Here is a 72,089-nt window from a genome sequence, read left to right as displayed (position 1 = left end):
ACTAGCGCGTTCTAAAGCACGTCTCTTTAGGCAAAAAACCCGCTTCTTACGAAGTTGCTCAAATGCATCTGCGAAGTGTGCAACTTGTTCCCTGAGTTAGAAAACGTTGAGAAACGGTCGTTTCTGCTAGCGCTGTGTTTCTACACATGTCTTTGCTGAACGGTGAAAGGGCACAGTAATGCACTTTTCTCCCAGCAAATACACTGTTTCTAAGGAAATGGGAACACGCTGAGGAGACACTTGTGGGAGCTGCCGTGACTAAAACTGAGCTTCCCTACGCACAGGGAAGCAAGAGAAATGCTGATTTCATCAAACCCAGTTACATACTCAGAATCTGTACTACTGCGCAAATAGGCAAAACTAGCGCGTTCTAAAGCACGTCTCTTTAGGCAAAAAACCCGCTTCTTACGAAGTTTCCCTAATGCATCTGCGAAGTGTGCAACTTGTTCCCTGAGTTAGAAAACTTCGAGAAACGGTTGTTTCTGCTAGCGCTGTGCTTCTACACATGTCTTTGCTGAACGGTGAAAGGGCATAGGAATGCACTTTTCTCCCAGCAAATACACTGTTTCTAAGGAAATGGGAACACGCTGAGGAGACACTTGTGGGAGCTACTGTGACTAAAACTGAGCTTCCCTACGCACAGGGAAGCAAGAGAAATGCTGATTTCATCAAACCCAGTTACATACTCAGAATCTGAACTACTGGGCAAATAGGCAAAACTAGCGCGTTCTAAAGCACGTCTCTTTAGGCAAAAAACCCGCTTCTTACTAAGTTGCCCAAATGCATCTGCGAAGTGTGCAACTTGTTCCCTGAGTTAGAAAACGTCGAGAAACGGTCGTTTCTGCTAGCGCTGTGCTTCTACACATGTCTTTGCTGAACGGTCAAGGGGCACAGTAATGCACTTTTCTCCCAGCAAATACACTGTTTCTAAGGAAATGGGAACACGCTGAGGAGACACTTGAGGGAGCTTTGTGACTAAAACTGAGCTTCCCTACGCACAGGGAAGCAAGAGAAATGCTGATTTCATCAAACCCAGTTACATACTCTGAATCTGTACTACTGCGCAAATAGGCAAAACTAGCGCGTTCTAAAGCACGTCTCTTTAGGCAAAAAACCCGCTTCTTACGAAGTTGCCCAAATGCATCTGCAAAGTGTGCAACTTGTTCCCTGAGTTAGAAAACGTCGAGAAACGGTCGTTTCTGCTAGCGCTGTGCTTCTACACATGTCTTTGCTGAACGGTGAAAGGGCACAGGAATGCACTTTTCTCCCAGCAAATACACTGTTTCTAAGGAAATGGGAACACGCTGAGGAGACACTTGTGGGAGCTACTGTGACTAAAACTGAGCTTCCCTACGCACAGGGAAGCAAGAGAAATGCTGATTTCATCAAACCCAGTTACATACTCAGAATCTGTACTACTGCGCAAATAGGCAAAACTAGCGCGTTCTAAAGCACGTCTCTTTAGGCAAAAAACCCGCTTCTTACGAAGTTGCTCAAATGCATCTGCGAAGTGTGCAACTTGTTCCCTGAGTTAGCAAACGTCGAGAAACGGTCGTTTCTGCTAGCGCTGTGCTTCTACACATGTCTTTGCTGAACGGTGAAAGGGCACAGGAATGCACTTTTCTCCCAGCAAATACACTGTTTCTACGGAAATGGGAACACCCTGAGGAGACACTTGTGGGAGCTACTGTGACTAAAACTGAGCTTCGCTACGCACGGGGAAGCAAGAGAAATGCTGATTTCATCAAACCCAGTTACATACTCAGAATCTGTACTACTGCGCATATAGGCAAAACTAGCGCGTTCTAAAGCACGTCTCTTTAGGCAAAAAACCCGCTTCTTACGAAGTTGCCCAAATGCATCTGCGAAGTGTGCAACTTGTTCCCTGAGTTAGAAAACGTCGAGAAACGGTCGTTTCTGCTAGCGCTGTGCTTCTACACATGTCTTTGCTGAACGGTGAAAGGGCACAGTAATGCACTTTTCTCCCAGCAAATACACTGTTTCTAAGGAAATGGGAACACACTGAGGAGACACTTGTGGGAGCTACTGTGACTAAAACTGAGCTTCCCTACGCACAGGGAAGCAAGAGAAATGCTGATTTCATCAAACCCAGTTACATATTCAGAATCTGTACTACTGCGCAAATAGGCAAAACTAGCGCGTTCTAAAGCACGTCTCTTTAGGCAAAAAACCCGCTTCTTACGAAGTTTCTCAAATGCAACTGCGCAGTGTGCAACTTGTTCCCTGAGTTAGAAAACGTCGAGAAACGGTCGTTTCTGCTAGCGCTGTGCTTCTACACATATCTTTGCTGAACGGTGAAATGGCACAGTGATGCACTTTTCTCCCAGCAAATTCACTGTTTCTAAGGAAATGGGAACACGCTGAGGAGACACTTGTGGGAGCTACTGTGACTAAAACTGAGCTTCCCTACGCACAGGGAAGCAAGAGAAATGCTGATTTCATCAAACCCAGTTACATACTCAGAATCTGTACTACTGCGCAAATAGGCAAAACTAGCGCGTTCTAAAGCACGTCTCTTTAGGCAAAAAACCCGCTTCTTACGAAGTTGACCAAATGCATCTGCGAAGTGTGCAACTTGTTCCCGGAGTTAGAAAACGTCGAGAAACGGTCGTTTCTGCTAGCGCTGTGCTTCTACACATGTCTTTGCTGAACGGTCAAGGGGCACAGTAATGCACTTTTCTCCCAGCAAATACACTGTTTCTAAGGAAATGGGAACACGCTGAGGAGACACTTGAGGGAGCTCTGTGACTAAAACCGAGCTTCCCTACGCACAGGGAAGCAAGAGAAATGCTGATTTCATCAAACCCAGTTACATACTCAGAATCTGTACTACTGCGCAAATAGGCAAAACTAGCACGTTCTAAAGCACGTCTCTTTAGGCAAAAAACCCGCTTCTTACGAAGTTGCTCAAATGCATCTGCGAAGTGTGCAACTTGTTCCCTGAGTTAGAAAACGTCGAGAAACGGTCGTTTCTGCTAGCGCTGTGCTTCTACACATGTCTTTGCTGAACGGTGAAAGGGCACAGTAATGCACTTTTCTCCCAGCAAATACACTGTTTCTAAGGAAATGGGAACACGCTGAGGAGACAATTGAGGGAGCTCTGTGACTAAAACTGAGCTTCCCTAAGCACAGGGAAGCAAGAGAAATGCTGATTTCATCAAATCCAGTTACATACTCAGAATCTGTACTACTGCGCAAATAGGCAAAACTAGCACGTTCTAAAGCACGTCCCTTTAGGCAAAAAACCCGCTTCTTACGAAGTTGCTCAAATGCATCTGCGAAGTGTGCAACTTGTTCCCTGAGTTAGAAAACTTCGAGAAACGGTCGTTTCTGCTAGCGCTGTGCTTCTACACATGTCTTTGCTGAACGGTCAAAGGGCACAGGAATGCACTTTTCTCCCAGCAAATACACTGTTTCTAAGGAAATGGGAACACGCTGAGGAGACACTTGTGGGAGCTACTGTGACTAAAACTGAGCTTCCCTACGCACAGGGAAGCAAGAGAAATGCTGATTTCATCAAACCCAGTTACATACTCAGAATCTGTACTACTGCGCAAATAGGCAAAACTAGCGCGTTCTAAAGCACGTCTCTTTAGGCAAAAAACCCGCTTCTTACGAAGTTTCTCAAATGCATCTGCGCAGTGTGCAACTTGTTCCCTGAGTTAGAAAACGTCGAGAAACGGTCGTTTCTGCTAGCGCTGTGCTTCTACACATGTCTTTGCTGAACGGTCAAGGGGCACAGGAATGCACTTTTCTCCCAGCAAATACACTGTTTCTAAGGAAATGGGAACACGCTGAGGAGACACTTGAGGGAGCTCTGTGACTAAAACTGAGCTTCCCTACGCACAGGGAAGCAAGAGAAATGCTGATTTCATCAAACCCAGTTACATACTCAGAATCTGTACTACTGCGCAAATAGGCAAAACTAGCACGTTCTAAAGCACGTCTCTTTAGGCAAAAAACCCGCTTCTTACGAAGTTGCTCAAATGCATCTGCGAAGTGTGCAACTTGTTCCCTGAGTTAGAAAACGTCGAGAAACGGTCGTTTCTGCTAGCGCTGTGCTTCTACACATGTCTTTGCTGAACGGTGAAAGGGCACAGGAATGCACTTTTCTCCCAGCAAATACACTGTTTCTAAGGAAATGGGAACACGCTGAGGAGACACTTGTGGGACCTACTGTGACTAAAACTGAGCTTCCCTACGCACAGGGAAGCAAGAGAAATGCTGATTTCATCAAACCCAGTTACATACTCAGAATCTGTACTACTGCGCAAATAGGCAAAACTAGCGCGTTCTAAAGCACGTCTCTTTAGGCAAAAAACCCGCTTCTTACGAAGTTGCCCAAATGCATCTGCGAAGTGTGCAACTTGTTCCCTGAGTTAGAAAACGTCGAGAAACGGTCGTTTCTGCTAGCGCTGTGCTTCTACACATGTCTTTGCTGAACGGTCAAGGGGCACAGTAATGCACTTTTCTCCCAGCAAATACACTGTTTCTAAGGAAATGGGAACACGCTGAGGAGACACTTGAGGGAGCTTTGTGACTAAAACTGAGCTTACCTACGCACAGGGAAGAAAGAGAAATGCTGATTTCATCAAGCCCAGTTACATACTCAGAATCTGTACTACTGCGCAAATAGGCAAAACTAGCGCGTTCTAAAGCACGTCTCTTTAGGCAAAAAACCCGCTTCTTACGAAGTTGCTCAAATGCATCTGCGAAGTGTGCAACTTGTTCCCTGAGTTAGAAAAAGTCGAGAAACGGTCGTTTCTGCTAGCGCTGTGCTTCTACACATGTCTTTGCTGAATGGTCAAAGGGCATAGGAATGCACTTTTCTCCCAGCAAATACACTGTTTCTAAGGAAATGGGAACACGCTGAGGAGACACTTGTGAGAGCTACTGTGACTAAAACTGAGGTTCCCTACGCACAGGGAAGCAAGAGAAATGCTGATTTCATCAAACCCAGTTACATACTCAGAATCTGTACTACTGCGCAAATAGGCAAAACTAGCGCGTTCTAAAGCACGTTTCTTTAGGCAAAAAACCCGCTTCTTACGAAGTTGCTCAAATGCATCTGCGAAGTGTGCAACTTCTTCCCTGAGTTAGAAAATGTCGAGAAACGGTCGTTTCTGCTAGCGCTGTGCTTCTTCACATGTCTTTGCTGAACGGTCAAAGGGCACAGTAATGCACTTTTCTCCCAACAAATACACTGTTTCTAAGGAAATGGGAACACTCTGAGGAGACACTTGTGGGAGCTACTGTGAGTAAAACTGAGCTTCCCTACGGACTGGGAAGCAAGAGAAATGCTGATTTCATCAAACCCAGTTACATACTCAGAATCTGTACTACTGCGCAAATAGGCAAAACTAGCGCGTTCTAAAGCACGTCTCTTTAGGCAAAAAACCCGCTTCTTACGAAGTTGCTCAACTGCACCTGCGAAGTGTGCAACTTATCCCCTGAGTTAGAAAACGTCGAGAAACGGTCGTTTCTGCTAGCGCTGTGCTTCTACACATGTCTTTGCTGAACGGTGAAAGGGCACAGGAATGCACTTTTCTCCCAGCAAATACACTGTTTCTAAGGAAATGGGAACACGCTGAGGAGACACTTGTGGGAGCTACTGTGACTAAAACTGAGCTTCCTTATGCACAGGGAAGCAAGAGAAATGCTGATTTCATCAAACCCAGTTACATACTCAGAATCTGTACTACTGCGCAAATAGGCAAAACTAGCGCGTTCTAAAGCACGTCTCTTTAGGCAAAAAACCCGCTTCTTACGAAGTTGCTCAAATGCATCTGCGAAGTGTGCAACTTGTTCCCTGAGTTAGAAAACGTCGAGAACCGGTCGTTTCTGCTAGCCCTGTGCTTCTACACATGTCTTTGCTGAACGGTCAAGGGTCACAGAAATGCACTTTTCTCCCAGCAAATACACTGTTTCTAAGGAAATGGGAACACGCTGAGGAGACACTTGTGGGAGCTACTGTGACGAAAACTGAGCTTCCCTACGCACAGGGAAGCAAGAGAAATGCTGATTTCATCAAACCCAGTTACATACTCAGAATCTGTACTACTGCGCAAATAGGCAAAACTAGCGCGTTCTAAAGCACGTCTCTTTAGGCAAAAAACCCGCTTCTTACGAAGTTGCTCAAATGCATCTGCGAAGTGTGCAACTTGTTCCCCGAGTTAGAAAACGTCGAGAAACGGTCGTTTCTGCTAGCGCTGTGCTTCTACACATGTCTTTGCTGAACGGTCAAAGGGCACAGGAATGCACTTTTCTCCCAGCAAATACACTGTTTCTAAGGAAATGGGAACACGCTGAGGAGACACTTGTGGGAGCTACTGTGACTAAAACTGAGCTTCCCTACGCACAGGGAAGCAAGAGAAATGCTGATTTCATCAAACCCAGTTACATACTCAGAATCTGTACTACTGCGCAAATAGGCAAAACTAGCGCGTTCTAAAGCACGTCTCTTTAGGCAAAAAACCCGCTTCTTACGAAGTTGCCCAAATGCATCTGCGAAGTGTGCAACTTGTTCCCTAAGTTAGAAAACGTCGAGAAACGGTCGTTTCTGCTAGCGCTGTGCTTCTACACATGTCTTTGCTGAACGGTCAAGGGGCACAGTAATGCACTTTTCTCCCAGCAAATACCCTGTTTCTAAGGAAATGGGAACACGCTGAGGAGACACTTGAGGGAGCTTTGTGACTAAAACTGAGCTTACCTACGCACAGGGAAGCAAGAGAAATGCTGATTTCATCAAACCCAGTTACATACTCAGAATCTGTACTACTGCGCAAATAGGCAAAACTAGCGCGTTCTAAAGCACGTCTCTTTAGGCAAAAAACCCGCTTCTTACGAAGTTGACCAAATGCATCTGCGAAGTGTGCAACTTGTTCCCTGAGTTAGCAAACGTCGAGAAACGGTCGTTTCTGCTAGCGCTGTGCTTCTACACATGTCTTTGCTGAACGGTCAAGGGGCACAGTAATGCACTTTTCTCCCAGCAAATACACTGTTTCTAAGGAAATGGGAACACGCTGAGGAGACACTTGAGGGAGCTCTGTGACTAAAACTGAGCTTCCCTACGCACAGGGAAGCAAGAGAAATGCTGATTTCATCAAACCCAGTTACATACTCAGAATCTGTACTACTGCGCAAATAGGCAAAACTAGCACGTTCTAAAGCACGTCTCTTTAGGCAAAAAACCCGCTTCTTACGAAGTTGCTCAAATGCATCTGCGAAGTGTGCAACTTGTTCCCTGAGTTAGAAAACGTCGAGAAACGGTCGTTTCTGCTAGCGCTGTGCTTCTACACATGTCTTTGCTGAACGGTGAAAGGGCACAGTAATGCACTTTTCTCCCAGCAAATACACTGTTTCTAAGGAAATGGGAACACGCTGAGGAGACAATTGAGGGAGCTCTGTGACTAAAACTGAGCTTCCCTAAGCACAGGGAAGCAAGAGAAATGCTGATTTCATCAAACCCAGTTACATACTCAGAATCTGTACTACTGCGCAAATAGGCAAAACTAGCACGTTCTAAAGCACGTCTCTTTAGGCAAAAAACCCGCTTCTTACGAAGTTGCTCAAATGCATCTGCGAAGTGTGCAACTTGTTCCCTGAGTTAGAAAACTTCGAGAAACGGTCGTTTCTGCTAGCGCTGTGCTTCTACACATGTCTTTGCTGAACGGTCAAAGGGCACAAGAATGCACTTTTCTCCCAGCAAATACACTGTTTCTAAGGAAATGGGAACACGCTGAGGAGACACTTGTGGGAGCTACTGTGACTAAAACTGAGCTTCCCTACGCACAGGGAAGCAACAGAAATGCTGATTTCATCAAACCCAGTTACATACTCAGAATCTGTACTACTGCGCAAATAGGCAAAACTAGCGCGTTCTAAAGCACGTCTCTTTAGGCAAAAAACCCGCTTCTTACGAAGTTTCTCAAATGCATCTGCGCAGTGTGCAACTTGTTCCCTGAGTTAGAAAACGTCGAGAAACGGTCGTTTCTGCTAGCGCTGTGCTTCTACACATGTCTTTGCTGAACGGTCAAGGGGCACAGGAATGCACTTTTCTCCCAGCAAATACACTGTTTCTAAGGAAATGGGAACACGCTGAGGAGACACTTGAGGGAGCTCTGTGACTAAAACTGAGCTTCCCTACGCACAGGGAAGCAAGAGAAATGCTGATTTCATCAAACCCAGTTACATACTCAGAATCTGTACTACTGCGCAAATAGGCAAAACTAGCACGTTCTAAAGCACGTCTCTTTAGGCAAAAAACCCGCTTCTTACGAAGTTGCTCAAATGCATCTGCGAAGTGTGCAACTTGTTCCCTGAGTTAGAAAACGTCGAGAAACGGTCGTTTCTGCTAGCGCTGTGCTTCTACACATGTCTTTGCTGAACGGTGAAAGGGCACAGTAATGCACTTTTCTCCCAGCAAATACACTGTTTCTAAGGAAATGGGAACACGCTGAGGAGACAATTGAGGGAGCTCTGTGACTAAAACTGAGCTTCCCTAAGCACAGGGAAGCAAGAGAAATGCTGATTTCATCAAACCCAGTTACATACTCAGAATCTGTACTACTGCGCAAATAGGCAAAACTAGCGCGTTCTAAAGCACGTCTCTTTAGGCAAAAAACCCGCTTCTTACGAAGATGCTCAAATGCATCTGCGAAGTGTGCAACTTGTTCCCTGAGTTAGAAAACTTCGAGAAACGGTCGTTTCTGCTAGCGCTGTGCTTCTACACATGTCTTTGCTGAACGGTCAAAGGGCACAAGAATGCACTTTTCTCCCAGCAAATACACTGTTTCTAAGGAAATGGGAACACGCTGAGGAGACACTTGTGGGAGCTACTGTGACTAAAACTGAGCTTCCCTACGCACAGGGAAGCAACAGAAATGCTGATTTCATCAAACCCAGTTACATACTCAGAATCTGTACTACTGCGCAAATAGGCAAAACTAGCGCGTTCTAAAGCACGTCTCTTTAGGCAAAAAACCCGCTTCTTACGAAGTTTCTCAAATGCATCTGCGCAGTGTGCAACTTGTTCCCTGAGTTAGAAAACGTCGAGAAACGGTCGTTTCTGCTAGCGCTGTGCTTCTACACATGTCTTTGCTGAACGGTCAAGGGGCACAGGAATGCACTTTTCTCCCAGCAAATACACTGTTTCTAAGGAAATGGGAACACGCTGAGGAGACACTTGAGGGAGCTCTGTGACTAAAACTGAGCTTCCCTACGCACAGGGAAGCAAGAGAAATGCTGATTTCATCAAACCCAGTTACATACTCAGAATCTGTACTACTGCGCAAATAGGCAAAACTAGCACGTTCTAAAGCACGTCTCTTTAGGCAAAAAACCCGCTTCTTACGAAGTTGCTCAAATGCATCTGCGAAGTGTGCAACTTGTTCCCTGAGTTAGAAAACTTCGAGAAACGGTCGTTTCTGCTAGCGCTGTGCTTCTACACATGTCTTTGCTGAACGGTGAAAGGGCACAGGAATGCACTTTTCTCCCAGCAAATACACTGTTTCTAAGGAAATGGGAACACGCTGAGGAGACACTTGTGGGACCTACTGTGACTAAAACTGAGCTTCCCTACGCACAGGGAAGCAAGAGAAATGCTGATTTCATCAAACCCAGTTACATACTCAGAATCTGTACTACTGCGCAAATAGGCAAAACTAGCGCGTTCTAAAGCACGTCTCTTTAGGCAAAAAACCCGCTTCTTACGAAGTTGCCCAAATGCATCTGCGAAGTGTGCAACTTGTTCCCTGAGTTAGAAAACGTCGAGAAACGGTCGTTTCTGCTAGCGCTGTGCTTCTACACATGTCTTTGCTGAACGGTCAAGGGGCACAGTAATGCACTTTTCTCCCAGCAAATACACTGTTTCTAAGGAAATGGGAACACGCTGAGGAGACACTTGAGGGAGCTTTGTGACTAAAACTGAGCTTCCCTACGCACAGGGAAGAAAGAGAAATGCTGATTTCATCAAGCCCAGTTACATACTCACAATCTGTACTACTGCGCAAATAGGCAAAACTAGCGCGTTCTAAAGCACGTCTCTTTAGGCAAAAAACCCGCTTCTTACGAAGTTGCTCAAATGCATCTGCGAAGTGTGCAACTTGTTCCCTGAGTTAGAAAAAGTCGAGAAACGGTCGTTTCTGCTAGCGCTGTGCTTCTACACATGTCTTTGCTGAATGGTCAAAGGGCATAGGAATGCACTTTTCTCCCAGCAAATACACTGTTTCTAAGGAAATGGGAACACGCTGAGGAGACACTTGTGAGAGCTACTGTGACTAAAACTGAGCTTCCCTACGCACAGGGAAGCAAGAGAAATGCTGATTTCATCAAACCCAGTTACATACTCAGAATCTGTACTACTGCGCAAATAGGCAAAACTAGCGCGTTCTAAAGCACGTTTCTTTAGGCAAAAAACCCGCTTCTTACGAAGTTGCTCAAATGCATCTGCGAAGTGTGCAACTTGTTCCCTGAGTTAGAAAACGTCGAGAAACGGTCGTTTCTCCTAGCGCTGTGCTTCTACACATGTCTTTGCTGAACGGTGAAAGGGCACAGTAATGCACTTTTCTCCCAGCAAATACACTGTTTCTAAGGAAATGGGAACACGCTGAGGAGACAATTGAGGGAGCTCTGTGACTAAAACTGAGCTTCCCTAAGCACAGGGAAGCAAGAGAAATGCTGATTTCATCAAACCCAGTTACATACTCAGAATCTGTACTACTGCGCAAATAGGCAAAACTAGCGCGTTCTAAAGCACGTCTCTTTAGGCAAAAAACCCGCTTCTTACGAAGTTGCTCAAATGCATCTGCGAAGTGTGCAACTTGTTCCCTGAGTTAGAAAACTTCGAGAAACGGTCGTTTCTGCTAGCGCTGTGCTTCTACACATGTCTTTGCTGAACGGTCAAAGGGCACAGGAATGCACTTTTCTCCCAGCAAATACACTGTTTCTAAGGAAATGGGAACACGCTGAGGAGACACTTGTGGGAGCTACTGTGACTAAAACTGAGCTTCCCTACGCACAGGGAAGCAACAGAAATGCTGATTTCATCAAACCCAGTTACATACTCAGAATCTGTACTACTGCGCAAATAGGCAAAACTAGCGCGTTCTAAAGCACGTCTCTTTAGGCAAAAAACCCGCTTCTTACGAAGTTTCTCAAATGCATCTGCGCAGTGTGCAACTTGTTCCCTGAGTTAGAAAACGTCGAGAAACGGTCGTTTCTGCTAGCGCTGTGCTTCTACACATGTCTTTGCTGAACGGTCAAGGGGCACAGGAATGCACTTTTCTCCCAGCAAATACACTGTTTCTAAGGAAATGGGAACACGCTGAGGAGACACTTGAGGGAGCTCTGTGACTAAAACTGAGCTTCCCTACGCACAGGGAAGCAAGAGAAATGCTGATTTCATCAAACCCAGTTACATACTCAGAATCTGTACTACTGCGCAAATAGGCAAAACTAGCGCGTTCTAAAGCACGTCTCTTTAGGCAAAAAACCCGCTTCTTACGAAGTTGCCCAAATGCATCTGCGAAGTGTGCAACTTGTTCCCTGAGTTAGAAAACGTCGAGAAACGGTCGTTTCTGCTAGCGCTGTGCTTCTACACATGTCTTTGCTGAACGGTCAAGGGGCACAGTAATGTACTTTTCTCCCAGCAAATACACTGTTTCTAAGGAAATGGGAACACGCTGAGGAGACACTTGAGGGAGCTTTGTGACTAAAACTGAGCTTCCCTACGCACAGGGAAGAAAGAGAAATGCTGATTTCATCAAGCCCAGTTACATACTCAGAATCTGTACTACTGCGCAAATAGGCAAAACTAGCGCGTTCTAAAGCACGTCTCTTTAGGCAAAAAACCCGCTTCTTACGAAGTTGCTCAAATGCATCTGCGAAGTGTGCAACTTGTTCCCTGAGTTAGAAAAAGTCGAGAAACGGTCGTTTCTGCTAGCGCTGTGCTTCTACACATGTCTTTGCTGAATGGTCAAAGGGCATAGGAATGCACTTTTCTCCCAGCAAATACACTGTTTCTAAGGAAATGGGAACACGCTGAGGAGACACTTGTGAGAGCTACTGTGACTAAAACTGAGCTTCCCTACACACAGGGAAGCAAGAGAAATGCTGATTTCATCAAACCCAGTTACATACTCAGAATCTGTACTACTGCGCAAATAGGCAAAACTAGCGCGTTCTAAAGCACGTTTCTTTAGGCAAAAAACCCGCTTCTTACGAAGTTGCTCAAATGCATCTGCGAAGTGTGCAACTTCTTCCCTGAGTTAGAAAATGTCGAGAAACGGTCGTTTCTGCTAGCGCTGTGCTTCTTCACATGTCTTTACTGAACGGTCAAAGGGCACAGTAATGCACTTTTCTCCCAACAAATACACTGTTTCTAAGGAAATGGGAACACTCTGAGGAGACACTTGTGGGAGCTACTGTGAGTAAAACTGAGCTTCCCTACGGACTGGGAAGCAAGAGAAATGCTGATTTCATCAAACCCAGTTACATACTCAGAATCTGTACTACTGCGCAAATAGGCAAAACTAGCGCGTTCTAAAGCACGTCTCTTTAGGCAAAAAACCCGCTTCTTACGAAGTTGCTCAACTGCACCTGCGAAGTGTGCAACTTATCCCCTGAGTTAGAAAACGTCGAGAAACGGTCGTTTCTGCTAGCGCTGTGCTTCTACACATGTCTTTGCTGAACGGTGAAAGGGCACAGGAATGCACTTTTCTCCCAGCAAATACACTGTTTCTAAGGAAATGGGAACACGCTGAGGAGACACTTGTGGGAGCTACTGTGACTAAAACTGAGCTTCCTTATGCACAGGGAAGCAAGAGAAATGCTGATTTCATCAAACCCAGTTACATACTCAGAATCTGTACTACTGCGCAAATAGGCAAAACTAGCGCGTTCTAAAGCACGTCTCTTTAGGCAAAAAACCCGCTTCTTACGAAGTTGCTCAAATGCATCTGCGAAGTGTGCAACTTGTTCCCTGAGTTAGAAAACGTCGAGAACCGGTCGTTTCTGCTAGCCCTGTGCTTCTACACATGTCTTTGCTGAACGGTCAAGGGTCACAGAAATGCACTTTTCTCCCAGCAAATACACTGTTTCTAAGGAAATGGGAACACGCTGAGGAGACACTTGTGGGAGCTACTGTGACGAAAACTGAGCTTCCCTACGCACAGGGAAGCAAGAGAAATGCTGATTTCATCAAACCCAGTTACATACTCAGAATCTGTACTACTGCACAAATAGGCAAAACTAGCGCGTTCTAAAGCACGTCTCTTTAGGCAAAAAACCCGCTTCTTACGAAGTTGCTCAAATGCATCTGCGAAGTGTGCAACTTGTTCCCCGAGTTAGAAAACGTCGAGAAACGGTCGTTTCTGCTAGCGCTGTGCTTCTACACATGTCTTTGCTGAACGGTCAAAGGGCACAGGAATGCACTTTTCTCCCAGCAAATACACTGTTTCTAAGGAAATGGGAACACGCTGAGGAGACACTTGTGGGAGCTACTGTGACTAAAACTGAGCTTCCCTACTCACAGGGAAGCAAGAGAAATGCTGATTTCATCAAACCCAGTTACATACTCAGAATCTGTACTACTGCGCAAATAGGCAAAACTAGCGCGTTCTAAAGCACGTCTCTTTAGGCAAAAAACCCGCTTCTTACGAAGTTGCCCAAATGCATCTGCGAAGTGTGCAACTTGTTCCCTAAGTTAGAAAACGTCGAGAAACGGTCGTTTCTGCTAGCGCTGTGCTTCTACACATGTCTTTGCTGAACGGTCAAGGGGCACAGTAATGCACTTTTCTCCCAGCAAATACCCTGTTTCTAAGGAAATGGGAACACGCTGAGGAGACACTTCAGGGAGCTTTGTGACTAAAACTGAGCTTACCTACGCACAGGGAAGCAAGAGAAATGCTGATTTCATCAAACCCAGTTACATACTCAGAATCTGTACTACTGCGCAAATAGGCAAAACTAGCGCGTTCTAAAGCACGTCTCTTTAGGCAAAAAACCCGCTTCTTACGAAGTTGCCCAAATGCATCTGCGAAGTGTGCAACTTGTTCCCTTAGTTAGAAAACGTCGAGAAACGGTCGTTTCTGCTAGCGCTGTGCTTCTACACATGTCTTTGCTGAACGGTGAAAGGGCACAGTAATGCACTTTTCTCCCAGCAAATACACTGTTTCTAAGGAAATGGGAACACGCTGAGGAGACACTTGTGGGAGCTACTGTGACTAAAACTGAGCTTCCCTACGCACAGGGAAGCAATAGAAATGCTGATTTCATCAAACCCAGTTACATACTCAGAATCTGTACTACTGCGCAAATAGGCAAAACTAGCGCGTTCTAAAGCACGTCTCTTTAGGCAAAAAACCCGCTTCTTACGAAGTTGCCCAAATGCATCTGCGAAGTGTGCAACTTGTTCCCTGAGTTAGAAAACGTCACGAAACGGTCGTTTCTGCTAGCGCTGTGCTTCTACACATGTCTTTGCTGAACGGTCAAGGGGCACAGTAATGCACTTTTCTCCCAGCAAATACACTGTTTCTAAGGAAATGGGAACACGCTGAGGAGACACTTGAGGGAGCTTTGTGACTAAAACTGAGCTTCCCTACGCACAGGGAAGCAAGAGAAATGCTGATTTCATCAAACCCAGTTACATACTCAGAATCTGTACTACTGCGCAAATAGTCAAAACTAGCGCGTTCTAAAGCACGTCTCTTTAGGCAAAAAACCCGCTTCTTACGAAGTTGCTCAAATGCACCTGCGAAGTGTGCAACTTGTTCCCTGAGTTAGAAAACGTCGAGAAACGGTCGTTTCTGCTAGCGCTGTGCTTCTACACATGTCTTTGCTGAACGGTGAAAGGGCACAGGAATGCACTTTTCTCCCAGCAAATACACTGTTTCTAAGGAAATGGGAACACGCTGAGGAGACACTTGTGGGAGCTACTGTGACTAAAACTGAGCTTCCTTATGCACAGGGAAGCAAGAGAAATGCTGATTTCATCAAACCCAGTTACATACTCAGAATCTGTACTACTGCGCAAATAGGCAAAACTAGCGCGTTCTAAAGCACGTCTCTTTAGGCAAAAAACCCGCTTCTTACGAAGTTGCTCAAATGCATCTGCGAAGTGTGCAACTTGTTCCCCGAGTTAGAAAACGTCGAGAAACGGTCGTTTCTGCTAGCGCTGTGCTTCTACACATGTCTTTGCTGAACGGTGAAAGGGCACAGGAATGCACTTTTCTCCCAGCAAATACACTGTTTCTAAGGAAATCGGAACACGCTGAAGAGACACTTGTGGGAGCTACTGTGACTAAAACTGAGCTTCCCTAGGCACAGGGAAGCAAGAGAAATGCTGATTTCATCAAACCCAGTTACATACTCAGAATCTGTACTACTGCGCAAATAGGCAAAACTAGCGCATTCTAAAGCACGTCTCTTTAGGCAAAAAACCCGCTTCTTACGAAGTTGCCCAAATGCATCTGCGAAGTGTGCAACTTGTTCCCTAAGTTAGAAAACGTCGAGAAACGGTCGTTTCTGCTAGCGCTGTGCTTCTACACATGTCTTTGCTGAACGGTCAAGGGGCACAGTAATGCACTTTTCTCCCAGCAAATACCCTGTTTCTAAGGAAATGGGAACACGCTGAGGAGACACTTGAGGGAGCTTTGTGACTAAAACTGAGCTTCCCTACGCACAGGGAAGCAAGAGAAATGCTGATTTCATCAAACCCAGTTACATACTCAGAATCTGTACTACTGCGCAAATAGGCAAAACTAGCGCGTTCTAAAGCACGTCTCTTTAGGCAAAAAACCCGCTTCTTACGAAGTTGCCCAAATGCATCTGCGAAGTGTGCAACTTGTTCCCTGAGTTAGAAAACGTCGAGAAACGGTCGTTTCTGCTAGCGCTGTGCTTCTACACATGTCTTTGCTGAACGGTGAAAGGGCACAGTAATGCACTTTTCTCCCAGCAAATACACTGTTTCTAAGGAAATGGGAACACGCTGAGGAGACACTTGTGGGAGCTACTGTGACTAAAACTGAGCTTCCCTACGCACAGGGAAGCAAGAGAAATGCTGATTTCATCAAACCCAGTTACATACTCAGAATCTGTACTACTGCGCAAATAGGCAAAACTAGCGCGTTCTAAAGCACGTCTCTTTAGGCAAAAAATGGGCTTCTTACGAAGTTGCCCAAATGCATCTGCGAAGTGTGCAACTTGTTCCCTGAGTTAGAAAACGTCGAGAAACGGTCGTTTCTGCTAGCGCTGTGCTTCTACACATGTCTTTGCTGAACGGTCAAAGGGCACAGGAATGCACTTTTCTCCCAGCAAATACACTGTTTCTAAGGAAATGGGAACACGCTGAGGAGACACTTGTGGGAGCTACTGTGACGAAAACTGAGCTTCCCTACGCAGGGGAAGCAAGAGAAATGCTGATTTCATCAAACCCAGTTACATACTCAGAATCTGTACTACTGCGCAAATAGGCAAAACTAGCGCGTTCTAAAGCACGTCTCTTTAGGCAAAAAACCCGCTTCTTACGAAGTTGCCCAAATGAATCTGCGAAGTGTGCAACTTGTTCCCTGAGTTAGAAAACGTCGAGAAACGGTCGTTTCTGCTAGCGCTGTGCTTCTACACATGTCTTTGCTGAACGGTCAAAGGGCACAGTAATGCACTTTTCTCCCAGCAAATACACTGTTTCTAAGGAAATGGGAACACGCTGAAAAGAAACTTGTGGAAGCTACTGTGATTAAAACTGAGCTTCCCTACGCACAGGCAAGCAAGAGAAATGCTGATTTCATCAACCCCAGTTACATACTCAGAATCTGTGCTACTGTGCAAATAAACAAAACTAGTGCGTTCTAAAGCATGTCTCTTTAGGCAAAAAACCCGCTTCTTACGAAGTTGCTCAAATGCATCTGCGAAGTGTACAACTTGTTCCCTGAGTTAGAAAACGTCGAGAAACTGTCGTTTCTGCTAGCGCTGTGTTTCTACACGTCTTTGCTGATCGGTGAAAGGGCACAGTAATGCACTTTTCTCCCAGCAAATACACTGTTTCTAAGGAAATGGGAACACGCTGAGGAGACACTTGTGGGAGCTACCGTGACTAAAACTGAGCTTCGCTACGCACAGGGAAGCAAGAGAAATGCTGATTTCATCAAACCCAGTTACATACTCAGAATCTGTACTACTGCGCAAATAGGCAAAACTAGCGCGTTCTAAAGCACGTCTCTTTAGGCAAAAAACCCGCTTCTTACGAAGTTGCCCAAATGCATCTGCGAAGTGTGCTACTTGTTCCCTGACTTAGAAAACGTCGAGAAACGGTCGTTTCTGCTAGCGCTGTGCTTCTACACATGTCTTTGCTGAACGGTCAAAGGGCACAGGAATGCACTTTTTTCCCAGCAAATACACTGTTTCTAAGGAAATGGGAACACGCTGAGGAGACACTTGTGGGAGCTACTGTGACGAAAACTGAGCTTCCCTACGCAGGGGAAGCAAGAGAAATGCTGATTTCATCAAACCCAGTTACATACTCAGAATCTGTACTACTGCGCAAATAGGCAAAACTAGCGCGTTCTAAAGCACGCCTCTTTAGGCAAAAAACCCGCTTCTTACGAAGTTGCTCAAATGCATCTGCGAAGTGTGCAACTTGTTCCCTGAGTTAGAAAACGTCGAGAAACGGTCGTTTCTGCTAGCGCTGTGCTTCTACACATGTCTTTGCTGAACGGTCAAAGGGCACAGTAATGCACTTTTCTCCCAGCAAATACACAGTTTCTAAGGAAATGGGAACACGCTGAGGAGAAACTTGTGGGAGCTACTGTGACTAAAACTGAGCTTCCCTACGCACAGGGAAGCAAGAGAAATGCTGATTTCATCAAACCCAGTTACATACTCAGAATCTGTACTACTGTGCAAATAAACAAAACTAGCACGTTCTAAAGCATGTCTCTTTAGGCAAAAAACCCGCTTCTTACGAAGTTGCTCAAATGCATCTGCGAAGTGTGCAACTTGTTCCCTGAGTTAGAAAACGTCGAGAAACGGTCGTTTCTGCTAGCGCTGTGCTTCTACACATGTCTTTGCTGAACGGTCAAGGGGCACAGAAATGCACTTTTCTCCCAGCAAATACACTGTTTCTAAGGAAATGGGAACACGCTGAGGAGACACTTGTGGGAGCTACTGTGACTAAAACTGAGCTTCCCTACGCACAGGGAAGCAAGAGAAATGCTGATTTCATCAAACCCAGTTACATACTCAGAATCTGTACTACTGCGCAAATAGGCAAAACTAGCGTGTTCTAAAGCACGTCTCTTTAGGCAAAAAACCCGCTTCTTACGAAGTTGCCCAAATGCATCTGCGAAGTGTGCAACTTGTTCCCTGAGTTAGAAAACGTCGAGAAACGGTCGTTTCTGCTAGCGCTGTGCTTCTACACGTGTCTTTGCTAAACGGTCAAGGGGCACAGTAATGCAATTTTCTCCCAGCAAATACACTGTTTCTAAGGAAATGGGAACACGCTGAGGAGACACTTGTGGGAGCTACTGTGATTAAAACTGAGCTTCCCTACGCACAGGGAAGCAAGAGAAATGCTGATTTCATCAAACCCAGTTACATACTCAGAATCTGTACTACTGCACAAATAGGCAAAACTAGCGCGTTCTAAAGCACGTCTCTTTAGGCAAAAAACCCGCTTCTTACGAAGTTGCTCAAATGCATCTGCGAAGTGTGCAACTTGTTCCCTGAGTTAGAAAATGTCGAGAAACGGTCGTTTCTGCTAGCGCTGTGCTTCTACACATGTCTTTGCTGAACGGTGAAAGGGCACAGGAATGCACTTTTCTCCCAGCAAATACACTGTTTCTAAGGAAATGGGAACACGCTGAGGAGACACTTGTCGGAGCTACTGTGACTAAAACTGAGCTTCCCTACGCACAGGGAAGCAAGAGAAATGCTGATTTCATCAAACCCAGTTACATACTCATAATCTGTACTACTGTGCAAATAGGCAAAACTAGCGCGTTCTAAAGCATGTCTCTTTAGGCAAAAAACCGGCTTCTTACGAAGTTGCTCAAATGCATCTGCGAAGTGTGCAACTTGTTCCCTGAGTTAGAAAACGTCGAGAAACGGTCGTTTCTGCTAGTGCTGTGCTTCTACACATGTCTTTGCTGAACGGTGAAAGGGCACAGTAATGCACTTTTCTCCCAGCAAATACACTGTTTCTAAGGAAATGGGAACACGCTGAGGAGACACTTGTGGGCGCTACTGCGACTAAAACTGAGCTTCCCTACGCACAGGGAAGCAAGAGAAATGCTGATTTCATCAAACCCAGTTACATACTCAGAATCTGTACTACTGCGCAAATAGGCAAAACTAGCGCGTTCTAAAGCACGTCTCTTTAGGCAAAAAACCCGCTTCTTACGAAGTTGCCCAAATGCATCTGCGAAGTGTGCAACTTGTTCCCTAAGTTAGAAAACGTCGAGAAACGGTCGTTTCTGCTAGCGCTGTGCTTCTACACATATCTTTGCTGAACGGTCAAAGGGCACAGGAATGCACTTTTCTCCCAGCAAATACACTGTTTCTAAGGAAATGGGAACACGCTGAGGAGACACTTGTGGGAGCTACTGTGACGAAAACTGAGCTTCCCTACGCAGGGGAAGCAAGAGAAATGCTGATTTCATCAAACCCAGTTACATACTCAGAATCTGTACTACTGCGCAAATAGGCAAAACTAGCGCGTTCTAAAGCACGTCTCTTTAGGCAAAAAACCCGCTTCTTACGAAGTTGCCCAAATGCATCTACGAAGTGAGCAACTTGTTCCCTGAGTTAGAAAACGTCGAGAAACGGTTGTTTCTGCTAGCGCTGTGCTTCTACACATGTCTTTGCTGAACGGTGAAAGGGCACAGGAATGCACTTTTCTCCCAGCAAATACACTGTTTCTAAGGAAATGGGAACACGCTGAGGAGACACTTGTGGGAGCTACTGTGACGAAAACTGAGCTTCCCTACGCAGGGGAAGCAAGAGAAATGCTGATTTCATCAAACCCAGTTACATACTCAGAATCTGTACTACTGCGCAAATAGGCAAAACTAGCGCGTTCTAAAGCACGTCTCTTTAGGCAAAAAACCCGCTTCTTACGAAGTTGCCCAAATGCATCTGCGAAGTGTGCAACTTGTTCCCTGAGTTAGAAAACGTCGAGAAACGGTCGTTTCTGCTAGCGCTGTGCTTCTACACATGTCTTTGCTGAACGGTGAAAGGGCACAGTAATGCACTTTTCTCCCAGCAAATACACTGTTTCTAAGGAAATGGGAACACGCTGAGGAGACACTTGTGGGAGCTACTGTGACTAAAACTGAGCTTCCCTACGCACAGGGAAGCAAGAGAAGTGCTGATTTCATTAAACCCAGTTACATGCTCAGAATCTGTACTACTGTGCAAATAGGCAAAACTAGCGCGTTCTAAAGCCCGTCTCTTTAGGCAAAAAACCCGCTTCTTACGAAGTTGCCCAAATGCATCTGCGAAGTGTGCAACTTGTTCCCTGAGTTAGCAAACGTCGAGAAATGGTCGTTTCTGCTAGCGCTGTGCTTCTACACATGTCTTTGCTGAACGGTCAAAGGGCACAGGAATGCACTTTTCTCCCAGCAAATACACTGTTTCTAAGGAAATGGGAACACGCTGAGGACACACTTGTGGGAGCTACTGTGACGAAAACTGAGCTTCCCTACGCACAGGGAAGCAAGAGAAATGCTGATTTCATCAAACCCAGTTACATACTCAGAATCTGTACTACTGCGCAAATAGGCAAAACTAGCGCGTTCTAAAGCACGTCTCTTTCGGCAAAAAACCCGCTTCTTACGAAGTTGCTCAACTGCATCTGCGAAGTGTGCAACTTGTTCCCTCAGTTAGAAAACGTCGAGAAACGGTCGTTTCTGCTAGCGCTGTGCGTCTACACATGTCTTTGCTGAACGGTGAAAGGGCACAGGAATGCACTTTTCTCCCAGCAAATACACTGTTTCTAAGGAAATGGGAACACGCTGAGGAGACACTTGTGGGAGCTACTGTGACTAAAACTGAGCTTCCCTACGCACAGGGAAGCAAGAGAAGTGCTGATTTCATTAAACCCAGTTACATGCTCAGAATCTGTACTACTGTGCAAATAGGCAAAACTAGCGCGTTCTAAAGCCCGTCTCTTTAGGCAAAAAACCCGCTTTTTACGAAGTTGCCCAAATGCATCTGCGAAGTGTGCAACTTGTTCCCTGAGTTAGCAAACGTCGAGAAATGGTCGTTTCTGCTAGCGCTGTGCTTCTACACATGTCTTTGCTGAACGGTCAAAGGGCACAGGAATGCACTTTTCTCCCAGCAAATACACTGTTTCTAAGGAAATGGGAACACTCTGAGGACACACTTGTGAGAGCTACTGTGACGAAAACTGAGCTTCCCTACGCACAGGGAAGCAAGAGAAATGCTGATTTCATCAAACCCAGTTACATACTCAGAATCTGTACTACTGTGCAAATAGGCAAAACTAGCGCGTTCTAAAGCACGTCTCTTTAGGCAAAAAACCCGCTTCTTACGAAGTTGCCCAAATGCATCTGCGAAGTGTGCAACTTGTTCCCTGAGTTAGAAAACGTCGAGAAACGGTCGTTTCTGCTAGCGCTGTGCTTCTACACATGTCTTTGCTGAACGGTCAAAGGGCACAAGAATGCACTTTTCTCCCAGCAAATACACTGTTTCTAAGGAAACGGGAACACGCTGAGGAGACACTTGTCGGAGCTACTGTGACTAAAACTGAGCTTCCCTACGCACAGGGAAGCAAGAGAAATGCTGATTTCATCAAACCCAGTTACATACTCAGAATCTGTACTACTGCGCAAATAGGCAAAACTAGCGCGTTCTAAAGCACGTCTCTTTCGCCAAAAAACCCGCTTCTTACGAAGTTGCTCAACTGCATCTGCGAAGTGTGCAACTTGTTCCCTCAGTTAGAAAACGTCGAGAAACGGTCGTTTCTGCTAGCGCTGTGCTTCTACACATGTCTTTGCTGAACGGTGAAAGGGCACAGTGATGCACTTTTCTCCCAGCAAATACACTGTTTCTAAGGAAATGGGAACACGCTGAGGAGACACTTGTGGGAGCTACCGTGACTAAAACTGAGCTTCCCTACGCACAGGGAAGCAAGAGAAATGCTGATTTCATCAAACCCAGTTACATACTCAGAATCTGTACTACTGCGCAAATAGGCAAAACTAGCGCGTTCTAAAGCACGTCTCTTTAGGCAAAAAACCCGCTTCTTACGAAGTTGCTCAAATGCATCTGCGAAGTGTGCAACTTGTTCCCTGAGTTAGAAAACGTCGAGAAACGGTCGTTTCTGCTAGCGCTGTGCTTCTACACATGTCTTTGCTGAACGGTGAAAGGGCACAGGAATGCACTTTTCTCCCAGCAAATACACTGTTTCTAAGGAAATGGGAACACGCTGAGGAGACACTTGTGGGAGCTACTGTGACTAAAACTGAGCTTCCCTACGCACAGGGAAGCAAGAGAAATGCTGATTTCATCAAACCGAGTTACATACTCAGAATCTGTACTACTGCGCAAATAGGCAAAACTAGCGCGTTCTAAAGCCCGTCTCTTTAGGCAAAAAACCCGCTTCTTACCAAGTTGCTCAAATGCATCTGCGAAGTGTGCAACTTGTTCCCTGAGTTAGAAAACGTCGAGAAACGGTCGTTTCTGCTAGCGCTGTGCTTCTACACATGTCTTTGCTGAACGGTGAAAGGGCACAGGAATGCACTTTTCTCCCAGCAAATACACTGTTTCTAAGGAAATGGGAACACGCTGAGGAGACACTTGTGGGAGCTACTGTGACTAAAACTGAGCTTCCCTATGCACAGGGAAGCAAGAGAAATGCTGATTTCATCAAACCCAGTTACATACTCAGAATCTGTACTACTGCGCAAATAGGCAAAACGAGCGCGTTCTAAAGCCCGTCTCTGTAGGCAAAAAACCCGCTTCTTACGAAGTTGCCCAAATGCATCTGCGAAGTGTGCAACTTGTTACCTGAGTTAGAAAACGTCGAGAAACGGTCGTTTCTGCTAGCGCTGTGCTTCTACACATGTCTTTGCTGAACGGTGAAAGGGCACAGGAATGCACTTTTCTCGTAGCAAATACACTGTTTCTAAGGAAATGGGAACACGCTGAGGAGACACTTGTGGGAGCTACTGTGACTAAAACTGAGCTTCCCTACGCACAGGGAAGCAAGAGAAATGCTGATTTCATCAAGCCCAGTTACATACTCAGAATCTGTACTACTGCGCAAATAGGCAAAACTAGCGCGTTCTAAAGCACGTCTCTTTAGGCAAAAAACCCGCTTCTTACCAAGTTGCTCAAATGCATCTGCGAAGTGTGCAACTTGTTCCCTGAGTTAGAAAACGTCGAGAAACGGTCGTTTCTGCTAGCGCTGTGCTTCTACACATGTCTTTGCTGAACGGTGAAAGGGCACAGTGATGCACTTTTCTCCCAGCAAATACACTGTTTCTAAGGAAATGGGAACACGCTGAGGAGACACTTGTGGGAGCTACCGTGACTAAAACTGAGCTTCCCTACGCACAGGGAAGCAAGAGAAATGCTGATTTCATCAAACCCAGTTACATACTCAGAATCTGTACTACTGCGCAAATAGGCAAAACTAGCGCGTTCTAAAGCACGTCTCTTTAGGCAAAAAACCCGCATCGTACGAAGTTGCCCAAATGCATCTGCGAAGTGTGCAACTTGTTCCCTGAGTTAGCAAACGTCGAGAAACGGTCGTTTCTGCTAGCGCTGTGCTTCTACACATGTCTTTGCTGAACGGTGAAAGGGCACAGTAATGCACTTTTCTCCCAGCAAATACACTGTTTCTAAGGAAATGGGAACACGCTGAGGAGACACTTGTGGGAGCTACTGTGACGAAAACTGAGCTTCCCTACGCAGGGGAAGCAAGAGAAATGCTGATTTCATCAAACCCAGTTACATACTCGGAATCTGTACTACTGCGCAAATAGGCAAAACTAGCGCGTTCTAAAGCACGTCTCTTTAGGCAAAAACCCGCTTCTTACGAAGTTGCCCAAATGCATCTGCGAAGTGTGCAACTTGTTCCCTGAGTTAGAAAACGTCGAGAAACGGTCGTTTCTGCTAGCGCTGTGCTTCTACACATGTCTTTCCTGAACGGTGAAAGGGCACAGGAATGCACTTTTCTCCCAGCAAATACACTGTTTCTAAGGAAATGGGAACACACTGAGGAGACACTTGTGGCAGCTACTGTGACTAAAACTGAGCTTCCCTACGCACAGGGAAGCAAGAGAAATGCTGATTTCATCAAACCCAGTTACATACTCAGAATCTGTACTACTGCGCAAATAGGCAAAACTAGCGCGTTCTAAAGCACGTCTCTTTAGGCAAAAAACCCGCTTCTTACCAAGTTGCTCAAATGCATCTGCGAAGTGTGCAACTTGTTCCCTGAGTTAGAAAACGTCGAGAAACGGTCGTTTCTGCTAGCGCTGTGCTTCTACACATGTCTTTGCTGAACGGTGAAAGGGCACAGGAATGCACTTTTCTCCCAGCAAATACACTGTTTCTAAGGAAATGGGAACACGCTGAGGAGACACTTGTGGGAGCTACTGTGACTAAAACTGAGCTTCCCTACGCACAGGGAAGCAAGAGAAATGCTGATTTCATCAAACCCAGTTGCATACTCATAATATGTACAACTGAGCAATTAGGCAAAACTAGCGCGTTCTAAAGCACGTCTCTTTAGGCAAAAAACCCGCTTCTTACGACGTTGCCCAAATGCATCTGCGAAGTGTGCAACTTGTTCCCTGAGTTAGCAAACGTCGAGAAACGGTCGTTTCTACTAGCGCTGTGCTTCTACACATGTCTTTGCTGAACGGTGAAAGGGCACAGGAATGCACTTTTCTCCCAGCAAATACACTGTTTCTAAGGAAATGGGAACACGCTGAGGAGACACTTGTGGGAGCTACTGTGACTAAAACTGAGCTTCCCTACGCACAGGGAAGCAAGAGAAATGCTGATTTCATCAAACCCAGTTACATACTCAGAATCTGTACTACTGCGCAAATAGGCAAAACTAGCACGTTCTAAAGCACGTCTCTTTAGGCAAAAAACCCGCTTCTTACCAAGTTGCTCAAATGCATCTGCGAAGTGTGCAACTTGTTCCCTGAGTTAGAAAACGTCGAGAAACGGTCGTTTCTGCTAGCGCTGTGCTTCTACACATGTCTTTGCTGAACGGTGAAAGGGCACAGTGATGCACTTTTCTCCCAGCAAATACACTGTTTCTAAGGAAATGGGAACACGCTGAGGAGACACTTGTGGGAGCTACCGTGACTAAAACTGAGCTTCCCTATGCACAGGGAAGAAAGAGAAATGCTGATTTCATCAAACCCAGTTACATACTCAGAATCTGTACTACTGCGCAAATAGGCAAAACTAGCGCGTTCTAAAGCACGTCTCTTTAGGCAAAAAACCCGCATCTTACGAAGTTGCCCAAATGCATCTGCGAAGTGTGCAACTTGTTCCCTGAGTTAGCAAACGTCGAGAAACGGTCGTTTCTGCTAGCGCTGTGCTTCTACACATGTCTTTGCTGAACGGTGAAAGGGCACAGGAATGCACTTTTCTCCCAGCAAATACACTGTTTCTAAGGAAATGGGAACACGCTGAGGAGACACTTGTGGGAGCTACTGTGACTAAAACTGAGCTTCCCTACGCACAGGGAAGCAAGAGAAATGCTGATTTCATCAAACCCAGTTACATACTCAGAATCTGTACTATTGCGCAAATAGGCAAAACTAGCGCGTTCTAAAGCACGTCTCTTTAGGCAAAAAACCCGCTTCTTACCAAGTTGCTCAAATGCATCTGCGAAGTGTGCAACTTGTTCCCTGAGTTAGAAAACGTCGAGAAACGGTCGTTTCTGCTAGCGCTGTGCTTCTACACATGTCTTTGCTGAACGGTGAAAGGGCACAGGAATGCACTTTTCTCCCAGCAAATACACTGTTTCTAAGGAAATGGGAACACGCTGAGGAGACACTTGTGGGAGCTACTGTGACTAAAACTGAGCTTCCCTACGCACAGGGAAGCAAGAGGAATGCTGATTTCATCAAACCCAGTTACATACTCAGAATCTGTACTACTGCGCAAATAGGCAAAACTAGCGCGTTCTAAAGCCCGTCTCTGTAGGCAAAAAACCCGCTTCTTACGAAGTTGCCCAAATGCATCTGCGAAGTGTGCAACTTGTTACCTGAGTTAGAAAACGTCGAGAAACGGTCGTTTCTGCTAGCGCTGTGCTTCTACACATGTCTTTGCTGAACGGTGAAAGGGGACAGGAATGCACTTTTCTCGCAGCAAATACACTGTTTCTAAGGAAATGGGAACACGCTGAGGAGACACTTGTGGGAGCTACTGTGACTAAAACTGAGCTTCCCTACGCACAGGGAAGCAAGAGAAATGCTGATTTCATCAAACCCAGTTACATACTCAGAATCTGTACTACTGCGCAAATAGGCAAAACTAGCGCGTTCTAAAGCACGTCTCTTTAGGCCAAAAACCCGCTTCTTACCAAGTTGCTCAAATGCATCTGCGAAGTGTGCAACTTGTTCCCTGAGTTAGAAAACGTCGAGAAACGGTCGTTTCTGCTAGCGCTGTGCTTCTACACATGTCTTTGCTGAACGGTGAAAGGGCACAGTGATGCACTTTTCTCCCAGCAAATACACTGTTTCTAAGGAAATGGGAACACGCTGAGGAGACACTTGTGGGAGCTACCGTGACTAAAACTGAGCTTCCCTACGCACAGGGAAGCAAGAGAAATGCTGATTTCATCAAACCCAGTTACATACTCAGAATCTGTACTACTGCGCAAATAGGCAAAACTAGCGCGTTCTAAAGCACGTCTCTTTAGGCAAAAAACCCGCATCATACGAAGTTGCCCAAATGCATCTGCGAAGTGTGCAACTTGTTCCCTGAGTTAGCAAACGTCGAGAAACGGTCGTTTCTGCTAGCGCTGTGCTTCTACACATGTCTTTGCTGAACGGTGAAAGGGCACAGTAATGCACTTTTCTCCCAGCAAATACACTGTTTCTAAGGAAATGGGAACACACTAAGGAGACACTTGTGGGAGCTACTGTGACGAAAACTGAGCTTCCCTACGCAGGGGAAGCAAGAGAAATGCTGATTTCATCAAACCCAGTTACATACTCGGAATCTGTACTACTGCGCAAATAGGCAAAACTAGCGCGTTCTAAAGCACGTCTCTTTAGGCAAAAACCCGCTTCTTACGAAGTTGCTCAAATGCATCTGCGAAGTGTGCAACTTGTTCCCTGAGTTAGAAAACGTCGAGAAACGGTCGTTTCTCCTAGCGCTGTGCTTCTACACATGTCTTTGCTGAACGGTGAAAGGGCACAGGAATGCACTTTTCTCCCAGCAAATACACTGTTTCTAAGGAAATGGGAACACACTGAGGAGACACTTGTGGGAGCTACTGTGACGAAAACTGAGCTTCCCTACGCAGGGGAAGCAAGAGGAATGCTGATTTCATCAAACCCAGTTACATACTCGGAATCTGTACTACTGCGCAAATAGGCAAAACTAGCGCGTTCTAAAGCACGTCTCTTTAGGCAAAAACCCGCTTCTTACGAAGTTGCTCAAATGCATCTGCGAAGTGTGCAACTTGTTCCCTGAGTTAGAAAACGTCGAGAAACGGTCGTTTCTGCTAGCGCTGTGCTTCTACACATGTCTTTGCTGAACGGTGAAAGGGCACAGGAATGCACTTTTCTCCCAGCAAATACACTGTTTCTAAGGAAATGGGAACACACTGAGGAGACACTTGTGGCAGCTACTGTGACTAAAACTGAGCTTCCCTACGCACAGGGAAGCAAGAGAAATGCTGATTTCATCAAACCCAGTTACATACTCAGAATCTGTACTACTGCGCAAATAGGCTAAACTAGCGCGTTCTAAAGCACGTCTCTTTAGGCAAAAAACCCGCTTCTTACCATGTTGCTCAAATGCATCTGCGAAGTGTGCAACTTGTTCCCTGAGTTAGAAAACGTCGAGAAACGGTCGTTTCTGCTAGCGCTGTGCTTCTACACATGTCTTTGCTGAACGGTGAAAGGGCACAGGAATGCACTTTTCTCCCAGCAAATACACTGTTTCTAAGGAAATGGGAACACGCTGAGGAGACACTTGTGGGAGCTACTGTGACTAAAACTGAGCTTCCCTACGCACAGGGAAGCAAGAGAAATGCTGATTTCATCAAACCCAGTTGCATACTCATAATATGTACAACTGAGCAATTAGGCAAAACTAGCGCGTTCTAAAGCACGTCTCTTTAGGCAAAAAACCCGCTTCTTACGACGTTGCCCAAATGCATCTGCGAAGTGTGCAACTTGTTCCCTGAGTTAGCAAACGTCGAGAAACGGTCGTTTCTGCTAGCGCTGTGCTTCTACACATGTCTTTGCTGAACGGTGAAAGGGCACAGTAATGCACTTTTCTCCCAGCAAATACACTGTTTCTAAGGAAATGGGAACACACTGAGGAGACACTTGTGGGAGCTACTGTGACGAAAACTGAGCTTCCCTACACATAGGGAAGCAAGAGAAATGCTGATTTCATCAAACCCAGTTACATACTCAGAATCTGTACTACTGCGCAAATAGGCAAAACTAGCGCGTTCTAAAGCACGTCTCTTTAGGCAAAAACCCGCTTCTTACGAAGTTGCTCAAATGCATCTGCGAAGTGTGCAACTTGTTCCCTGAGTTACAAAACGTCGAGAAACGGTCGTTTCTGCTAGCGCTGTGCTTCTACACATGTCTTTGCTGAACGGTGAAAGGGCACAGGAATGCACTTTTCTCCCAGCAAATACACTGTTTCTAAGGAAATGGGAACACGCTGAGGAGACACTTGTGGGAGCTACTGTGACTAAAACTGAGCTTCCCTACGCACAGGGAAGCAAGAGAAATGCTGATTTCATCAAACCCAGTTACATACTCAGAATCTGTACTACTGGGCAAATAGGCAAAACTAGCGCGTTCTAAAGCACGTCTCTTTAGGCAAAAAACCCGCTTCTTACGAAGTAGCTCAAATGCATCTGCGAAGTGTGCAACTTGTTCCCTGAGTTAGAAAACGTCGAGAAACGGTCGTTTCTGCTAGCGCTGTGCTTCTACACATGTCTTTGCTGAACGGTGAAAGGGCACAGTAATGCACTTTTCTCCCAGCAAATACACTGTTTCTAAGGAAATGGGAACACGCTGAGGAGACACTTGTGGGAGCTACTGTGACTAAAACTGAGCTTCCCTACGCACAGGGAAGCAAGAGAAATGCTGATTTCATCAAACCCAGTTACATACTCAGAATCTGTACTACTGCGCAAATAGGCAAAACTAGCGCGTTCTAAAGCACGTCTCTTTAGGCAAAAAACCCGCTTCTTACGAAGTTGCCGAAATGCATCTGCGAAGTGTGCAACTTGTTCCCTGAGTTAGAAAACGTCGAGAAACGGTTGTTTCTGCTAGCGCTGTGCTTCTACACATGTATTTGCTGAATGGTGTAAGGGCACAGTAATGCACTTTTCTCCCAGCAAATACACTGTTTCTAAGGAAATGGGAACACGCTGAGGAGACACTTGTGGGAGCTACTGTGACGAAAACTGAGCTTCCCTACGCACAGGGAAGCAAGAGAAATGCTGATTTCATCAAACCCAGTTACATACTCAGAATCTGTACTACTGCGCAAATAGGCAAAACTAGCGCGTTCTAAAGCACGTCTCTTTAGGCAAAAAACCCGCTTCTTACGAAGTTGCCCAAATGCATCTGCGAAGTGTGCAACTTGTTCCCTGAGTTAGAAAACGTCGAGAAATGGTCGTTTCTGCTAGCGCTGTGCTTCTACACATGTCTTTGCTGAACGGTGAAAGGGCACAGTAATGCACTTTTCTCCCAGCAAATACACTGTTTCTAAGGAAATGGGAACACGCTGAGGAGACACTTGTGGGAGCTACTGTGACGAAAACTGAGCTTCCCTTCGCACAGGGAAGCAAGAGAAATGCTGATTTCATCAAACCCAGTTACATACAGAGAATCTGTACTACTGCGCAAATAGGCAAAACTAGCGCGTTCTAAAGCACGTCTCTTTAGGCAAAAAACCCGCTTCTTATGAAGTTGCCCAAATGCATCTGCGAAGTGTGCAACTTGTTCCCTGAGTTAGAAAACGTCGAGAAACGGTCGTTTCTGCTAGCGCTGTGCTTCTACACATGTCTTTGCTGAACGGTGAAAAAGCACAGTAATGCACTTTTCTCCCAGCAAATACACTGTTTCTAAGGAAATGGGAACACGCTGAGGAGACACTTGTGGGAGCTACTGTGACTAAAACTGAGCTTCCCTACGCACAGGGAAGCAAGAGAAATGCTGATTTCATCAAACCCAGTTACATACTCAGAATCTGTACTACTGCGCATATAGGCAAAACTAGCGCGTTCTAAAGGACGTCTCTTTAGGCAAAAAACCCGCTTCTTACGAAGTTGCTCAAATGCCTTTTCTCGACGTTTTCTAACTCAGGGAACAAGTTGCACACTTCCGAGATGCATTTGGGCAACTTCGTAAGAAGCGGGTTTTTTGCCTAAAGAGACATGCCTATTTGCGCAGTAGTACAGATTCTGAGTATGTAACTAGGCTTGATGAAATCAGCATTTCTCTCGCTTCCCTGTGCGTAGGGAAGCTCAGTTTTAGTCACAGTAGCTCCCACGAGTGTCTCCTCAGTGTGTTCCCTTTTCCTTAGAAACAGGGTATTTGCTGGGAGAAAAGTGAATTACTGTGTGCATTCACCGTTCAGCAAATACATGTGTAGAAGCACAGCGCTAGCAGAAACGACCGTTTCTCGAAGTTTTCTAACTCAGGGAACAATTTGCGCACTTCTGAGATGCATTTGGGCAACTTTGTCAGAAATGAGTTTTTTGCCTAAAGAGACGTGCTTTAGAACGCACTTGTTTTGCCTATGTGCGCAGTAGTACAGATTCTGAGTATGTAACTGGGCTTGATGAAATCAGTATTTCTCTTGCTTCCCTGTGCGTAGGGAAGCTCAGTTTTAGTCACAGTAGCTCCCACAAGCTTCTCCTCAGTGTGTTCCCATTTCCTTAGAAACAGTGTATTTGCTGGGAGAAAAGTGCATTACTGTGCGCTTTCACCGTTCAGCAAATAAATGTGTAGAAGCACAGCGCTAGCCGAATTGACTGTTTCTCGACGTTTTCTAACTCAGGGAACAAGTTACACACGTCTGAGATGCATTTGGGCAACTTTCTCAGAAGGGAGTTTTTTGCTTAAAGAGACATACCTATTTGCGCAGTAGTACAGATTCTGAGTATGTAACTGGGCTTGATGAAATCAGCATTTCTCTTGCTTCCCTGTGCGTAGGGAAGCTCAGTTTTAGTCACAGTAGCTCCCACAAGTGTCTCCTCAGTGTGTTCCCATTTCCTTTGAAACAGTGTATTTGCTGGGAGAAAAGTGCATTACTGTGTGCTTTCACCATTCAGCAAATACATGTGTAGAAGCACAGCCCTAGCAGAAACGACCGTTTCTCGACGTTTTCTAATTCAGGGAAGAAGTTGCACACTTCTGAAATGCATTTGGGCAACTTTGTCAGAAATGAGTTACATGCCTATTTGCGCAGTAGTACAGATTCTGAGTATGTAACTAGGCTTGATGAAAGCAGCATTTCTCTTGCTTCCCTGTGCGTAGGGAAGCTCAGTTTTAGTCACAGTAGCTCCCACAAGTGTCTCCTCAGTGTGTTCCCATTTCCTTTGAAACAGTGTATTTGCTGGGAGAAACGTGCATTACTGTGTGCTTTCACCGTTCAGCAAATACATGTGTAGAAGCACAGCCCTAGCATAAACGACCGTTTCTCGACGTTTTCTAATTGAGGGAAGAAGTTGCACACTTCTGAGATGCATTTGGGCAACTTTGTCAGAAATGAGTTTTTTGCCTAAAGAGACGTGCTTTAGAACGCACTTGTTTTGCCTATTTGCGCAGTAGTACAGATTTTGAGTATGTAACTGGGCTTGATGAAATCAGCATTTCACTTGCTTCCCTGTGCATAAGGAAGCTCAGTTTTAGTCACAGTAGCTCCCACAAGTGTCTCCTCAGTGTGTTCCCATTTCCTTAGAAACAGTGTATTTGCTGTGAGAAAAGTGCATTACTGTGCGCTTTCACCGTTCAGCAAATACATGTGTAGAAGCACAGCGCTAGCAGAAACGACCGTTTCTCGACATTTTCTAACTCAGGGAACAAGTTGCACACTTCTGAGATGCATTTGGGCAACTTTGTCAGAAATGAGTTTTTTGCCTAAAGAGACGTGCTTTAGAACGCACTTGTTTTGCCTATTTGGGCAGTAGTACAGATTCTGTGTATGTAACTGGGGTTGATGAAATCAGTATTTCTCTTGCTTCCCTCTGCGTACGGAAGCTCAGTTTTAGTCACAGTACCTCCCACAAGTGTCTCCTCAGTGTGTTCCCATTTCCTTAGAAACTGTGTATTTGCTGGGAGAAAAGTGCATTACTGTGCGCTTTCACCGTTCAGCAAATACATGTTTAGAAGCACAGCGCTAACAGAAACGACCGTTTCTCGACGTTTTCTAACTCAGGGAAGAAGTTGCACACTTCTGAGATGCATTTGGGCAACTTTGTCAGAAATGAGTTTTTTGCCTAAAGAGACATGCCTATTTGCGCAGTAGTACAGATTCTGAGTATGTAACTGGGCTTGATGAAATCAGCATTCCTCTTGCTTCCCTGTGCGTAGGGAAGCTCAGTTTTAGTCACAGTAGCTCCCACAAGTGTCTCCTCAGTGTGTTCCCATTTCCTTAGAAACAGTATATTTGATGGGCAAAAAGTGCATTAGTGTGCGCTTTCACCGTTCAGTAAATACATGTGTAGAAGCACAGCGCTAACCGAAATGACCATTTCTCGACGTTTTGTAACTCAGGGAACAAATTACACACGTCTGAGATGCATTTGGGCAACTTTGTCAGAAAGGAGTTTTTTGCTTAAAGAGACATGCCTATTTGCGCAGTAGTACAGATTCTGAGTATGTAACTGGGCTTGATGAAATCAGCATTTCTCTTGCTTCCCTGTGCGTAGGGAAGCTCAGTTTTAGTCACAGTACCTCCCACACGTGTCTCCTCAGTGTGTTACCATTTCCTTAGAAACAGTGTATTTGCTGGGAGAAAAGTGCATTACTGTGCGCTTTCACCTTTCAGCAAATACATGTGTAGAAGCACAGCGCTAGCAGAAATGACCGTTTCTCGACGTTTTCTAACTCAGGGAACAAGTTGCACACTTCTGAGATGCATTTGGGCAACTTTGTCAGAAATGAGTTTTTTGACTAAAGAGACGTGCCTTAGAACGCAGTAGATTTGCCTATTTGCGCAGTAGTACAGATTCTGAGTATGTAACTGGGCTTGATGAAATCAGCATTTCTCTTGCTTCCCTGTGCGTAGGGAAGCTCAGTTTTAGTCACAGTAGCTCCCACAAGTGTCTCCTCAGTGTGTTCCCATTTCCTTTGAAACAGTGTATTTGCTGGGAGAAACGTGCATTACTGTGTGCTTTCACCATTCAGCAAATACATGTGTAGAAGCACAGCCCTAGCATAAACGACCGTTTCTCGACGTTTTCTAATTCAGGGAAGAAGTTGCACACTTCTGAGATGCATTTGGGCAACTTTGTCAGAAATGAGTTTTTTGCCTAAAGAGACGTGGTTTAGAACGCACTTGTTTTGCCTATTTGCGCAGTAGTACAGATTTTGAGTATGTAACTGGGCTTGATGAAATCAGCATTTCACTTGCTTCCCTGTGCATAAGGAAGCTGAGTTTTAGTCACAGTAGCTCCCACAAGTGTCTCCTCAGTGTGTTCCCATTTCCTTAGAAACAGTGTATTTGCTGGGAGAAAAGTGCATTACTGTGCGCTTTCACCGTTCAGCAAATACATGTGTAGAAGCACAGCGCTAGCAGAAACGACCGTTTCTCGACGTTTTCTAACTCAGGGAACAAGTTGCACACTTCTGAGATGCATTTGGGCAACTTTGTCAGAAATGAGTTTTTTGCCTAAAGAGACGTGCTTTAGAACGCACTTGTTTTGCCTATTTGGGCAGTAGTACAGATTCTGTGTATGTAACTGGGGTTGATGAAATCAGTATTTCTCTTGCTTCCCTCTGCGTAGGGAAGCTCAGTTTTAGTCACAGTAGCTGCCACAAGTGTCTCCTCAGTGTGTTCCCATTTCCTTAGAAACAGTGTATTTGCTGGGAGAAAAGTGCATTACTGTGCTCTTTCACCGTTCAGCAAATACATGTGTAGAAGCACAGCGCTAGCAGAAACGACCGTTCCTCGACGTTTTCTAACTCAGGGAACAAGTTGCACACTTCTGAGATGCATTTGGGCAACTTTGTCAGAAATGAGTTTTATGCCTAAAGAGACTTGCCTATTTGCGCAGTAGTACAGATTCTGAGTATGTAACTGGGCTTGATGAAATCAGCATTTCTCTTGCTTCCCTGTGCGTAGGGAAGCTCAGTTTTAGTCACAGTAGCTCCCAAAAGTGTCTCCTCAGTGTGTTCCCATTTTGTTAAAAACAGTGTATTTGCTGGGAGAAAAGTGCATTACTGTGTGCTTTCACCGTTCAGTAAATACATGTATAGAAGCACAGCGCTAACAGAAACGACCGTTTCTCGACGTTTTCTAACTCAGGGAACAAGTTGCACACTTCTGAGATGCATTTGGGCATCTTTGTCAGAAATGAGTTTTATGCCTAAAGAGACGTGCCTATTTGCACAGTAGTACAGATTCGGAGTATGTAACTGGGTTTGATGAAATCAGCATTTCTCTTGCTTCCCTGTGCGTAGGGAAGCTCAGTTTTAGTCACAGTAGCTCCCACAAGTGTCTCCTCAGTGTGTTCCCATTTCCTTTGAAACAGTGTATTTCCTGGGAGAAACGTGCATTACTGTGTGCTTTCACCGTTCAGCAAATACATGTGTAGAAGCACAGCGGTAGCAGAAACGACCGTTTCTCGACGTTATCTAACTCAGGGAACAAGTTGCACACTTCTGAAATGCATTTGGGCAACTTTGTCAGAAATGAGTTTTTTGCCTAAGGAGACGTGCTTTAGAACGCACTTGTTTTGCCTATTTGGGCAGTAGTACAGATTCTGAGTATGTAACTGGGGTTGATGAAATCAGTATTTCTCTTGCTTCCCTCTGCGTAGGGAAGCTCAGTTTTAGTCACAGTAGCTGCCACAAGTGTCTCCTCAGTGTGTTCCCATTTCCTTAGAAACAGTGTATTTGCTGGGAGAAAAGTGCATTACTGTGCGCTTTCACCGTTCAGCAAATACATGTGTAGAAGCACAGCGCTACCAGAAACGACCGTTTCTCGACGTTTTCTAACTCAGGGAACAAGTTGCACACTGCTGAGATGCATTTGGGCAACTTTGTCAGAAATGAGTTTTATGCCTAAAGAGACGTGCCTATTTGCCCTGTAGTACAGATTCTGAGTATGTAACTGGGCTTGATGAAATCAGCATTTCTCTTGCTTCCCTGTGCGTAGGGAAGCTCAGTTTTAGTCACAGTAGCTCCCACAAGTGTCTCCTCAGTGTGTTCCCATTTCCTTTGAAACAGTGTATTTACTGGGAGAAAAGTGCATTACTGTGTGCTTTCACCGTTCAGCAAATACAAGTGTAGAAGCACAGCCCTAGCAGAAACGACCGTTTCTCGACGTTTTCTAATTCAGGGAAGAAGTTGCACACTTCTGAAATGCATTTGGGCAACTTTTTCAGAAATTAGTTTTTTGCCTTAAGAGACATGCCTATTTGCGCAGTAGTACAGATTCTGAGTATGTAACTAGGCTTGATGAAATCAGCATTTCTCTTGCTTCCCTGTGCGTAGGGAAGCTCAGTTTTAGTCACAGTACCTCCCACAAGTGTCTCCTCAGTGTGTTCCCATTTCCTTAGAAACAGTGTATTTGCTGGGAGAAAAGTGCATTACTGTGCGCTTTCACCGTTCAGCAAATACATGTGTAGAAGCACAGCGCTAGCAGAAATGACCGTTTCTCGACGTTTTCTAACTCAGGGAACAAGTTGCACACTTCTGAGATGCATTTGGGCAACTTTGTCAGAAAGGAGTTTTTTGTCTAAAGAGACGTGCCTTAGAACGCACTAGATTTGCCTATTTGCGCAGTAGTACAGATTCTGAGTATGTAACTGGGCTTGATGAAATCAGCATTTCTCTTGCTTCCCTGTGGGTAGGGAAGCTCAGTTTTAGTCACAGTAGCTCCCACAAGTGTCTCCTCAGTGTGTTCCCATTTCCTTTGAAACAGTGTATTTGCTGGGAGAAAAGTGCATTACTGTGTGCTTTCACCGTTCAGCAAATACATGTGTAGAAGCACAGCCCTAGCAGAAATGACCGTTTCTCGACGTTTTCTAATTCAGGGAAGAAGTTGCACACTTCTGAAATGCATTTGGGCAACTTTTTCAGAAATGAGTTTTTTGCCTTAAGAGACATGCCTATTTGCGCAGTAGTACAGATTCTGAGTATGTAACTGGGCTTGATGAAATCAGCATTTCTCTTGCTTCCCTGTGCGTAGGGAAGCTCAGTTTTAGTCACAGTACCTCCCACAAGTGTCTCCTCAGTGTGTTCCCATTTCCTTAGAAACAGTGTATTTGCTGGGAGAAAAGTGCATTACTGTGCGCTTTCACCGTTCAGCAAATACATGTGTAGAAGCACAGCGCTAGCAGAAATGACCGTTTCTCGACGTTTTCTAACTCAGGGAACAAGTTGCACACTTCTGAGATGCATTTGGGCAACTTTGTCAGAAATGAGTTTTTTGCCTAAAGAGACGTGCTTTAGAACGCACTTGTTTTGCCTATTTGGGCAGTAGTACAGATTCTGTGTATGTAACTGGGGTTGATGAAATCAGTATTTCTCTTGCTTCCCTCTGCGTAGGGAAGCTCAGTTTTAGTCACAGTAGCTGCCACAAGTGTCTCCTCAGTGTGTTCCCATTTCCTTAGAAACAGTGTATTTGCTGGGAGAAAAGTGCATTACTGTGCGCTTTCACCGTTCAGCAAATACATGTGTAGAAGCACAGCGCTACCAGAAACGACGGTTTCTCGACGTTTTCTAACTCAGGGAACAAGTTGCACACTTCTAAGATGCATTTGGGCAACTTTGTCAGAAATGAGTTTTATGCCTAAAGAGACGTGCCTATTTGCGCAGTAGTACAGATTCTCAGTATGTAACTGGCCTTGATGAAATCAGCATTTCTCTTGCTTCCCTGTGCGTAGGGAAGCTCAGTTTTAGTCACAGTAGCTCCCACAAGTGTCTCCTCAGTGTGTTCCCATTTCCTTTGAAACAGTGTATTTGCTGGGAGAAAAGTGCATTACTGTGCGCTTTCACCGTTCAGCAAATACATGTGTAGAAGCACAGGGCTAGCAGAAACGACCGTTTCTCGACGTTTTCTAACTCAGGGAAGAAGTTGCATACTTCTGAAATGCATTTGGGCAACTTTGTCAGAAATGAGTTTTTTGCCTAAAGAGACATGCCTATTTGCGCAGTAGTACAGATTCTGAGTATGTAACTGGGCTTGATGAAATCAGCATTCCTCTTGCTTCCTTGTGCGTAGGGAAGCTCAGTTTTAGTCACAGTAGCTCCCACAAGTGTCTCCTCAGTGTGTTCCCATTTCCTTAGAAACAGTGTATTTGCTGGGAGAAAAGTGCATTACTGTGCGCTTTCACAGTTCAGCAAATAAATGTGTAGAAGCACAGCGCTAACCGAAATGACCATTTCTCGACGTTTTCTAACTCAGGGAACAAGTTACACACGTCTGAGATGCATTTGGGCAACTTTGTCAGAAATGAGTTTTTTGCCTAAAGAGACATGCCTATTTGCGCAGTAGTACAGATTCTGAGTATGTAACTGGGCTTGATGAAATCAGCATTTCTCTTGCTTCCCTGTGCGTAGGGAAGCTCAGTTTTAGTCACAGTACCTCCCACAAGTGTCTCCTCAGTGTGTTCCCATTTCCTTAGAAACAGTGTATTTGCTGGGAGAAAAGTGCATTACTGTGCGCTTTCACCGTTCAGCAAATACATGTGTAGAAGCACAGCGCTAGCAGAAACGACCGTCTCTCGACGTTTTCTAACTCAGGGAACAAGTTGCACACTTCTGAGATGCATTTGGGCAACTTTGTCAGAAATGAGTTTTTTGCCTAACCGGACGTGCTTTAGAACGCACTTGTTTTGCCTATTTGGGCAGTAGTACAGATTCTGTGTATGTAACTGGGGTTGATGAAATCAGTATTTCTCTTGCTTCCCTCTGCGTAGGGAAGCTCAGTTTTAGTCACAGTAGCTGCCACAAGTGTCTCCTCAGTGTGTTCCCATTTCCTTAGAAACAGTGTATTTGCTGGGAGAAAAGTGCATTACTGTGCGCTTTCACCGTTCAGCAAATACATGTGTAGAAGCACAGTGCTAGCAGAAACAACCGTTTCTCGACGTTTTCTAACTCAGGGAACAAGTTGCACACTTCGCAGATGCATTTGGGCAACTTTGTCAGAAATGAGTTTTTTGACTAAAGAGACGTACCTTAGAACGCACTAGATTTGCCTATTTGCGCAGTAGTACAGATTCTGAGTATGTAACTGGGCTTGATGAAATCAGCATTTCTCTTGCTTCCCTGTGTATAAGGAAGCTCAGTTTTAGTCACAGTAGCTCCCACAAGTGTCTCCTCAGTGTGTTCCCATTTCCTTAGAAACAGTGTATTTGCTGGGAGTAAAGTGCATTACTGTGCGCTTTCACCTTTCAGCAAATAAATGTGTAGAAGCACAGCGCTAACCGAAATGACCATTTCTCGACGTTTTCTAACTCAGGGAACAAGTTACACACGTCTGTGATGCATTTGGGCAACTTTGTCAGAAATGAGTTTTTTGCCTGAAGAGACATGCCTATTTGCGCAGTAGTACAGATTCTGAGTATGTAACTAGGCTTGATGAAATCAGCATTTCTCTTGCTTCCCTGTGCGTAGGGAAGCTCAGTTTTAGTCACAGTACCTCCCACAAGTGTCTCCTCAGTGTGTTCCCATTTCCTTAGAAACAGGGTATTTGCTGGGAGAAAAGTGCATTACTGTGCGCTTTCACCGTTCAGCAAATACATGTGTAGAATCACAGCGCTAGCAGAAATGACCGTTTCTCGACGTTTTCTAACTCAGGGAACAAGTTGCACACTTCTGAGATGCATTTGGCCAACTTTGTCAGAAAGGAGTTTTTTGTCTAAAGAGACGTGCCTTAGAACGCACTAGTTTTGCCTATTTGCGCAGTAGTACAGATTCTGAGTATGTAACTGGGCTTGATGAAATCAGCATTTCTCTTGCTTCCCTGTGCGTAGGGAAGCTCAGTTTTAGTCACAGTAGCTCCCACAAGTGTCTCCTCAGTGTGTTCCCATTTCCTTTGAAACAGTGTATTTGCTGGGAGAAAAGTGCATTACTGTGTGCTTTCACCGTTCAGCAAATACATGTGTAGAAGCACAGCCCTAGCAGAAATGACCGTTTCTCGACGTTTTCTAATTCAGGGAAGAAGTTGCACACTTCTGAAATGCATTTGGGCAACTTTTTCAGAAATGAGTTTTTTGCCTTAAGAGACATGCCTATTTGCGCAGTAGTACAGATTCTGAGTATGTAACTGGGCTTGATGAAATCAGCATTTCTCTTGCTTCCCTGTGTGTAGGGAAGCTCAGTTTTAGTCACAGTACCTCCCACAAGTGTCTCCTCAGTGTGTTCCCATTTCCTTAGAAACAGTGTATTTGCTGGGAGAAAAGTGCATTACTGTGCGCTTTCACCGTTCAGCAAATACATGTGTAGAAGCACAGCGCTAGCAGAAACGACCGTCTCTCGACGTTTTCTAACTCAGGGAACAAGTTGCACACTTCTGAGATGCATTTGGGCAACTTTGTCAGAAATGAGTTTTTTGCCTAACCGGACGTGCTTTAGAACGCACTTGTTTTGCCTATTTGGGCAGTAGTACAGATTCTGTGTATGTAACTGGGGTTGATGAAATCAGTATTTCTCTTGCTTCCCTCTGCGTAGGGAAGCTCAGTTTTAGTCACAGTAGCTGCCACAAGTGTCTCCTCAGTGTGTTCCCATTTCCTTAGAAACAGTGTATTTGCTGGGAGAAAAGTGCATTACTGTGCGCTTTCACCGTTCAGCAAATACATGTGTAGAAGCACAGTGCTAGCAGAAACAACCGTTTCTCGACGTTTTCTAACTCAGGGAACAAGTTGCACACTTCGCAGATGCATTTGGGCAACTTTGTCAGAAATGAGTTTTTTGACTAAAGAGACGTACCTTAGAACGCACTAGATTTGCCTATTTGCGCAGTAGTACAGATTCTGAGTATGTAACTGGGCTTGATGAAATCAGCATTTCTCTTGCTTCCCTGTGTATAAGGAAGCTCAGTTTTAGTCACAGTAGCTCCCACAAGTGTCTCCTCAGTGTGTTCCAATTTCCTTAGAAACAGTGTATTTGCTGGGAGTAAAGTGCATTACTGTGCGCTTTCACCTTTCAGCAAATAAATGTGTAGAAGCACAGCGCTAACCGAAATGACCATTTCTCGACGTTTTCTAACTCAGGGAACAAGTTACACACGTCTGTGATGCATTTGGGCAACTTTGTCAGAAATGAGTTTTTTGCCTGAAGAGACATGCCTATTTGCGCAGTAGTACAGATTCTGAGTATGTAACTAGGCTTGATGAAATCAGCATTTCTCTTGCTTCCCTGTGCGTAGGGAAGCTCAGTTTTAGTCACAGTACCTCCCACAAGTGTCTCCTCAGTGTGTTCCCATTTCCTTAGAAACAGGGTATTTGCTGGGAGAAAAGTGCATTACTGTGCGCTTTCACCGTTCAGCAAATACATGTGTAGAATCACAGCGCTAGCAGAAATGACCGTTTCTCGACGTTTTCTAACTCAGGGAACAAGTTGCACACTTCTGAGATGCATTTGGCCAACTTTGTCAGAAAGGAGTTTTTTGTCTAAAGAGACGTGCCTTAGAACGCACTAGTTTTGCCTATTTGCGCAGTAGTACAGATTCTGAGTATGTAACTGGGCTTGATGAAATCAGCATTTCTCTTGCTTCCCTGTGCGTAGGGAAGCTCAGTTTTAGTCACAGTAGCTCCCACAAGTGTCTCCTCAGTGTGTTCCCATTTCCTTTGAAACAGTGTATTTGCTGGGAGAAAAGTGCATTACTGTGTGCTTTCACCGTTCAGCAAATACATGTGTAGAAGCACAGCCCTAGCAGAAATGACCGTTTCTCGACGTTTTCTAATTCAGGGAAGAAGTTGCACACTTCTGAAATGCATTTGGGCAACTTTTTCAGAAATGAGTTTTTTGCCTTAAGAGACGTGCCTATTTGCGCAGTAGTACAGATTCTGAGTATGTAACTGGGCTTGATGAAATCAGCATTTCTCTTGCTTCCCTGTGCGTAGGGAAGCTCAGTTTTAGTCACAGTACCTCCCACAAGTGTCTCCTCAGTGTGTTCCCATTTCCTTAGAAACAGTGTATTTGCTGGGAGAAAAGTGCATTACTGTGCGCTTTCACCGTTCAGCAAATACATGTGTAGAAGCACAGCGCTAGCAGAAACGACCGTTTCTCGACGTTTTCTAACTCAGGGAACAAGTTGCACACTTCTGAGATGCATTTGGGCAACTTTGTCAGAAATGAGTTTTTTGCCTAAAGAGACGTGCTTTAGAACGCACTTGTTTTGCCTATTTGGGCAGTAGTACAGATTCTGTGTATGTAACTGGGGTTGATGAAATCAGTATTTCTCTTGCTTCCCTCTGCGTAGGGAAGCTCAGTTTTAGTCACAGTAGCTGCCACAAGTGTCTCCTCAGTGTGTTCCCATTTCCTTAGAAACAGTGTATTTGCTGGGAGAAAAGTGCATTACTGTGCGCTTTCACCGTTCAGCAAATACATGTGTAGAAGCACAGTGCTACCAGAAACGACCGTTTCTCGACGTTTTCTAACTCAGGGAACAAGTTGCACACTTCTAAGATGCATTTGGGCAACTTTGTCAGAAATGAGTTTTATGCCTAAAGAGACGTGCCTATTTGCGCAGTAGTACAGATTCTCAGTATGTAACTGGCCTTGATGAAATCAGCATTTCTCTTGCTTCCCTGTGCGTAGGGAAGCTCAGTTTTAGTCACAGTAGCTCCCACAAGTGTCTCCTCAGTGTGTTCCCATTTCCTTTGAAACAGTGTATTTGCTGGGAGAAAAGTGCATTACTGTGCGCTTTCACCGTTCAGCAAATACATGTGTAGAAGCACAGGGCTAGCAGAAACGACCGTTTCTCGACGTTTTCTAACTCAGGGAAGAAGTTGCATACTTCTGAAATGCATTTGGGCAACTTTGTCAGAAATGAGTTTTTTGCCTAAAGAGACATGCCTATTTGCGCAGTAGTACAGATTCTGAGTATGTAACTGGGCTTGATGAAATCAGCATTTCTCTTGCTTCCCTGTGCGTAGGGAAGCTCAGTTTTAGTCACAGTAGCTCCCACAAGTGTCTCCTCAGTGTGTTCCCATTTCCTTTGAAACAGTGTATTTGCTGGGAGAAAAGTGCATTACTGTGTGCTTTCACCGTTCAGCAAATACATGTGTAGAAGCACAGCCCTAACAGAAATGACCGTTTCTCGACGTTTTCTAATTCAGGGAAGAAGTTGCACACTTCTGAAATGCATTTGGGCAACTTTTTCAGAAATGAGTTTTTTGCCTTAAGAGACATGCCTATTTGCGCAGTAGTACAGATTCTGAGTATGTAACTGGGCTTGATGAAATCAGCATTTCTCTTGCTTCCCTGTGCATAGGGAAGCTCAGTTTTAGTCACAGTACCTCCCACAAGTGTCTCCTCAGTGTGTTCCCATTTCCTTAGAAACAGTGTATTTGCTGGGAGAAAAGTGCATTACTGTGCGCTTTCACCGTTCAGCAAATACATGTGTAGAAGCACAGCGCTAGCAGAAACGACCGTTTCTCGACGTTTTCTAACTCAGGGAACAAGTTGCACACTTCTGAGATGCATTTGGGCAACTTTGTCAGAAATGAGTTTTTTGCCTAAAGAGACGTGCTTTAGAACGCACTTGTTTTGCCTATTTGGGCAGTAGTACAGATTCTGTGTATGTAACTGGGGTTGATGAAATCAGTATTTCTCTTGCTTCCCTCTGCGTAGGGAAGCTCAGTTTTAGTCACAGTAGCTGCCACAAGTGTCTCCTCAGTGTGTTCCCATTTCCTTAGAAACAGTGTATTTGCTGGGAGAAAAGTGCATTACTGTGCGCTTTCACCGTTCAGCAAATACATGTGTAGAAGCACAGCCCTAGCAGAAATGACCGTTTCTCGACGTTTTCTAATTCAGGGAAGAAGTTGCACACTTCTGAAATGCATTTGGGCAACTTTGTCAGAAATGAGTTTTTTGCCTTAAGAGACATGCCTATTTGCGCAGTAGTACAGATTCTGAGTATGTAACTGGGCTTGATGAAATCAGCATTTCTCTTGCTTCCCTGTGCGTAGGGAAGCTCAGTTTTAGTCACAGTACCTCCCACAGGTGTCTCCTCAGTGTGTTCCCATTTCCTTAGAAACAGGGTATTTGCTGCGGAAAACTGCATTACTGTGCGCTTTCACCTTTCAGCAAATACATGTGTAGAAGCACAGCGCTAGCAGAAATGACCGTTTCTCGACGTTTTCTAACTCAGGGAACAAGTTGCACACTTCTGAGATGCATTTGGGCAACTTTGTCAGAAATGAGTTTTTTGGCTAAAGAGACGTGCCTTAGAACGCACTAGATTTGCCTATTTGCACAGTAGTACAGATTCTGAGTATGTAACTGGGCTTGATGAAATCAGCATTTCTCTTGCTTCCCTGTGCGTAGGGAAGCTCAGTTTTAGTCACAGTAGCTCCCACAAGTGTCTCCTCAGTGTGTTCCCATTTCCTTTGAAACAGTGTATTTGCTGGGAGAAAAGTACATTACTGTGTGCTTTCACCGTTCAGCAAATACATGTGTAGAAGCACAGCCCTAGCAGAAACGACCGTTTCTCGACGTTTTCTAATTCAGGGAAGAAGTTGCACACTTCTGAAATGCATTTGGGCAACTTTTTCAGAAATGAGTTTTTTGCCTTAAGAGACATGCCTATTTGCGCAGTAGTACAGATTCTGAGTATGTAACTAGGCTTGATGAAATCAGCATTTCTCTTGCTTCCCTGTGCGTAGGGAAGCTCAGTTTTAGTCACCGTACCTCCCACAAGTGTCTCCTCAGTGTGTTCCCATTTCCTTAGAAACAGGGTATTTGCTGGGAGAAAAGTGCATTACTGTGCGCTTTCACCGTTCAGCAAATACATGTGTAGAATCACAGCGCTAGCAGAAATGACCGTTTCTCGGCGTTTTCTAACTCAGGGAACAAGTTGCACACTTCTGAGATGCATTTGGGCAACTTTGTCAGAAAGGAGTTTTTTGGCTAAAGAGACGTGCCTTAGAACGCACTAGATTTGCCTATTTGCGCAGTAGTACAGATTCTGAGTATGTAACTGGGCTTGATGAAATCAGCATTTCTCTTGCTTCCCTGTGCATAGGGAAGCTCAGTTTTAGTCACAGTAGCTCCCACAAGTGTCTCCTCAGTGTGTTCCCATTTCCTTTGAAACAGTGTATTTGCTGGGAGAAAAGTGCATTACTGTGTGCTTTCACCGTTCAGCAAATACATGTGTAGAAGCACAGCCCTAGCAGAAATGACCGTTTCTCGACGTTTACTAATTCAGGGAAGAAGTTGCACACTTCTGAAATGCATTTGGGCAACTTTGTCAGAAATGAGTTTTTTGCCTTAAGAGACATGCCTATTTGCGCAGTAGTACAGATTCTGAGTATGTAACTGGGCTTGATGAAATCAGCATTTCTCTTGCTTCCCTGTGCGTAGGGAAGCTCAGTTTGAGTCACAGTACCTCCCACAGGTGTCTCCTCAGTGTGTTCCCATTTCCTTAGAAACAGGGTATTTGCTGGGGAAAACTGCATTACTGTGCGCTTTCACCGTTCAGCAAATACATGTGTAGAAGCACAGCGGTAGCAGAAACGACCGTTTCCCGACGTTTTCTAACTCAGGGAACAAGTTGCACACTTCTGAGATGCATTTGGGCAACTTTGTCAGAAATGAGTTTTTTGCCTAAAGAGACGTGCTTTAGAACGCACTTGTTTTGCCTATTTGGGCAGTAGTACAGATTCTGTTTATGTAACTGGGGTTGATGAAATCAGTATTTCTCTTGCTTCCCTCTGCGTAGGGAAGCTCAGTTTTAGTCACAGTAGCTGCCACAAGTGTCTCCTCAGTGTGTTCCCATTTCCTTAGAAACAGTGTATTTGCTGGGAGAAAAGTGCATTACTGTGCGCTTTCACCGTTCAGCAAATACATGTGTAGAAGCACAGCGCTACCAGAAACGACGGTTTCTCGACGTTTTCTAACTCAGGGAACAAGTTGCACACTTCTAAGATGCATTTGGGCAACTTTGTCAGAAATGAGTTTTATGCCTAAAGAGACGTGCCTATTTGCGCAGTAGTACAGATTCTCAGTATGTAACTGGGCTTGATGAAATCAGCATTTCTCTTGCTTCCCTGTGCGTAGGGAAGCTCAGTTTTAGTCACAGTAGCTCCCACAAGTGTCTCCTCAGTGTGTTCCCATTTCCTTAGAAACAGTGTATTTGCTGGGAGAAAAGTGCATTACTGTGCGCTTTCACCGTTCAGCAAATACATGTGTAGAAGCACAGCGCTAGCAGAAACGACCGTTTCTCAACGTTTTCTAACTCAGGGAAGAAGTTGCATACTTCTGAAATGCATTTGGGCAACTTTGTCAGAAATGAGTTTTTTGCCTAAAGAGACATGCCTATTTGCGCAGTAGTACAGATTCTGAGTATGTAACTGGGCTTGATGAAATCAGCATTCCTCTTGCTTCCTTGTGCGTAGGGAAGCTCAGTTTTAGTCACAGTAGCTCCCACAAGTGTCTCCTCAGTGTGTTCCCATTTCCTTAGAAACAGTGTATTTGCTGGGAGAAAAGTGCATTACTGTGCGCTTTCACCGTTCAGCAAATACATGTGTAGAAGCACAGCGCTAACCGAAATGACCATTTCTCGACGTTTTCTAACTCAGGGAACAAGTTACACACGTCTGAGATGCATTTGGGCAACTTTGTCAGAAATGAGTTTTTTGCCTAAAGAGACATGCCTATTTGCGCAGTAGTACAGATTCTGAGTATGTAACTGGGCTTGATGAAATCAGCATTTCTCTTGCTTCCCTGTGCGTAGGGAAGCTCCGTTTTAGTCACAGTAGCTCCCACAAGTGTCTCCTCAGTGTGTTCCCATTTCCTTAGAAACAGTGTATTTGCTGGGAGAAAAGTGCATTACTGTGCGCTTTCACCGTTCAGCAAATACATGTGTAGAAGCACAGCGCTAGCAGAAACGACCGTTTCTCGACGTTTTCTAACTCAGGGAACAAGTTGCACACTTCTGAGATGCATTTGGGCAACTTTGTCAGAAATGAGTTTTTTGCCTAACCAGACGTGCTTTAGAACGCACTTGTTTTGCCTATTTGGGCAGTAGTACAGATTCTGTGTATGTAACTGGGGTTGATGAAATCAGTATTTCTCTTGCTTCCCTCTGCGTAGGGAAGCTCAGTTTTAGTCACAGTAGCTGCCACAAGTGTCTCCTCAGTGTGTTCCCATTTCCTTAGAAACAGTGTATTTGCTGGGAGAAAAGTGCATTACTGTGCGCTTTCACCGTTCAGCAAATACATGTGTAGAAGCACAGTGCTAGCAGAAACAACCGTTTCTCGACGTTTTCTAACTCAGGGAACAAGTTGCACACTCCTGAGATGCATTTGGGCAACTTTGTCAGAAATGAGTTTTTTGACTAAAGAGACGTACCTTAGAACGCACTAGATTTGCCTATTTGCGCAGTAGTACAGATTCTGAGTATGTAACTGGGCTTGATGAAATCAGCATTTCTCTTGCTCCCCTGTGCATAAGGAAGCTCAGTTTTAGTCACAGTAGCTCCCACAAGTGTCTCCTCAGTGTGTTCCCATTTCCTTAGAAACAGTGTATTTGCTGGGGGAAAAGTGCATTACTCTGCGCTTTCACCGTTCAGCAAATACATGTGTAGAAGCACAGCGCTAGCCGAAATGACCGTTTCTCGACGTTTTCTAACTCAGGGAACAAGTTACACACGTCTGAGATGCATTTGGGCAACTTTGTCAGAAATGAGTTTTTTGCCTTAAGAGACATGCCTATTTGCGCAGTAGTACAGATTCTGAGTATGTAACTGGGCTTGATGAAATCAGCATTTCTCTTGCTTCCCTGTGCGTAGGGAAGCTAAGTTTTAGTCACAGTAGCTCCCACAAGTGTCTCCTCAGTGTGTTCCCATTCCTTTGAAACTGTATTTGCTGGGAGAAAAGTGCATTACTGTGCGCTTTCACCGTTCAGCAAATACATGTGTAGAAGCACAGCGCTACCAGAAACGACCGTTTCTCGACGTTTTCTAACACAGGGAACAAGTTGCACACTTCTGAGATGCATTTGAGCAACTTTGTCAGAAATGAGTTTTATGCCTAAAGAGACGTGCCTGTTTGCGCAGTACTACAGATTCTGAGTATGTAACTGGGCTTGATGAAATCAGCATTTCTCTTGCTTCCCTGTGCATAAGGAAGCTCAGTTTTAGTCACAGTAGCTCCCACAAGTGTCTCCTCAGTGTGTTCCCATTTCCTTTGAAACAGTGTATTTGCTGGGAGAAAAGTGCATTACTGTGTGCTTTCACCGTTAATCAAATACATGTGTAGAAGCACAGCGCTAGCAGAAACGACCGTTTCTCGACGTTTTCTAACTCAGGGAAGAAGTTGCACACTTCTGAAATGCATCTGGGCAACTTTGTCAGAAATGAGTTTTTTGCCTAAAGAGACATGCCTATTTGCGCAGTAGTACAGATTCTGAGTATGTAACTGGGCTTGATGAAATCAGCATTTCTCTTGCTTCCCTGTGCGTAGGGAAGCTCAGTTTTAGTCACAGTAGCTCCCACAAGTGTCTCCTCAGTGTGTTCCCATTTCCTTAGAAACAGTGTATTTGCTGGGAGAAAAGTGCATTACTGTGCGCTTTCACCGTTCAGCAAATACATGTGTAGAAGCACAGCGCTAGCAGAAATGACCGTTTCTCGACGTTTTCTAACTCAGGGAACAAGTTGCACACGTCTGAGATGCATTTGGGCAACATTGTCAGAAATGAGTTTTTTGACTAAAGAGACATGCCTTAGAACGCACTAGATTTTCCTATTTGCGCAGTAGTACAGATTCTGAGTATGTAACTGGGCTTGATGAAATCAGCATTTCTCTTGCTTCCCTGTGCTTAGGGAAGCTCAGTTTTAGTCACAGTAGCTCCCACAAGTGTCTCCTCAGTGTGTTCCCATTTCCTTAGAAACAGTGTATTTGCTGGGAGAAAAGTGCATCAATATGTGCTTTCACCATTCAGCAAATACATGTGTAGAAGCACAGCGCTAGCAGAAACGACCGTTTCCCGACGTTTTCTAACTCAGGGAAGAAGTTGCACACTTCTGAAATGCATTTGGGCAACTTTGTCAGAAATGAGGTTTTTGCCTAAAGAGACATGCTTTAGAACACACTTGTTTTGCCTATTTGCGCAATAGTACAGATTCTGAGTATGTAACTGGGCTTGATGAAATCAGCATTTCACTTGCTTCCCTGTGCATAAGGAAGCTCAGTTTTAGTCACAGTAGCTTCCACAAGTGTCTCCTCAGTGTGTTCCCATTTCCTTAGAAACAGTGTATTTGCTGGGAGAAAAGTGCATTACTGTGCGCTTTCACCTTTCAGCAAATACATGTGTAGAAGCACAGCGCTAGCAGAAACGAGCGTTTCTCGACGTTTTCTAACTCAGGGAACAAGTTGCACACTTCTGAGATGCATTTGGGCAACTTTGTCAGAAATGAGTTTTTTGCCTAAAGAGACGTGCTTTAGAACGCACTTGTTTTGCCTATTTGAGCAGTAGTACAGATTCTGTGTATGTAACTGGGGTTGATGAAATCAGTATTTCTCTTGCTTCCCTCTGCGTAGGGAAGCTCAGTTTTAGTCACAGTAGCTCCCACAAGTGTCTCCTCAGTGTGTTCCCATTTCCTTAGAAACAGTGTATTTGCTGGGAGAAAAGTGCATTACTGTGAGCTTTCACCGTTCAGCAAATACATGTGTAGAAGCACAGCGCTAGCAGAAACGACCGTTTCTTGACGTTTTCTAACTCAGGGAACAAGTTCCACACTTCTGAGATGCATTTGGGCAACTTTGTCAGAAATGAGTTTTATGCCTAAAGAGACGTGCCTATTTGGGCAGTAGTACAGATTCTGAGTATGTAAATGGGCTTGATGAAATCAGCATTTCTCTTGCTTCCCTGTGCATAAGGAAGCTCAGTTTTAGTCACAGTAGCTCCCACAAGTGTCTCCTCAGTGTGTTCCCATTTCCTTAGAAACAGAGTATTTGCTGGAGAAAAGTGCATTACTGTGTGCTTTCACCGTTCAGCAAATACATGTGTAGAAGCACAGCGCTAGCAGAAACGACCGTTTCTCGACGTTTTCTAAAACAGGGAAGAAGTTGCACATTTCTGAAATGCATTTGGGCAACTTTGTCAGAAATGAGTTTTTTGCCTAAAGAGACGTGCTTTAGAACACACTTGTTTTGCCTATTTGCGCAGTAGTACAGATTCTGAGTATGTAACTGGGCTTGATGAAATCAGCATTTCACTTGCTTCCCTGTGCATAAGGAAGCTCAGTTTTAGTCACAGTAGCTTCCACAAGTGTCTCCTCAGTGTGTTCCCATTTCCTTAGAAACAGTGTATTTGCTGGGAGAAAAGTGCAATACTGTGGGCTTTCACCGTTCAGCAAATACATGTGTAGAAGCACAGCGCTAGCAGAAACGAGCGTTTCTCGACGTTTTCTAACTCAGGGAACAAGTTGCACACTTCTGAGATGCATTTGGGCAACTTTGTCAGAAATGAGTTTTTTGCCTAAAGAGACGTCCTTTAGAACGCACTTGTTTTGCCTATTTGGGCAGTAGTACAGATTCTGTGTATATAAGTGGGGTTGATGAAATCAGTATTTCTCTTGCTTCCCTGTGCATAGGGAAGCTCAGTTTTAATCATAGTAGCTGCCACAAGTGTCTCCTCAGTGTATTCCCATTTCCTTAGAAACAGTGTATTTGCTGGGAGAAAAGTGCATTACTGTGGGCTTTCACCGTTCAGCAAATACATGTGTAGAAGCACAGCGCTAGCAGAAACGAGCGTTTCTCGACGTTTTCTAACTCAGGGAACAAGTTGCACACTTCTGAGATGCATTTGGGCAACTTTGTCAGAAATGAGTTTTTTGCCTAAAGAGACGTCCTTTAGAACGCACTTGTTTTGCCTATTTGGGCAGTAGTACAGATTCTGTGTATGTAACTGGGGTTGATGAAATCAGTATTTCTCTTGCTTCCCTCTGCGTAGGGAAGCTCAGTTTTAGTCACAGTAGCTGCCACAAGTGTCTCCTCAGTGTGTTCCCATTTCCTTAGAAACACTGTATTTCCTGGGAGAAAAGTGCATTACTGTGTGCTTTCACCGTTCAGCAAATACATGTGGAGAAGCACAGCGCTAGCAGAAACGACCGTTTCTCGACGTTTTCTAACTCAGGGAACAACTTGCACACTTCTGAGATGCATTTGGGCAACTTTGTCAGAAATGAGTTTTATGCCTAAAGAGACGTGCCTATTTGCGCAGTAGTACAGATTCTGAGTATGTAACTGGGCTTGATGAAATCAGAATTCCTCTTGCTTCCCTGTGTGTAGGGAAGCTCAGTTTTAGTCACAGTAGCTCCCACAAGTGTCTCCTCAGTGTGTTCCCATTTCCTTAGAAACAGTATATTTGCTGGGAGAAAAGTGCATTACTGTGCGCTTTCACCGTTCAGCAAATACATGTGCAGAAGCACAGCGCTAGCAGAAACGACCGTTTCTCGACGTTTTCTAACTCAGGGAACAAGTTGCACACTTCTGAGATGCATTTGGGCAACTTTGTCAGAAATGAGTTTTTTGCCTTAAGAGACGTGCCTATTTGCGCAGTAGTACAGATTCTGAGTATGTAACTGGGCTTGATGAAATCAGAATTCCTCTTGCTTCACTGTGCGTAGGGAAGCTCAGTTTTAGTCACAGTAGCTCCCACAAGTGTCTCCTCAGTGTGTTCCCATTTCCTTCGAAACAGTGTATTTGCTGGGAGAAAAGTGCATTACTGTGCGCTTTCACCTTTCAGCAAATACATGTGTAGAAGCACAGCGCTAGCAGAAACGATCGATTTTCGACGTTTTCTAACTCAGGGAAGAAGTTGCACACTTCTGAGATGCATTTGGGCAACTTTGTCAGAAATGAGTTTTATGCCTAAAGAGACGTGCCTATTTGCGCAGTAGTACAGATTCTGAGTATGTAACTGGGCTGGATGAAATCAGCATTTCTCTTCCTTCCCTGTGCGTAGGGAAGCTCAGTTTTAGTCACAGTAGCTCCCACAAGTGTCTCCTCAGTGTGTCCCCATTTCCTTAGAAACAGTGTATTTGCTGGGAGAAAAGTGCATTACTGTGCACTTTCACCTTTCAGCAAATACATGTGTAGAAGCACAGCGCTAGCAGAAACGACCGTTTCTCGACGTTGTCTAACTCAGGGAACAAGTTGCACACTTCTGAGATGCATTTGGGCAACTTTGTCAGAAATGAGTTTTTTGACTAAAGACACGTGCTTTAGAATGCACTTGTTTTGCCTATTTGGGCACTAATACAGATTCTGTCTACGTAACTGGGGTTGATGAAATCAGCATTTCTCTTGCTTCCCTGTGCGTAGGGAAGCTCAGTTTTAGTCACAGTAGCTCCCACAAGTGTCTCCTCAGTGTGTTCCCATTTCCTTAGAAACAGTGTATTTGCTGGGAGAAAAGTGCATCAATGTGTGCTTTCACCGTTCAGCAAATACATGTGTAGAAGCACAGCGCTAGCAGAAACGAGCGTTTCTCGACGTTTTCTAACTCAGGGAACAAGTTGCACACTTCTGAGATGCATTTGGGCAACTTTGTCAGAAATGAGTTTTTTGCCTAAAGAGACGTGCTTTAGAACGCACTTGTTTGGCCTATTTGCGCAGTAGTACAGATTCTCTGTATGTAACGGGGTTGATGAAATCAGTATTTCTCTTGCTTCCCTCTGCGTAGGGAAGCTCAGTTTTAGTCACAGTAGCTCCCACAAGTGTCTCCTCAGTGTGTTCCCATTTCCTTAGAAACAGTGTATTTGCTGGGAGAAAAGTGCATTACTGTGCGCTTTCACCGTTCAGCAAATACATGTGTAGAAGCACAGCGCTAGCAGAAACGACCGTTTCTCGACGTTTTCTAACTCAGGGAACAAGTTGCACACTTCTGAAATGCATTTGGGCAACTTTGTCAGAAATGAGTTTTTTGCCTTAAGAGACATGCCTATTTGCGCAGTGGTACAGATTCTGAGTATGTAACTGGGCTTGATGAAATCAGCATTCCTCTTGCTTCCCTGTGCGTAGGGAAGCTCAGTTTTAGTCACAGTAGCTCCCACAAGTGTCTCCTCAGTGTGTTCCCATTTCCTTAGAAACAGTGTATTTGCTGGGAGAAAAGTGCATTACTGTGTGCTTTCACCGTTCAGCAAATACATGTGTAGAAGCACAGCGCTAGCCGAAACGACCGTTTCTCAACGTTTTCTAACTCAGGGAAGAAGTTGCACACTTCTGAAATGCATTTGGGCAACTTTGTCAGAAATGAGTTTTTTGCCTAAAGAGACGTGCTTTAGAACACACTTGTTTTGCCTATTTGCGCAGTAGTACAGATTCTGAGTATGTAACTGGGCTTGATGAAATCAGCATTTCACTTGCTTCCCTGTGCATAAGGAAGCTCAGTTTTAGTCACAGTAGCTTCCACAAGTGTCTCCTCAGTGTGTTCCCATTTCCTTAGAAACAGTGTATTTGCTGGGAGAAAAGTGCAATACTGTGGGCTTTCACCGTTCAGCAAATACATGTGCAGAAGCACAGCGCTAGCAGAAACGAGCGTTTCTCGACGTTTTCTAACTCAGGGAACAAGTTGCACACTTCTGAGATGCATTTGGGCAACTTTGTCAGAAATGAGTTTTATGCCTAAAGAGACGTGCTTTAGAACGCACTTGTTTTGCCTATTTGGGCAGTAGTACAGATTCTGTGTATGTAACTGGGGATGATGAAATCAGTATTTCTCTTGCTTCCCTCTGAGTAGGGAAGCTCAGTTTTAGTCACAGTAGCTGCCACAAGTGTCTCCTCAGTGTATTCCCATTTACTTAGAAACAGTGTATTTGCTGGGAGAAAAGTGCATTACTGTGGGCTTTCACCGTTCAGCAAATACATGTGTATAAGCACAGCGCTAGCAGAAACGAGCGTTTCTCGACGTTTTCTAACGCAGGGAACAAGTTGCACACTTCTGAGATGCATTTGGGCAACTTTGTCAGAAATGAGTTTTTTGCCTAAAGAGACGTCCTTTAGAACGCACTTGTTTTGCCTATTTGGGCAGTAGTACAGATTCTGTGTATATAACTGGGGTTGATGAAATCAGTATTTCTCTTGCTTCCCTGTGCGTAGGGAAGCTCAGTTTTAGTCACAGTAGCTGCCACAAGTGTCTCCTCAGTGTGTTCCCATTTCCTTAGAAACACTGTATTTGCTGGGAGAAAAGTGCATTACTGTGAGCTTTCACCGTTCAGCAAATACATGTGTAGAAGCACAGCGCTAGCAGAAACGACCGTTTCTCGACGTTTTCTAACTCAGGGAACAAGTTGCACACTTCTGAGATGCATTTGGGCAACTTTGTCAGAAATGAGTTTTATGCCTAAAGAGACGTGCCTATTTGGGCAGTAGTACAGATTCTGAGTATGTAAATGGGCTTCATGAAATCAGCATTTCTCTTGCTTCCCTGTGCATAAGGAAGCTCAGTTTTAGTCACAGTAGCTCCCACAAATGTCTCCTCAGTGTGATCCCATTTCCTTAGAAACAGTGTATTTGCTGGGAGAAAAGTGCATTACTGTGTGCTTTCACCGTTCAGCAAATACATGTGTAGAAGCACAGCGCTAGCAGAAACGACCGTTTCTCGACGTTTTCTAACTCAGGGAAGAAGTTGCACACTTCTGAAATGCATTTGGCCAACTTTGTCAGAAATGAGTTTTTTGCCTAAAGAGACGTGCTTTAGAACACACTTGTTTTGCCTATTTGCGCAGTAGTACAGATTCTGAGTATGTAACTGGGCTTGATGAAATCAGCATTTCACTTGCTTCCCTGTGCATAAGGAAGCTCAGTTTTAGTCACAGTAGCTTCCACAAGTGTTTCCTCAGTGTGTTCCCATTTCCTTAGAAACAGTGTATTTGCTGGGAGAAAAGTGCAATACTGTGGGCTTTCACCGTTCAGCAAATACATGTGTAGAAGCACAGCGCTAGCAGAAACGAGCGTTTCTCGACGTTTTCTAACTCAGGGAACAAGTTGCACACTTCTGAGATGCATTTGGGCAACTTTGTCAGAAATGAGTTTTATGCCTAAAGAGACGTGCTTTAGAACGAACTTGTTTTGCCTATTTGGGCAGTAGTACAGATTCTGTGTATGTAACTGGGGATGATGAAATCAGTATTTCTCTTGCTTCCCTCTGAGTAGGGAAGCTCAGTTTTAGTCACAGTAGCTGCCACAAGTGTCTCCTCAGTGTGTTCCCATTTCCTTAGAAACACTGTATTTGCTGGGAGAAAAGTGCATTACTGTGAGCTTTCACCGTTCAGCAAATACATGTGGAGAAGCACAGCGCTAGCAGAAACGACCGTTTCTCGACGTTTTCTAACTCAGGGAACAACTTGCACACTTCTGAGATGCATTTGGGCAACTTTGTCAGAAATGAGTTTTATGCCTAAAGAGACGTGCCTATTTGCGCAGTAGTACAGATTCTGAGTATGTAACTGGGCTTGATGAAATCAGCTTTTCTCTTGCTTCCCTGTGCATAAGGAAGCTCAGTTTTAGTCACAGTAGCTCCCACAAGTGTCTCCTCAGTGTGTTCCCATTTCCTTAGAAACAGTGTATTTGCTGGGAGAAAAGTGCATTACTGTGTGCTTTCACCGTTCAGCAAATACATGTGTAGAAGCACAGCGCTAGCAGAAATGACCGTTTCTCGACGTTTTCTAATTCAGGGAAGAAGTTGCACACTTCTGAAATGCATTTGGGCAACTTTGTCAGAAATGAGTTTTTTGCCTTAAGAGACATGCCTATTTGCTCAGTAATACAGATTCTGAGTATGTAACTGGGCTTGATGAAATCAGCATTCCTCTTGCTTCCCTGTGCGTAGGGAAGCTCAGTTTTAGTCACAGTAGCTCCCACAAGTGTCTCCTCAGTGTGTTCCCATTTCCTTAGAAACAGTGTATTTGCTGGGAGAAAAGTGCATTACTGTGCGCTTTCACCTTTCAGGAAATACATGTGTAGAAGCACAGCGCTAGCATAAACGACCGTTTCTCGACGTTTTCTAACTCAGGGAACAAGTGGCACACTTCTGAGATGCATTTGGGCAACTTTGTCAGAAATGAGTTTTTTGACTAAAGACACGTGCTTTAGAACGCACTTGTTTTGCCTATTTGGGCAGTAGTACAGATTCTGTGTACGTAACTGGGGTTGATGAAATCAGTATTTCTCTTGCTTCCCTCTGCGTAGGGAAGCTCAGTTTTAGTCACAGTAGCTGCCACAAGTGTCTCCTCAGTGTGTTCCCATTTCCTTAGAAACAGTGTATTTGCTGGGAGAAAAGTGCATTACTGTGCGCTTTCACCGTTCAGCAAATACATGTGGAGAAGCACAGCACTAGCAGAAACGACCGTTTCTGGACGTTTTCTAACTCAGCGAACAAGTTGCACACTTCTGAGATGCATTTGGGCAACTTTGTCAGAAATGAGTTTTATGCCTAAAGAGACTTGCCTATTTGCGCAGTAGTACAGATTCTGAGTATGTAACTGGGCTTGATGAAATCAGCATTTCTCTTGCTTCCCTGTGCGTAGGGAAGCTCAGTTTTAGTCACAGTAGCTCCCACAAGTGTCTCCTCAGTGTGTTCCCATTTCCTTTGAAACAGTGTATTTGCTGGGAGAAAAGTGCATTACTGTGCGCTTTCACCTTTCAGCAAATACATGTGTAGAAGCACAGCGCTAGCAGAAACGACCGTTTCTCGACGTTTTCTAACTCAGGGAACAAGTTGCACACTTTTGAGATGCATTTAGGCAACTTTGTCAGAAATGAGTTTTATGCCTAAAGAGACGTGCCTATTTGCGCAGTAGTACAGATTCTGAGTATGTAACTTGGCTTGATGAAATCAGCATTTCTCTTGCTTCCCTGTGCGTAGGGAAGCTCAGTTTTAGTCACAGTAGCTCCCACAAGTGTCTCCTCAGTGTGTTCCCATTTCCTTAGAAACAGTGTATTTGCTGGGAGAAAAGTGCATTACTGTGTGCTTTCACCGTTCAGCAAATACATGTGTAGAAGCACAGCGCTAGCAGAAACGACCGTTTCTCGACGTTTTCTAACTCAGGGAACAAGTTGCACACTTCTGAGATGCATTTGGGCAACTTTGTCAGAAATGAGTTTTTTGACTAAAGACACGTGCTTTAGAACGCACTTGTTTTGCCTATTTGGGCAGTAGTACAGATTCTGTGTATGTAACTGGGCTTGATGAAATCAGCATTCCTCTTGCTTCCCTGTGCGTAGGGAAGCTCAGTTTTAGTCACAGTAGCTCCCACAAGTGTCTCCTCAGTGTGTTCCCATTTCCTTAGAAACAGTGTATTTGCTGGGAGAAAAGTGCATTACTGTGCGCTTTCACCGTTCAGCAAATACATGTGTAGAAGCACAGCGCTAGCAGAAACGACCGTTTCTCGACGTTTTCTAACTCAGGGAACAAGTTGCACACTTCTGAGATGCATTTGGGCAACTTTGTCAGAAATGAGTTTTTTGACTAAAGACACGTGCTTTAGAATGCACTTGTTTTGCCTATTAGGGCAGTAATACAGATTCTGTCTACGTAACTGGGGTTGATGAAATCAGCATTTCTCTTGCTTCCCTGTGCGTAGGGAAGCTCAGTTTTAGTCACAGTAGCTCCCACAAGTGTCTCCTCAGTGTGTTCCCATTTCCTTAGAAACAGTGTATTTGCTGGGAGAAAAGTGCATTACTGTGCGCTTTCACCGTTCAGCAAATACATGTGTAGAAGCACAGCGCTAGCAAAAACGACCGTTTCTCGATGTTTTCTAACTCAGGGAACAAGTTGCACACTTCTGAGATGCATTTGGGCAACTTTGTCAGAAATGAGTTTTTTGCCTAAAGAGACGTGCTTTAGATCGCACTTGTTTGGCCTATTTGCGCAGTAGTACAGATTCTGAGTATGTAACTGGGCTTGATGAAATCAGCATTTCTCTTGCTTCCCTGTGCGTAGGGAAGCTCAGTTTTAGTCACAGTAGCTCCCACAAGTGTCTCCTCAGTGTGTTCCCATTTCCTTAGAAACAGTGTATTTGCTGGGAGAAAAGTGCATTACTGTGCGCTTTCACCGTTCAGCAAATACATGTGGAGAAGCACAGCGCTAGCAGAAACGACCGTTTCTCGACGTTTTCTAACTCAGGGAACAAGTTGCACACTTCTGAGATGCATTTGGGCAACTTTGTCAGAAATGAGTTTTATGCCTAAAGAGACGTGCCTCTTTGCGCAGTAGTACAGATTCTGAGTATATAACTGGGCTTGATGAAATCAGCATTTCTCTTGCTTCCCTGTGCGTAGGGAAGCTCAGTTTTAGTCACAGTAGCTCCCACAAGTGTCTCCTCAGTGTGTTCCCATTTCCTTAGAGACAGTGGGAGAAAAGTGCATTACTGTGCACTTTCACCGTTCAGCAAATACATGTGTAGAAGCACAGCACTAGCAGAAACGACCGTTTCTCGACGTTTTCTAACTCAGGGAACAAGTTGCACACTTCTGAGATGCATTTGGGCAACTTTGTCAGAAATGAGTTTTATGCCTAAAGAGACGCAGTAGTACAGATTCTGAGTATGTAACTGGGCTTGATGAAATCAGCATTTCTCTTGCTTCCCTGTGCGTAGGGAAGCTCAGTTTTAGTCACAGTAGCTCCCACAAGTGTCTCCTCAGTGTGTTCCCATTTCCTTAGAAACAGTGTATTTGCTGGGAGAAAAGTGCATTACTGTGTGCTTTCACCGTTCAGCAAATACATGTGTAGAAGCACAGCGCTAGCAGAAACGACCGTTTCTCGACGTTTTCTAACTCAGGGAACAAGTTGCACACTTCTGAGATGCATTTGGGCAACTTTGTCAGAAATGAGTTTTTTGACTAAAGACACGTGCTTTAGAACGCACTTGTTTTGCCTATTTGGGCAGTAGTACAGATTCTGTGTATGTAACTGGGCTTGATGAAATCAGCATTCCTCTTGCTTCCCTGTGCGTAGGGAAGCTCAGTTTTAGTCACAGTAGCTCCCACAAGTGTCTCCTCAGTGTGTTCCCATTTCCTTAGAAACAGTGTATTTGCTGGGAGAAAAGTGCATTACTGTGCGCTTTCACCGTTCAGCAAATACATGTGTAGAAGCACAGCGCTAGCAGAAACGACCGTTTCTCGACGTTTTCTAACTCAGGGAACAAGTTGCACACTTATGAGATGCATTTGGGCAACTTTGTCAGAAATGAGTTTTATGCCTAAAGAGACGTGCCTATTTGCGCAGTAGTACAGATTCTGAGTATGTAACTTGGCTTGATGAAATCAGCATTTCTCTTGCTTCCCTGTGCGTAGGGAAGCTCAGTTTTAGTCACAGTAGCTCCCACAAGTGTCTCCTCAGTGTGTTCCCATTTCCTTAGAAACAGTGTATTTGCTGGGAGAAAAGTGCATTACTGTGCGCTTTCACCGTTCAGCAAATACATGTGTAGAAGCACAGTGCTAGCAGAAACGACCGTTTCTCGACGTTTTCTAACTCAGGGAACAAGTTGCACACTTCTGAGATGCATTTGGGCAACTTTGTCAGAAATGAGTTTTTTGCCTAAAGAGACGTGCTTTAGAACGCACTTGTTTGGCCTATTTGCGCAGTAGTACAGATTCTGAGTATGTAACTGGGCTTGATGAAATCAGCATTTCTCTTGCTTCCCTGTGCGTAGGGAAGCTCAGTTTTAGTCACAGTAGCTCCCACAAGTGTCTCCTCAGTGTGTTCCCATTTCCTTAGAAACAGTGTATTTGCTGGGAGAAAAGTGCATTACTGTGCGCTTTCACCGTTCAGCAAATACATATGTAGAAGCACAGCGCTAGCAGAAACGAGCGTTTCTCGACGTTTTCTAACTCAGGGAACAAGTTGCACACTTCTGAGATGCATTTGGGCAACTTTGTCAGAAATGAGTTTTTTGACTAAAGACACGTGCTTTAGAATGCACTTGTTTTGCCTATTTGGGCAGTAATACAGATTCTGTCTACGTAACTGGGGTTGATGAAATCAGCATTTCTCTTGCTTCCCTGTGTGTAGGGAAGCTCAGTTTTAGTCACAGTAGCTCCCACAAGTGTCTCCTCAGTGTGTTCCCATTTCCTTAGAAACAGTGTATTTGCTGGGAGAAAAGTGCATTACTGTGCGCTTTCACCGTTCGGCAAATACATGTGTAGAAGCACAGCGCTAGCAGAAACGACCGTTTCTCGACGTTTTCTAACTCAGGGAAGAAGTTGCACACTTCTGAAATGCATTTGGGCAACTTTGTCAGAAATGAGTTTTTTGCCTAAAGAGACGTGCTTTAGAACGCACTTGTTTGGCCTATTTGCGCAGTAGTACAGATTCTGAGTATGTAACTGGGCTTCATGAAATCAGCATTTCACTTGCTTCCCTGTGCATAAGGAAGCTCAGTTTTAGTCACAGTAGCTTCCACAAGTGTCTCCTCAGTGTGTTCCCATTTCCTTAGAAACAGTGTATTTGCTGGGAGAAAAGTGCATTACTGTGGGCTTTCACCGTTCAGCAAATACATGTGTAGAAGCACAGCGCTAGCAGAAACGAGCGTTTCTCGACGTTTTCTAACTCAGGGAACAAGTTGCACACTTCTGAGATGCATTTGGGCAACTTTGTCAGAAATGAGTTTTTTGCCTAAAGAGACATGCTTTAGAACGCACTTGTTTTGCCTATTTTGGCAGTAGTACAGATTCTGTGTATGTAACTGGGGTTCATGAAATCAGTATTTCTCTTGCTTCCCTCTGCGTAGGGAAGCTCAGTTTTAGTCACAGTAGCTCCCACAAGTGTCTCCTCAGTGTGTTCCCATTTCCTTAGAAACACTGTATTTGCTGGGAGAAAAGTGCATTACTGTGAGCTTTCACCGTTCAGCAAATACATGTGTAGAAGCACAGCGCTAGCAGAAACGACCGTTTCTCGACGTTTTCTAACTCAGGGAACAAGTTGCACACTTCTGAGATGCATTTGGGCAACTTTGTCAGAAATGAGTTTTATGCCTAAAGAGACGTGCCTATTTGGGCAGTAGAACAGATTCTGAGTATGTAAATGGGCTTGATGAAATCAGCATTTCTCTTGCTTCCCTGTGCATAAGGAAGCTCAGTTTTAGTCACAGTAGCTCCCACAAGTGTCTCCTCAGTGTGTTCCCATTTCCTTAGAAACAGTGTATTTGCTGGGAGAAAAGTGCATTACTGTGTGCTTTCACCGTTCAGCAAATACATGTGTAGAAGCACAGCGCTAGCAGAAACGACCGTTTCTCGACGTTTTCTAACTCAGGGAAGAAGTTGCACACTTCTGAAATGCATTTGGGCAACTTTGTCAGAAATGAGTTTTTTGCCTAAAGAGACGTGCTTTAGAACACACTTGTTTTGCCTATTTGCGCAGTAGTACAGATTCTGAGTATGTAACTGGGCTTGATGATATCAGCATTTCACTTGCTTCCCTGTGCATAAGGAAGCTCAGTTTTAGTCACAGTAGCTTCCACAAGTGTCTCCTCAGTGTGTTCCCATTTCCTTAGAAACAGTGTATTTGCTGGGAGAAAAGTGCAATACTGTGGGCTTTCACCGTTCAGCAAATACATGTGTAGAAGCACAGCGCTAGCAGAAACGAGCGTTTCTCGACGTTTTCTAACTCAGGGAACAAGTTGCACACTTCTGAGATGCATTTGGGCAACTTTGTCAGAAATGAGTTTTATGCCTAAAGAGACGTGCTTTAGAACGCACTTGTTTTGCCTATTTGGGCAGTAGTACAGATTCTGTGTATGTAACTGGGGATGATGAAATCAGTATTTCTCTTGCTTCCCTCTGAGTAGGGAAGCTCAGTTTTAGTCACAGTAGCTCCCACAAGTGTCTCCTCAGTGTGTTCCCATTTCCTTTGAAACAGTGTATTTGTGGGAGAAAAGTGCATTACTGTGTGATTTCACCGTTCAGCAAATACATGTGTAGAAGCACAGCGCTAGCAGAAACGACCGTTTCTCGACGTTTTCTAATTCAGGGAAGAAGTTGCACACTTCTGAAATGCATTTGGGCAACTGTGTCAGAAATGAGTTTTTTGCCTTAAGAGACATGCCTATTTGCGCAGTAGTACAGATTCTGAGTATGTAACTGGGCTTGATGAAATCAGCATTCCTCTTGCTTCCCTGTGCGTAGGGAAGCTCAGTTTTAGTCACAGTAGCTCCCACAAGTGTCTCCTCAGTGTGTTCCCATTTCCTTAGAAACAGTGTATTTGCTGGGAGAAAAGTGCATTACTGTGCGCTTTCACCGTTCAGCAAATACATGTGTAGAAGCACAGCGCTAGCAGAAACGACCGTTTCTCGACGTTTTCTAACTCAGGAAACAAGTTGCACACTTCTGAAATGCATTTGGGCAACTTTGTCAGAAATGAGTTTTTTGCCTTAAGAGACATGCCTATTTGCGCAGTAGTACAGATTCTGAGTATGTTACTGGGCTTGATGAAATCACCATTCCTCTTGCTTCCCTGTGCGTAGGGAAGCTCAGTTTTAGTCACAGTAGCTCCCACAAGTGTCTCCTCAGTGCGTTCCCACTTCCTTAGAAACAGTGTATTTGCTGGGAGAAAAGTGCATTACTGTGCGCTTTCACCTTTCAGCAAATACATGTGTAGAAGCACAGCGCTAGCAGAAACGATCGATTTTCGACGTTTTCTAACTCAGGGAACAAGTTGCACACTTCTGAGATGCATTTGGGCAACTTTGTCAGAAATGAGTTTTATGCCTAAAGAGACGTGCCTATTTGCGCAGTAGTACAGATTCTGAGTATGTAACTGGGCTTGATGAAATCAGCATTTCTCTTGCTTCCCTGTGCGTAGGGAAGCTCAGTTTTAGTCACAGTAGCTCCCACAAGTGTCTCCTCAGTGTGTTCCCATTTCCTTAGAAACAGTGTATTTGCTGGGAGAAAAGTGCATTACTGTGCGCTTTCACCGTTCAGCAAATACATGTGTAGAAGCACAGCGCTAGCAGAAAGGACCGTTTCTCGACGTTTTCTAACTCAGGGAACAAGTTGCACACTTCTGAGATGCATTTGGGCAACTTTGTCAGAAATGAATTTTTTGCCTAAAGAGACGTGCTTTAGAACGCACTTGTTTGGCCTATTTGCGCAGTAGTACAGATTCTGAGTATGTAACTGGGCTTGATGAAATCAGCATTTCTCTTGCTTCCCTGTGCGTAGGGAAGCTCAGTTTTAGTCACAGTAGCTCCCACAAGTGTCTCCTCAGTGTGTTCCCATTTCCTTAGAAACAGTGTATTTGCTGGGAGAAAAGTGCATTACTGTGCGCTTTCACCGTTCAGCAAATACATGTGTAGAAGCACAGCGCTAGCAGAAACGACCGTTTCTCGACGTTTTCTAACTCAGGGAAGAAGTTGCACACTTCTGAGATGCATTTGGGCAACTTTGTCAGAAATGAGTTTTATGCCTAAAGAGACGTGCCTATTTGCGCAGTAGTACAGATTCTGAGTATGTAACTGGGCTTGATGAAATCAGCATTTCTCTTGCTTCCCTGTGCGTAGGGAAGCTCAGTTTTAGTCACAGTAGCTCCCACAAGTGTCTCCTCAGTGTGTTCCCATTTCCTTTGAAACAGTGTATTTGCTGGGAGAAAAGTGCATTACTGTGCGCTTTCACCGTTCAGCAAATAAATGTGTAGAAGCACAGCGCTAGCCGAAATGACCGTTTCTCGATGTTTTCTAACTCAGGGAACAAGTTGCACACTTCTGAGATGCATTTGGGCAACTTTGTGAGAAATGAGTTTTTTGCCTAAAGAGACGTGCTTTAGAACGCACTTGTTTTGCCTATTTGCGCAGTAGTACAGATTCAGAGTATGTAACTGGGCTTGATGAAATCAGCATTTCTCTTGCTTCCCTGTGCGTAGGGAAGCTCAGTTTTAGTCACAGTAGCTCCCACAAGTGTCTCCTCAGTGTGTTCCCATTTCCTTAGAAACAGTGTATTTGCTGGGAGAAAAGTGCATTACTGTGTGCATTCACCGTTCAGCAAATACATGTGTAGAAGCACAGCGCTAGCAGAAACGACCGTTTCTCGACGTTTTCTAACTCAGGGAAGAAGTTGCACACTTCTGAGATGCATTTGGGCAACTTTGTCAGAAATGAGTTTTTTGCCTTAAGAGACATGCCTATTTGCGCAGTAGTACAGATTCTGAGTATGTAACTGGGCTTGATGAAATCAGCATTCCTCTTGCTTCCCTGTGCGTAGGGAAGCTCAGTTTTAGTCACAGTAGCTCCCACAAGTGTCTACTCAGTTTGTTCCCATTTCCTTAGAAACAGTGTATTTGCTGGGAGAAAAGTGCATTACTGTGCGCTTTCACCGTTCAGCAAATAAATGTGTAGAAGCACAGCGCTAGCCGAAATGACCGTTTCTCGACGTTTTCTAACTCAGGGAACAAGTTACACACGTCTGAGATGCATTTGGGCAACTTTGTCAGAAATGAGTTTTTTGCCTAAAGAGACATGCGTATTTGCGCAGTAGTACAGATTCTGAGTATGGAACTAGGCTGGATGAAATCAGCATTTCTCTTGCTTCCCTGTGCGTAGGGAAGCTCAGTTTTAGTCACAGTAGCTCCCACAAGTGTCTCCTCAGTGTGTTCCCATTTCCTTAGAAACAGTGTATTTGCTGGGAGAAAAGTGCATTACTGTGCGCTTTCACCTTTCAGCAAATACATGTGTAGAAGCACAGCGCTAGCAGAAAGGACCGTTTCTCGACGTTTTCTAACTCAGGGAACAAATTGCACACTTCTGAGATGCATTTGGGCAACTTTGTCAGAAATGAGTTTTTTGCCTAAAGAGACGTGCCTATTTGCGCAGTAGTACAGATTCTGAGTATGTAACTGGCCTTGATGAAATCAGCATTTCTCTTGCTTCCCTGTGCATAGGGAAGCTCAGTTTTAGTCACAGTAGCTCCCACAAGTGTCTCCTCATTGTGTTCCCATTTCCTTTGAAACAGTGTATTTGCTGGGAGAAAAGTGCATTACGGTGTGCTTTCACCGTTCAGCAAATACATGTGTAGAAGCACAGCGCTAGCAGAAAGGACCGTTTCTCGACGTTTTCTAACTCAGGGAACAAGTTGCACACTTCTGAAATGCATTTGGGCAACTTTGTCAGAAATGAGTTTTTTGACTAAAGAGACGTGCCTTAGAACGCACTAGATTTGCCTATTTGCGCAGTAGTACAGATTCTGAGTATGTAACTGGGCTTGATGAAATCAGCATTTCTCTTGCTTCCCTGTGCGTATGGAAGCTCAGTTTTAGTCACAGTAGCTCCCACAAGTGTCTCCTCAGTGTGTTCCCATTTCCTTTGAAACAGTGTATTTGCTGGGAGAAAAAGGCATTACTGTGCGCTTTCACCGTTCAGCAAATAAATGTGTAGAAGCACAGCGCTAGCCGAAATGTCCGTTTCTCGACGTTTTCTAACTCAGGGAACAAGTTACACACGTCTGAGATGTATTTGGGCAACTTTGTCAGAAATGAGTTTTTTGCCTAAAGAGACATGCCTATTTGCGCAGTAGTACAGATTCTGAGTATGTAACTGGGCTGGATGAAATCAGCATTTCTCTTGCTTCCCTGTGCGTAGGGAAGCTCAGTTTTAGTTACAGTATCTCCCACAAGTGTCTCCTCAGTGTGTTCCCATTTCCTTAGAAACAGTGTATTTGCTGGGAGAAAAGTGCATTACTGTGTGCATTCACCGTTCAGCAAACATGTTTAGACGCACAGCGCTAGCAGAAACGACCGTTTCTCGACGTTTTCTAACTCAGGGAACAAGTTGCACACTTCTGAAATGCATTTGGGCAACTTTGTCAGAAATGAGTTTTTTGACTAAAGAGACGTGCCTTAGAACGCATTAGATTTGCCTATTTGCGCAGTAGTACAGATTCTGAGTATGTAACTGGGCTTGATGAAATCAGCATTCCTCTTGCTTCCCTGTGCGTAGGGAAGCTCAGTTTTCGTCACAGTAGCTCCCACAAGTGTCTCCTCAGTGTGTTCCCATTTCCTTAGAAACAGTGTATTTGCTGGGAGAAAAGTGCATTACTGTGCGCTTTCACCGTTCAGCAAATACATGTGTAGAAGCACAGCGCAAGCCGAAATGACCGTTTCTCGACGTTTTCTAACTCAGGGAACAAGTTACACACGTCTGAGATGCATTTGGGCAACTTTGTCAGAAATGAGTTTTATGCCTAAAGAGACGTGCCTATTTGCGCAGTAGTACAGATTCTGAGTATGTAACTGGCCTTGATGAAATCAGCATTTCTCTTGCTTCCCTGTGCGTAGGGAAGCTCAGTTTTAGTCACAGTAGCTCCCCCAAGTGTCTCCTCATTGTGTTCCCATTTCCTTTGAAACAGTGTATTTTTGGGAGAAAAGTGCATTACTGTGTGCTTTCACCGTTCAGCAAATACATGTGTAGAAGCACAGCGCTAGCAGAAACGACCGTTTCTCGACGTTTTCTATCTCAGGGAACAATTTGCACACTTCTGAGATGCATTTGGGCAACTTTGTCAGAAATGAGTTTTTTGACTAAAGACACGTGCTTTAGAATGCACTTGTTTTGCCTCTTTGGGAAGTAGTACAGATTCTGAGTATGTAACTGGGCTTGATGAAATCAGCATTCCTCTTGCTTCCCTGTGCGTAGGGAAGCTCAGTTTTAGTCACAGTAGCTCCCACAAGTGTCTCCTCAGTGTGTTCCCATTTCCTTAGAAACAGGGTATTTGCTGGGAGAAAAGTGCATTACTGTGCGCTTTCACCGTTCAGCAAATACATGTGTAGAAGCACAGCGCTAGCAGAAACGACCGTTTCTCGACGTTTTCTAACTCAGGGAAGAAGTTGCACACTTCTGAGATGCATTTGGGCAACTTTGTCAGAAATGAGTTTTATGCCTAAAGAGACGTGCCTATTTGCGCAGTAGTACAGATTCTGAGTATGTAACTGGGCTTGATGAAATCAGCATTTCTCTTGCTTCCCTGTGCGTAGGGACGCTCAGTTTTAGTCACAGTAGCTCCCACAAGTGTCTCCTCAGTGTGTTCCCATTTCCTTTGAAACAGTGTATTTGCTGGGAGAAAAGTGCATTACTGTGCGCTTTCACCGTTCAGCAAATAAATGTGTAGAAGCACAGCGCTAGCAGAAAGGACCGTTTCTCGACGATTTCTAACTCAGGGAACAAGTTGCACACTTCTGAAATGCATTTGGGCAACTTTGTCAGAAATGAGTTTTTTGACTAAAGAGACGTGCCTTAGAACGCACTAGATTTGCCTATTTGCGCAGTAATACAGATTCTGAGTATGTAACTGGGCTTGAGGAAATCAGCATTCCTCTTGCTTCCCTGTGCGTAGGGAAGCTCAGTTTTAGTCACAGTAGCTCCCACAAGTGTCTCCTCAGTGTGTTCCCATTTCCTTTGAAACAGTGTATTTGCTGGGAGAAAAAGGCATTACTGTGCGCTTTCACCGTTCAGCAAATAAATGTGTAGAAGCACAGCGCTAGCAGAAACGACCGTTTTTCGACGTTTTCTAACTCAGGGAACAAGTTGCACACTTCTGAGATGCATTTGGGCAACTTTGTCAGAAATGAGTTTTTTGACTAAAGAGACGTCCCTTAGAACGCATTAGATTTGCCTATTTGCGCAGTAGTACAGATTCTGAGTATGTAACGGGGCTTGATGAAATCACCATTTCTCTTGCTTCCCTGTGCGTAGGGAAGCTCAGTTTTAGTCACAGTAGCTCCCACAAGTGTCTCCTCAGTGTGGTCCCATTTCCTTAGAAACAGTGTATTTGCTGGGAGAAAAGTGCATTACTGTGTGCATTCACCGTTCAGCAAACATGTGTAGAAGCACAGCGCTAGCAGAAACAACCGTTTCTCCACGTTTTCTAACTCAGGGAACAAGTTGCACACTTCTGAGATGCATTTGGGCAACTTTGTCAGAAATGAGTTTTTTGACTAAAGAGACGTGCCTTAGAACGCATTAGATTTGCCTATTTGCGCAGTAGTACAGATTCTGAGTATGTAACTGGGATTGATGAAATCAGCATTTCTCTTGCTTCCCTGTGCGTAGGGAATCTCAGTTTTAGTCACAGTAGCTCCCACAAGTGTCTCCTCAGTGTGTTCCCATTTCCTTAGAAACAGTGTATTTGCTGGGAGAAAAGTGCATTACTGTGAGCTTTCACCGTTCAGCAAATACATGTGGAGAAGCACAGCGCTAGCAGAAAGGACCGTTTCTCGACGTTTTCTAACTCAGGGAACAAGTTGCACACTTCTGAAATGCATTTGGGCAACTTTGTCAGTAATGAGTTTTTTGACTAAAGAGACGTGCCTTAGAACGCACTAGATTTGCCTATTTGCGCAGTAGTACAGATTCTGAGTATGTAACTGGGCTTGATGAAATCAGCATTCCTCTTGCTTCCCTGTGCGTAGGGAAGCTCAGTTTTAGTCACAGTAGCTCCCACAAGTGTCTCCTCAGTGTGTTCCCATTTCCTTAGAAACAGTGTATTTGCTGGGAGAAAGGTGCATTACTGTGCGCTTTCACCGTTCAGCAAATACATGTGTAGAAGCACAGCGCTAGCAGAAACGACCGTTTCTCGACGTTTTCTAATTCAGGGAAGAAGTTGCACACTTCTGAAATGCATTTGGGCAACTTTGTCAGAAATGAGTTTTTTGCCTTAAGAGACATGCCTATTTGCGCAGTAGTACAGATTCTGAGTATGTAACTGGGCTTGATGAAATCAGCATTCTTCTTGCTTCCCTGTGCGTAGGGAAGCTCAGTTTTAGTCACAGTAGCTCCCACAAGTGTCTCCTCAGTGTGTTCCCATTTCCTTAGAAACAGTGTATTTGCTGGGAAAAAAGTGCATTACTGTGCGCTTTCACCTTCAGTAAATACATGTGTAGAAGCACAGCGCTAGCAGAAAGGACCGTTTCTCGACGTTTTCTAACTCAGGGAACAAGTTGCACACTTTTGAGATGCATTTGGGCAACTTTGTCAGAAATGAGTTTTTTGACTAAAGAGACTTGCCTTAGAGCGCACTAGATTTGCCTATTTGCGCAGTAGTACAGATTCTGAGTATGTAACTGGGATTGATGAAATCAGCATTTCTCTTGCTTCCCTGTGCGTAGGGAAGCTCAGTTTTAGTCACAGTAGCTCCCACAAGTGTCTCCTCAGTGTGTTCCCATTTCCTTAGAAACAGTGTATTTGCTGGGAAAAAAGTGCATTACTGTGCGCTTTCACCTTCAGTAAATACATGTGTAGAAGCACAGCGCTAGCAGAAACGACCGTTTCTCGACGTTTTCTAACTCAGGGAACAAGTTGCACACTTCTGAGATGCATTTGGGCAACTTTGTCAGAAATGAGTTTTTTGTCTAAAGACACGTGCTTTAGAACGCACTTGTTTTGCCTATTTGCGCAGTAGTACAGATTCTGAGTATGTAACTGGGCTTGATGAAATCAGCATTTCTCTTGCTTCCCTGTGCATAGGGAAGCTCAGTTTTAGTCACAGTAGCTCCCACAAGTGTCTCCTCAGTGTGTTCCCATTTCCTTAGAAACAGTGTATTTGCTGGGAGAAAAGTGCATTACTGTGTGCATTCACCGTTCAGCAAACATGTGTAGAAGCACAGCGCTAGCAGAAACGACCGTTTCTCGACGTTTTCTAACTCAGGGAACAAGTTGCACACTTCTGAGATGCATTTGGGCAACGTTGTCAGAAATGAGTTTTTTGCCTAAAGAGACGTGCTTTAGAACGCACTTGTTTTGCCTATTTGCGCAGTAGTACAGATTCTGAGTATGTAACTGGGCTTGATGAAATCAGCATTTCTCTTGCTTCCCTGTGCGTAGGGAAGCTCAGTTTTAGTCACAGTAGCTCCCACAAGTGTCTCCTCAGTGTGTTCCCATTTCCTTAGAAACAGTGTATTTGCTGGGAGAAAAGTGCATTACTGTGTGCATTCACCGTTCAGCAAACATGTGTAGAAGCACAGCGCTAGCAGAAACGACCGTTTCTCGACGTTTTCTAACTGAGGGAACAAGTTGCACACTTGAGGTGCATTTGGGCAACTTTGTCAGAAATGAGTTTTTTGCCTAAAGAGACATGCCTATTTGCGCAGTAGTACAGATTCTGAGTATGTAACTGGGCTGGATGAAATCAGCATTTCTCTTCCTTCCCTGTGCGTAGGGAAGCTCAGTTTTAGTCACAGTAGATCCCACAAGTGTCTCCTCAGTGTGTTCCCATTTCCTTAGAAACAGTGTATTTGCTGGGAGAAAAGTGCATTACTGTGCGCTTTCACCGTTCAGCAAATACATGTGTAGAAGCACAGCGCTAGCAGAAACGACCGTTTCTCGACGTTTTCTAACTCAGGGAACAAGTTGCACACTTTTGAGATGCATTTGGGCGACTTTGTCAGAAATGAGTTTTTTGACTAAAGAGACGTGCCTTAGAACGCACTAGATTTGCCTATTTACGCAGTAGTACAGATTCTGAGTATGTAACTGGGATTGATGAAATCAGCATTTCTCTTGCTTCCCTGTGCGTAGGGAAGCTCAGTTTTAGTCACAGTAGCTCCCACAAGTGTCTCCTCAGTGTGTTCCCATTTCCTTAGAAACAGTGTATTTGCTGGGAGAAAAGTGCATTACTGTGCGCTTTCACCGTTCAGCAAATACATGTGTAGAAGCACAGCGCTAGCAGAAACGACCGTTTCTCGACGTTTTCTAACTCAGGGAACAAGTTGCACACTTCTGAGATGCATTTGGGCAACTTTGCCAGAAATGAGTTTTTTGCCTTAAGAGACATGCCTAATTGCGCAGTAGTACAGATTCTGAGTATGTAACTGGGCTTGATGAAATCAGCATTTCTCTTGCTTCCCTTGCATAAGGAAGCTCAGTTTTAGTCACAGTAGCTCCCACAAGTGTCTCCTCAGTGTGTTCCCATTTCCTTAGAAACAGTGTATTTGCTGGGGGAAAAGTGCATTACTGTGCGCTTTCACCGTTCAGCAAATACATGTGTAGAAGCACAGTGCTAGCAGAAACGACCGTTTCTCGACGTTTTCTAACTAAGGGAATAAGTTGCACACTTCTGAGATGCATTTGGGCAACTTTGTCAGAAATGAGTTTTTTGCCTTAAGAGACATGCCTATTTGCGCAGTAGTACAGATTCTGAGTATGTAACTGGGCTGGATGAAATCAGCATTTCTCTTGCTTTCCTGTGCGTAGGGAAGCTCAGTTTTAGTCACAGTAGCTCCCACAAGTGTCTCCTCAGTGTGTTCCCATTTCCTTAGAAACAGTGTATTTGCTGGGAGAAAAGTGCATTACTGTGCGCTTTCACCGTTTATCAAATACATGTGTAGAAGCACAGCGCTAGCAGAAATGACCGTTTCTCGACGTTTTCTAAATCAGGGAACGAGGTACACACGCCTGAGATGCATTTGGGCAACTTTGTCAGAAATGGGTTTTTTGCCTAAAGAGACATGCCTATTTTCGCAGTAGTACAGATTTTGAGTATGTAACTGGGCTTGATGAAATCAGCATTTCTCTTGCTTCCCTGTGCGTAGGGAAGCTCAGTTTTAGTCACAGTAGCTCCCACAAGTGTCTCCTCAGTGTGTTCCCATTTCCTTAGAAACAGGGTATTTGCTGGGAGAAAAGTGCATTACTGTGCGCTTTCACCGTTCAGCAAATAAATGTGTAGAAGCACAGCGCTAGCCGAAATGACCGTTTCTCCATGTTTTCTAACTCAGGGAACAAGTTACACACGTCTGAGATGCATTTGGGCAACTTTGTCAGAAATGAGTTTTTTGCCTAAAGAGACATGCCTATTTGCGCAGTAGTACAGATTCTGAGTATGTAACTGGGCTTGATGAAATCAGCATTTCTCTTGCTTCCCTGTGCGTAGGCAAGCTCAGTTTTAGTCACAGTAGCTCCCACAAGTGTCTCCTCAGTGTGTTCCCATTTCCTTAGAAACAGTGTATTTGCTGGGAGAAAAGTGCATTACTGTGCGCTTTCACCTTCAGTAAATACATGTGTAGAAGCACATCGCTAGCAGAAACGACCGTTTCTCGACGTTTTCTAACTCAGGGAACAAGTTGCACACTTCTGAGATGCATTTGGGCAACTTTGTCAGAAATGAGTTTTTTGCCTAAAGAGACATGCCTATTTGCGCAGTAGTACAGATTCTGAGTATGTAACTGGGCTGGATGAAATCAGCATTTCTCTTCCTTCCCTGTGCGTAGGGAAGCTCAGTTTTAGTCACAGTAGATCCCACAAGTGTCTCCTCAGTGTGTTCCCATTTCCTTAGAAACAGTGTATTTGCTGGGAGAAAAGTGCATTACTGTGCGCTTTCACCGTTCAGCAAATACATGTGTAGAAGCACAGCGCTAGCAGAAACGACCGTTTCTCGACGTTTTCTAACTCAGGGAACAAGTTGCACACTTTTGAGATGCATTTGGGCGACTTTGTCAGAAATGAGTTTTTTGACTAAAGAGACGTGCCTTAGAACGCACTAGATTTGCCTATTTACGCAGTAG

This window comes from Acomys minous, assembly GCF_964271855.1.
Source record: "Acomys minous genome assembly, chromosome: 3".
In the NCBI taxonomy this organism is placed as follows: Eukaryota; Metazoa; Chordata; class Mammalia; order Rodentia; family Muridae; genus Acomys; species Acomys minous.
Note: the sequence above shows the minus strand (reverse complement) of the source record.